Source organism: Brassica rapa, chromosome A06 (genome assembly GCF_000309985.2).
Source record: "Brassica rapa cultivar Chiifu-401-42 chromosome A06, CAAS_Brap_v3.01, whole genome shotgun sequence".
NCBI lineage: Eukaryota > Viridiplantae > Streptophyta > Magnoliopsida > Brassicales > Brassicaceae > Brassica > Brassica rapa.
The window spans coordinates 17,980,015-18,040,962 of record NC_024800.2 but is presented as its reverse complement, the minus strand read 5'-3'; the positions used below and the strand labels follow the sequence as shown (position 1 = coordinate 18,040,962).

At 35.2% G+C, this 60,948-nt stretch overlaps 3 protein-coding genes across 3 annotated transcripts; 2 read left to right on the top strand and 1 right to left on the bottom strand.

Annotated features, from left to right (window-relative positions):
• The first annotated feature begins 316 nt into the window (after positions 1-316).
• LOC103874657 (xyloglucan galactosyltransferase XLT2) lies at positions 317-2,396 on the top strand. Its single transcript, XM_009153090.3, has one exon. It carries the CDS (start codon positions 588-590, stop codon positions 2,160-2,162), a length of 1,575 nt encoding a protein of 524 aa, XP_009151338.2. The 5' UTR covers positions 317-587; the 3' UTR covers positions 2,163-2,396.
• A 15,586-nt stretch (positions 2,397-17,982) lies between these two features.
• LOC103874656 (gibberellin 20 oxidase 3) lies at positions 17,983-26,276 on the bottom strand. Its single transcript, XM_009153089.3, has 3 exons — positions 24,687-26,276; positions 24,042-24,363; positions 17,983-23,597 (listed from the first exon to the last, which is right to left on the bottom strand). Exons 1-3 carry the CDS (start codon positions 25,205-25,207, stop codon positions 23,307-23,309), a joined length of 1,134 nt encoding a protein of 377 aa, XP_009151337.1. The 5' UTR covers positions 25,208-26,276; the 3' UTR covers positions 17,983-23,306.
• Positions 26,277-53,729: 27,453 nt separating this feature from the next.
• LOC103874655 (putative uncharacterized protein DDB_G0277255) lies at positions 53,730-56,927 on the top strand. Its single transcript, XM_009153088.3, has 4 exons — positions 53,730-54,630; positions 54,708-54,802; positions 54,915-55,952; positions 56,036-56,927. The coding sequence occupies exons 1-4, from the start codon at positions 54,414-54,416 to the stop codon at positions 56,804-56,806; spliced, it is 2,121 nt and encodes a 706-aa protein (XP_009151336.1). The 5' UTR covers positions 53,730-54,413; the 3' UTR covers positions 56,807-56,927.
• The last annotated feature ends 4,021 nt before the right edge of the window (positions 56,928-60,948 follow it).

Sequence of the window (60,948 nt, the reverse complement as noted above, 5' to 3'; positions counted from 1 at the left end):
CTATTCTTACCAAAATCATGGAGCTTAACACAATGGTCTACTGCGCAAACAGCATAATTTATGTTCTGCAAATGTCAATGGTTATTTGTGACAATTAAATCATGTTTTGTAGTCGTTAATTTAATGATATATTTCAATCATTAGCAATAAAATTTCAAACATTAAATTGTTAGGTAGAGGATTCGAATTACCAGATCTGCGTAAAAATCATGATTTGATCGAGGATGAATAATGGAAATAAAATTCATTATTATTACACTTATCTTTCAACGATGTAGGGAGAGTTTACAAACTCGTGAAAGTTTTGAGATAAAATCGTGAACCGTGAGATAGTTTGGTAGCAGCCGAAGCGAATTAAATATAGTTTCCATTTTTTTTATTACAGAACATTTAAAAAAGGTAAAGGAAACAGAATCTCCTTGTTTCTCGAGCACTCTTAAAACTCTTCTCTCTACTTAGCTTTACGCCATCAACGAGAACCACATAAAGAACGTCTCTCCTTTCCCGGAGATTTTAGCTTCGTCTTCGCAACGTATCCAATATTTCCGGCGACGGAATCTCTCCCTTCTCCCTCCTAATTGATAACTATGCTCCCCGTCTCAAATCCAACCAGTCCTGAACGCCTCCTTAAGAAATCGAGAACACCAGACAAAACCACCACCGACACTGATCAGAAAATCTCCTTCAACTCTGTCGGAAACTCGTCCGCTAACCGCTCTGCCTCCCGGAGCCACTGTACATGGCTCATCCTCTCTCTCCTCTGTCTCCAGCTCCTCCTCTTCCTCACTCTCCGCTCCATCGCTTTCCCCAGCCGTCGCTCCCCTGAGAACTTCCCATCCCCCGCCGTCTCCGTCTCCGTCTCCTCCATCGAGTCTCTCTTCACCTCAGATGAGCCCCTCTTAACCTCGGACGAGTCTCTACCCACCCGAACCCGCTCCGAACCCGACGACTCAGGGCGATGCGAAACGGGTCGGGTGTTCGTCTACGACATGCCGAAGATCTTCAACGAAGTGATCCTGCAAGAGTGCGACAATCTCAACCCGTGGAGCTCTCGCTGCGACGCGCTTTCCAACGACGGCTTCGGCAAAGAAGCGACGTCGTTGAAAGGCGTGATCCCTGACGATTTGGTTCCTTCATGGTTCTGGACTGATCAGTTCGTCTCCGAGATCATCTTCCACAACCGGATCCTCAACCACCGTTGCCGGACTTATGATCCGGAGTCCGCGACGGCGTTCTACATCCCGTTCTACGCTGGACTCGCTGTCGGTCAATATTTATGGTCTAATTACGCGGCGGCTGATCGCGACCGTCATTGTAAGATGATGACTGAGTGGGTCAGGGAACAACCTTATTGGAATAGATCCAACGGATGGGATCATTTCATTACCATGGGTCGCATCACATGGGATTTTCGCAGAACCAAAGACGAAGATTGGGGATCTAACTGTATCTACATCCCGGGGATGCGTAACATCACGCGCCTTCTCATTGAGCGTAACTCTTGGGACCATTTCGACGTCGGTGTACCGTACCCCACCGGATTCCACCCTCGATCTGACTCCGACGTCGTGAAATGGCAGGATTTCGTCAGGAATCGCCATCGCAAGACGCTGTTCTGTTTCGCCGGAGCGCCACGCGCCGGGATTCAGAACGATTTTAGAGGAATGCTTCTCGATCACTGCAAGGAGTCGCAAGGAGCTTGCCGGACGGTGGATTGCACCGGAGGAAAATGCTCGAATGGCTCGTCGGCGATCTTGGAGACGTTTCTCGGCTCTGATTTTTGCCTTCAGCCACGTGGAGATAGCTTCACGCGCCGCTCGATTTTCGATTGCATGTTAGCCGGTTCTATTCCGGTTTTCTTTTGGCGTAGAACCGCTTACATGCAGTATCAGTGGTTTTTACCGAAGGAGCTGGGTAGCTACTCGGTTTACATAGACCGGAATGAGGTGAAAAACGGGACGACATCTATAAAGGAAGTGTTGGAACGGTTCAGCAAAGAAGATGTGCGGAGAATGCGGGAAAAAGTGATCGAGTTGATACCGAATTTGGTGTACGCAAAGTCTCTGAACGGATTAGAGACTTTCAAAGATGCTTTCGATGTGGCCTTAGATGGAGTATTTAGGAGATTCAAGGAGCAAGAGAATTGGTACAAATGGAGATGAGGAGGAGGAGGGAGATGGTTCGATAAATGATTATTTATTTATTAAATAAGGGTTTTTTGGAAAATTTAGCTCCAGTAAAGTTTTATGATTACACTGTAAATTTATGATTTTTATTTGAGAGATGAATAAGTTGGTTGGTTAGTTGAGTTTTGTTATTTACACTTGATGGAGTCGTCAAGGAAGTTGTGCTATGTGTGGAGTTTCTCATTTTATATTATTCTCTTTTGGAGATAACGAGTATGGTGGCCTTACGGGTTAGATGTTGATGGTTCTTGAATATTTAATACATCTGTAATCTTTTGGGCTAGTTAGGTAGGTGGGAAGTGAAATAAATGGACCAAAGGCCCGCAATTCCGCACGTAGATTAAAATAATTCGATTGTACCATGATGATAAAAAATGAGAGGGGAGGTAGGTAGAAGTCGAAATTTTGGGGTTGGGTTTGATAATAGTATAATACCCTCCTCGTTTCATAACCGCTAGAAGCAGCGTCAGCCGGCAATAAAAGGTAGACGCTGCCGGCAATAAAAGGTAACGCGACGGACACCAAAATAATAGAATCAAAAGTTGAAATAGACGCTAAAGAATTACGGAAACAAAAAAGTGGAACGCCGGTAACGTCATTAATTTCAGCGTCTCTTTCATTCACCATTAATTGCCGCTGAGACTCGAACGGTTAATTTATTGACGCCGACGCTGAGTCTAGCGGTTATGAAACGAACATGAGTAATAGCGAAAGACTCGTGACGCTTTGATGATCGTAGAAAGATTGGAAAAAATGTGAGATCTCCAAGAAATCAAATATGTATTATTAGATAAGATAACTATCTCTGAATAGTTAAGATATTATTCTCCTATATTTATGTAAGATACAAGAGTATATTCTGATATTTCTCAACAACTTTATACTATATATTGTGAAGAGTAATATACGTACATTCCAAGGGAAATGATTCACTTTCATGGTATCAGAGGGTTCTAGCGATCCAGAACCACTTTAATTCTCTGCGCCTCTCTTTTCTTCTTCTTCTCTTTCCGCAAAACCTCTTCTTTCACTTCTAATTTCTTCTATATATTCTCTATCATGGCTGCTGCTCCCGCACAACTCGAACGTGCCTACGGAGTTACCAACATCAAAAACCAAATTCCCTTTGTCTTGGACATTGAAGATGGCAACCATGATCTAACCCAATACCAGCACATGCTGTTCTTGTCGCAAGCAAGCTATGCTGCAGAGATAATCCAACGGGCTAGAATGTCTGAATGCAAGCCATGCTCGACCCCGGTGGACTTGAAATCAAAGCTTGCAGTAGATACATGCAAGCCAGTTGCGAATGCGACAGAGTATCGAAGTCTTGCTTGTGCATTGCAGTACTTAACTTTTACACGACCCGAATATCTCCTATGCCGTACAACAAATCTGCCTCTTCATGCATGCACCGTGTGAGCCTCATTTACATGCCCTTAAGCGTATAATAAGATACCTTCAAGGCACCAAAACAATGGGTCTCCAACTCCTCAAGAAACAGAGCATGGCTCTCACAACTTATACGGATGCGGACGGGACAGGTTGTCCTACAACAAGAAGGTCAACCTCTAGATTCTGTATATACATGGAAGATAACCTAATCTCATGGTCAGCAAAGCAGCAACCATCGGTATCGCGTTCGAGTGCGGAAGCTGAATATAAAGGAGTTGTGAATGTCGTTGCAGAAGCTTGTTGGTTAAGGAACCTTCTTCTCGAAATGGGAAAACCACTTTGTCAGGCCACTGTTGTCTATTGTGATAATGTGAGCACCGTCTAACTATCTTGAAACCCCGTTCAACACCAGCGGACAAAGCTGTTGAAATAGACATCCACTTTGTGAGAGAAATAATTCTTATGGGAGAGGTCCGAGTATTTCACATTCCTTCAACACTTCAGTATGCTGACATTTTAACCAAAGGTCTTCCATCTTCATTGTTCATAAGCTTCAGATCCAGTCTTGGCGTGCGTGCAACTGCGGAAGGGTATTACATAAGATAACTATATCTGAATAGTTAAGATATTATTCTCTTATATTTCTGTAAGATATGAGAGTATATTCTGATATCTCTCAACAACTTTGTACTATATATTGTGAAGGATAATATACGTACATTTCAAGGGAAACAATTCACTTTCATGTATATCAGGCAAAGAAAGTGGATCCATTTGTATGGCTTAATTGATCGTCTCTTGTTTTTTTTTTTTTACGAATGTGAAGACGACATTATAACAATCAGTTTTTACTTCAGTTTTTTTTTATGTGGAGATACCAAAAGTATAGAAATAGAAAAATCGAGAATATGTAGTACATAATCATTTTGACTTTAACAATAAATAAAAAATGCTACACAATCATTGTAAGAAAACTGATGGAAAAATATTGAATAGTGTTGTAATCTTATAGGAGTAATCTGTTTTTTTTGGTCTAAATGTTAAGATTTATACCAGCTTTTCAAAAGGTTTTACAATGTTGTGAAACACAACTTATTACAAGGAGAATGAGAGAGAGAAGTTGCATTAACTATAAGGGGAAAGGAACCAAAAATACAACTCCAGCAAGGAGGGAGATGAGGAAGATACGAGAGAAGGGGAAAGGAGCCGATCACGCATGGAACGATCCACCACTCTGAAGAAACCGTCTTGATTCATCCTCACGTCCCTGAAGATGCGAGCATTCCGTTCACGCCACAGGTTGTAGACGATGACTTGACAGAGGAGCTTCAAAACAACCACCACACGTCGAGCTTGAGGTCCCTGGAGGTTGCGACACTGCACCATAACTGCATCCAATGAAGCTGGAGGTGACGCCATGTACCTGCCACAATATCGAAGCCAAATAGCAGCCGCAAAAGCACATTGAAAAAACAAATGGTTATGGGATTCATTTGCTGAAGTGCAAAAGACACAACCTGGTGGAACAGAGAGTCCCCATGATATCAAGCGGTCTCGTGTCGGTAACCTGCCAAGGAACGCGGTCCAGGAGATTAAAGAACAGCGAGGAATCTCCTCCTTGAACCAAACAAATGAGTGCCACTGTACTGAAGGGTTAGGCGTGCGAAGCCTCTTCCATGTCACACGCGACGAGAAGGACGCAGCAAAGCCTCCGGACTGGTTTCTCCACAAGTAGGCATCTTTGCCATTCGCATCAGTCGGGACTCTAGTGGTTGATAGGATAACATGGAGTGTTTCTGCAATATCCGACCGAGCGGGCGGTAGATTCCAGTGGCCATTGCTAACTGCTTGAGAGACCGTAGCATTAAGCGGAATCCTTAGAGTTCTAGGGCCTGATGAACCGAACAGTAAGAGTAACGGACCCAACTCTGTCCAATAGTCATACCAAAACATTGCTGTTTTACCGTCACCAATGCTGCAGCGGAGAAATCCTTGAAGGTCCGGCTTCAGTTGAAGCATACTTCTAACAGTGGAAGAGAATCTCTGAGCATCATTAATTTGCCAGAAAGAGCGACCACCAAACCTATTATTCCTTAGCCAAGGAACCCAAAGAGACCCAGACTCAGAGAAGAAAAGCCACACCCTCTTCAGTCTAAATACCATCTCAAATTCCTCAAGCTGTATAATTTCTAGACCACCCTCTGATTTTGGTTTACAAATATTAACCCAAGAGACTCTGGCCCCAATCGCAGATGTTGTGTTGTTCTTCCATAGGAACCCAGAACATAGTGAGTCCACTTTTGCATAAAACCATTTCGGTAATACAAAAATAGAACTCCAAAAGTTGACCATCCCATAGATAACAGAGTATATCATCTTCACCTTACCTGCAAACGATAGAAACTTTACTGTCCAGGAGTGCAGCTTTGAGGTTATTCGATCAACGAACGGCTGCAACGTAGCTGCAGAAATTCTCTTCGGGCTTAGGGGCAGACCAAGATACCGCGTCGAAAACTCACCACGCTGAAAACCAGAGAGATCACTTAAAACTGACTTTTGGATGTCAGAATACCCTCCATAGAAGATCTCTGACATTGTCTCATTTATATCCAGTCCAGACCAGTTCTTGAAAAGATTCATAGTCTCTTTAATGCCAGCAGTTGACGTCCTAGAGCCATCAGAGAACACCAAGAGATCATCCGCAAATAATAAATGGGTTAGCTTCGGGTCAGAACAAAGTGGGTGCAAGCGAAAGGAGCCTTCAGCTTGGGCGCGATCTAATAGACGAGAAAGAACCTCCATCAACATAATGAACAGATATGGGGAAATTGAGTCTCCTTGCCTAAGACCCTTCTTGCCCTCAAAGAACCCCGCCAGTTCACCATTTATTGCAACCGAGAATCTAGGCGATGATATGCCTTCTTGGATCCAAGCAATGAACATAGGAGGAAACTCCTGAGCCGCAAGCACCTTGGTGACAAAATCCCAACAGACTGTGTCAAAAACCTTATGAATATCTATCTTTAGCATAGCGCTCTTGTGACAAGAGGATTTGTTATAATCTTTGATGAGCTCAGTTGCTAAAAGTACATTCTCCCGAGACTGCGACCCTTTAAGAAAGCGGCCTGGTTGGGGCTAACACACTCAGACAGAATAGGTTTAAGCCTGTTCGCAATGATTTTCGAGATTAGCTTGTAGACAATATTGCAGCAGCTGATGGGTCTGAAGTCACTCAATGAACAAGCTTCTGGCTTCTTAGGAATCAAAGATATAGCAGTTGTGTTCATATCTTTTAGCAATTTACCGTTCCTGAAGAATTCACGAACCGCCTTGATGACATCTTCACCCACAGTGTCCCAAGAAGCTCTGATAAACTCCACAGAGTAACCATCCGGACCCGGACTCTTATTCATGGGCATGGAAAACAACGTGGCTTTGATCTGTGCTGCAGTGACCTCGCGTTTTAAATAATTCTGTTGAAGCTCAGTACATCGAAACGGTAAGAGGGATGTCAAGTCTTCAGAGGAGGCCGCAGAGAACGGAAGCACCGTTGAACCTAGAATCCCCTGAAAATAATTTGCAGCATGAGCCTTTATATCATCCATCGAAAACAGCATGCGATCATCAGTATCTTTAAGATAATGAATATGATTCCTTGACGCGTGCTGAGAAACCGTTCTGTGATAGAAGGGTGTGTTACGATCCCCAACGTCTGCCCAACGAACTCTAGACCTTTGTCTGTAAAACTTCTCCTCAGCCTTTAATAGAGTATTCAACTTATCTCTCTCAACATGTTCCTCTGCCGCTGTAGCGTTTTCTGGAGAGGTAAGGAGGACCCGCTGTAGTGCATCTACCTTCTCTTTCTGACCCTTTACTCTCTGAGATATGCCACTGAAGTGCCGCTTGTTAATACTGCGCAACGGTCGCTTCAACTTCTTGAGCAAGCGGACCAACTTGAACTGATCAATGCCCACTATATCATCGCATTTCCAATTGTCAGCAACAGTCTCTGCGTACTCAGGGTGATCAATCACATGGTGGAAGAATTTAAAGGGGTTGACGACCAGTCGTCTGATTGAAGGCATCCGAAGAAGGCAAGGGGCGTGATCCGACTGAGAGGGATCCAAAAACTCTGCATAGGAGTCAGGAAAAGCAGACGACCAGGCGTGGTTGATGAATGCATGATCAATTTTTGTAGAGATGGGATTGTCATCCTGCATGTTCCTCCAAGTGTAGGGGGGACCTTTGGCTTGCGCCTCAAACAACTGAGCATCCTGCAACCCGAGATTAGCATCATCCATTCCCGCTTCATCAACACGAGATAATAGATGATTTGAGTGATGATTAGTCCTCAACATCTGATTAAAGTCACCGATAACAGACCAGGGATGCGAGGCAACCGGAGAATGTCCTGTAACTTGACTAAACTGTCCCACAAAGCTCTACGTTCCTCCACTTGATTGAAACCGTAAACAAATGTGACAGTTAGAGTAATGTTCTCAGAGAGAATAGTGGCTCCAAAAGTGACTGATTGAGCAGTTGCATGGTAGATACACATCGTGACGGTAGGATCCCAAACAATGATGATACGACCCGAAACATCCTCCTCAAAATTCCCAAAAAAATTCCAGCCCCGAGGAATTGCTCCTAAAATTCTCTCTTTATTATTCTCCATAATATGAGTTTCCAAAAAAGCTCCAAAAAGTGGCCTATGGATATTAATCCAATCTTTGGTCATCGTGTGGCGTCTATCGCTATTCAGTCCACGCACATTCCATGCAAAAAACATATTAAATTTTTTTATTGGCGCCTCATGGCCCTGCGGCCACTCTTCCTATTCTTAACCAGAATAAACAGGTTGTCACGATCCTGATCCTCTAGTGTCGGAGCCGTATCTTGACGTTCAGTACCCTCTTGCTTAGCCACATCTTGATCTGAGTCTTAATTTACAGAGCCACCAGGATCTACATTCGACACTAAGGCCTCTGTAATGAGCTCAACCACAGCAGCTGGCACCGCCTCTGATAATGATTCAGAACTAATTACCTCTACTGCCACTCTATCCGATATCACATCTTGCAGATCCCCTCGACGGTCCTTTACTGACTGTTGATCACTAACTACCACATCAGCGCTTCCTCTGCTGTCTTCGCCCGAATTACTGACTCCACCATGAGCAGTATCTTGCACTACTCTGTCACACTTATCAGCATCAGCTTCATGATCCTCAGTTTCCTGATAAATTTCACCCTCCTCTAGAGCACCAGATTCCTAAGCTTTGGGTGAAACAGTATCATTCTCCTGAGGCTCCGTTCCACAATTCGTATCACGGACAATGGGAACATAACGAGTTTCCAAATTCTTCGATTTTTTTATCATAGGAACGACCCGGGCGAGATTTGGATCTTCTCCCTGATGTTTGATGAGCTAACATCCTATCTCTGGCCTGGTTTAAGGAAGCTTCCTTCGCAACAGTCGGGCATCTCTCTTTTATGTGACCGAACTTGCTGCAGCTATCGCATTTAATAGGCAACCAGGGGTAAGAGACATCAATCATTACCTCCTTGCCATTAGAGAATCCGGAGACAACCTTATGAGGGAGTGGGGATGTAAGATCAACGCGAACATACAAATTAGCAACCTCAAAGTTCTCCTTGCGCTCAGTTTCAGGGGCAAGGGATTCCGGTTTGCCAATTTCCGTTGCGATACGACTCAGACTCTCCTTGTTGAACAGCAGGTAGGGAACATTGCGCATCTCAACAGGAACTATGGCACTTGTGAGGGGAGGCTCATCCGGAGAGTACTCAGGAGACCAGGGAGCAACAAACATAGGAAGACCCCCTATATTCCAACAGGTACGAGACAGAAGGACCTCACGGATTCTTGGATTAGTGACACGGAGGAGATAAGTACCCTGACCAAGGTTTTGGACAAAGATTCGAGGACCAGTTCGAGCCCAGACAACATTGACGACTCCGATAATTTTTCCCACTGAGGGATAATCACCATGGAAGCGTGCATAGATGAAATCTTTGAACTCCATCTTGGCGGCCTCAATGTTTTCATCCGGAATAAGGACGAAAGGCGCGCCTGAGATGTGATCAATTGGGGTACCCATCTCCTGCAACTGAGCAGAGCATTTGAGTAGCGCAGCGTAGTTTTTAACCTGAGCATTTGAGTAGCGCAGCGTAGTTATAGGAGTAATCTCCGTTACACTATCCAGTATCTTATTACTTTGCTCATAAATCAGAATGTTGGAACACTAAAACTTTTTCTCATGTTGATTGAATCACTGCTTTTGGTGGTACGGGCATGGCTTACGGTACCTCAGAAGTCGCGCATGATCCAATACTAATCTAGATATTGGTATCAGATGTGGTTGTTAACGAAAACCGAATTTGGCTGTGATGAACGGGAGAAAAGTGCACCCAAAGAACGTTGACCTTTAACAAATGATGATGGCGTGTTGGTGTAATATGTACATATGTAACCATTTTATAATTCCACGCACTTTTTGTAATGTTAAAATGAGATAATGTTTGCGTTCTTCATTAGAAACAGTGTAAACTAATTTAAATTTAATAGAAATGATACGTCACTTTGCTAGAGGAAAGATATTTTTCTTGCTCTAAGCTTGTTGTTAGTGGGTTATGTAGTGTGCAAAGTGTAAGTTATAAGCTACCACCAGTCAGACATATTCTCATATAGTGGTAGAATTATCGGCTGTAAAATTATCTACGTAATATTTCTCATTGTAACAACATAATTAATCAAAAGTTAAAAACGCTACCACCAGTCTTTATATAACGCAACTTCTCATGCGCTCTTTTCAGCTCTCATCTCTCTGAAGAAAGACCACATAATTATTCTCTTTATCATCCATCCCTCATGATGAAGAAGAAAACTGCCCTTGTACTGTGATTGTCACCACTAGCTGTTTCTCCCTTGATTTGTCAATGGATCAGATAACTATCGCTTTGGGTGACGCCAACGGTAACAAGGTTTTGATTACAGCAAAACTCAGCTTTGTTTTTTTGTGTGTGTGTGCATGGTTCTGAATCTTGTTGTGCGTCTGTATCATTTTCAAAACCTTATATATATTCTATCTTGTTTGATGCATGTAACTATGTAAAAATTGTTAAATCCTGATAATCCAAATCAAGACATTTATACCGGAATGAGACTTAGATTCGATTTATATTAACTAGTTTGATTTCATTGTATCGATATAAAAATATGAAATCAGTTCTGAACTATTGTAAGAATATAGACATGGTTTTTTTCTTTTAGAAAATCAGATCTTATATAATTTCAAACCGAAATTCCAATAGTATGATCTCTAGGCTATACATTATACTAGATAAGTTTCACACTGGTTTATAAAAAATAGAACTCCAAAAGTTGACCATCCCATAGATAACTGAGTATATCATCTTCACCTTACCTGCAAACGATAGAAACTTTACTGTCCAGGAGTGCAGCTTTGAGGTTATTCGATCAACGAACGGCTGCAACGTAGCTGCAGAAATTCTCTTCGGGCTTAGGGGCAGACCAAGATACCGCGTCGGAAACTCACCACGCTGAAAACCAGAGAGATCACTTAAAACTGACTTTTGGATGTCAGAATACCCTCCATAGAAGATCTCTGACTTTGTCTCATTTATATCCAGTCCAGACCAGTTCTTGAAAAGATTCATAGTCTCTTTAATGCCAGCAGTTGATGTCCTAGAGCCATCAGAGAACACCAAGAGATCATCCGCAAATAATAAATGGGTTAGCTTCGGGTCAGAACAAAGTGGGTGCAAGCGAAAGGAGCCTTCAGCTTGGGCGCGATCTAATAGACGAGAAAGAACCTCCATCAACATAATGAACAGATATGGGGAAATTGAGTCTCCTTTCCTAAGACCCTTCTTGCCCTCAAAGAACCCCGCCAGTTCACCATTTATTGCAACCGAGAATCTAGGCGATGATATGCCTTCTTGGATCCAAGCAATGAACATAGGACGAAACTCCTGAGCCGCAAGCACCTTGGTGACAAAATCCCAACAGACTGTGTCAAAAACCTTATGAATATCTATCTTTAGCATAGCGCTCTTGTGACAAGAGGATTTGTTATAATCTTTGATGAGCTCAGTTGCTAAAAGTACATTCTCCCCGAGACTGCGACCCTTTAAGAAAGCGGCCTGGTTGGGGCTAACACACTCAGACAGAATAGGTTTAAGCCTGTTCGCAATGATTTTCGAGATTAGCTTGTAGACAATATTGCAGCAGCTGATGGGTCTGAAGTCACTCAATGAACAAGATTCTGGCTTCTTAGGAATCAAAGATATAGCAGTTGTGTTCATATCTTTTAGCAATTTACCGTTCCTGAAGAATTCACGAACCGCCTTGATGACATCTTCACCCACAGTGTCCCAAGAAGCTCTGATAAACTCCACAGAGTAACCATCCGGACCCGGACTCTTATTCATGGGCATGGAAAACAACGTGGCTTTGATCTCTGCTGCAGTGACCTCGCGTTTTAAATAATTCTGTTGAAGCTCAGTACATCGAAACGGTAAGAGGGATGTCAAGTCTTCAGAGGAGGCCGCAGAGAACGGAAGCACCGTTGAACCTAGAATCCCCTGAAAATAATTTGCAGCATGAGCCTTTATATCATCCATCGAAAACAGCATGCGATCATCAGTATCTTTAAGATAATGAATATGATTCCTTGACGCGTGCTGAGAAACCGTTCTGTGATAGAAGGGTGTGTTACGATCCCCAACGTCTGCCCAACGAACTCTAGACCTTTGTCTGTAAAACTTCTCCTCAGCCTTTAATATAGTATTTAACTTATCTCTCTCAACATGTTCCTCTGCCGCTGTAGCGTTTTCTGGAGAGGTAAGGAGGACCCGCTGTAGTGCATCTACCTTCTCTTTCTGACCCTTTACTCTCTGAGATATGCCACTGAAGTGCCGCTTGTTAATACTGCGCAACGGTCGCTTCAACTTCTTGAGCAAGCGGACCAACTTGAACTGATCAGTCCCCACTATATCATCGCATTTCCAATTGTCAGCAACAGTCTCTGCGTACTCAGGGTGATCAATCACATGGTGGAAGAATTTAAAGGGTTTGACGACCAGTAGTCTGATTGAAGGCATCCGAAGAAGGCAAGGGGCGTGATCCGATTGAGAGGGATCCAAAAACTCTGCATAGGAGTCAGGAAAAGCAGACGACCAGGCGTGGTTGATGAATGCATGATCAATTTTTGTAGAGATGGGATTGTCATCCTGCATGTTCCTCCAAGTGTAGGGGGGACCTTTGGCTTGCGCCTCAAACAACTGAGCATCCTGCAACCCGAGATTAGCATCATCCATTCCCGCTTCATCAACACGAGATAATAGATGATTTGAGTGATGATTAGTCCTCAACATCTGATTAAAGTCACCAATAACAGACCAGGGATGCGAGGCAACCGGAGAAGTGTCCTGTAACTTGACTAAACTGTCCCACAAAGCTCTACGTTCCTCCACTTGATTGAAACCGTAAACAAATGTGACAGTTAGAGTAATGTTCTCAGAGAGAATAGTGGCTCCAAAAGTGACTGATTGAGCAGTTGCATGGTAGATACACATCGTGACGGTAGGATCCCAAACAATGATGATACGACCCGAAACATCCTCCTCAAAATTCCCAAAAAAATTCCAGCCCCGAGGAATTGCTCCTAAAATTCTCTCTTTATTATTCTCCATAATATGAGTTTCCAAAAAAGCTCCAAAAAGTGGCCTATGGATATTAATCCAATCTTTGGTCATCGTGTGGCGTCTATCGCTATTCAGTCCACGCACATTCCATGCAAAAAACATATTAAATTTTTTTATTGGCGCCTCATGGCCCTGCGGCCACTCTTCCTATTCTTAACCAGAATAAACAGGTTGTCACGATCCTGATCCTCTAGTGTCGGAGCCGTATCTTGACGTTCAGTACCCTCTTGCTTAGCCACATCTTGATCTGAGTCTTAATTTGCAGAGCCACCAGGATCTACATTCGACACTAAGGCCTCTGTAATGAGCTCAACCACAGCAGCTGGCACCGCCTCTGATAATGATTCAGAACTAATTACCTCTACTGCCACTCTATCCGATATCACATCTTGCAGATCCCCTCGACGGTCCTTTACTGACTGTTGATCACTAACTACCACATCAGCGCTTCCTCTGCTGTCTTCGCCCGAATTACTGACTCCACCATGAGCAGTATCTTGCACTACTCTGTCACACTTATCAGCATCAGCTTCATGATCCTCAGTTTCCTGATAAATTTCACCCTCCTCTAGAGCACCAGATTCCTAAGCTTTGGGTGAAACAGTATCATTCTCCTGAGGCTCCGTTCCACAATTCGTATCACGGACAATGGGAACATAACGAGTTTCCAAATTCTTCGATTTTTTATCATAGGAACGACCCGGGCGAGATTTGGATCTTCTCCCTGATGTTTGATGAGCTAACATCCTATCTCTTGCCTGGTTTAAGGAAGCTTCCTTCGCAACAGTCGGGCATCTCTCTTTTATGTGACCGAACTTGCTGCAGCTATCGCATTTAATAGGCAACCAGGGGTAAGAGACATCAATCATTACCTCCTTGCCATTAGAGAATCCGGAGACAACCTTATGAGGGAGTGGGGATGTAAGATCAACGCGAACATACAACTTAGCAACCTCAAAGTTCTCCTTGCGCTCAGTTTCAGGGGCAAGGGATTCCGGTTTGCCAATTGCCGTTGCGATACGACTCAGACTCTCCCTGTTGAACAGCAGGTAGGGAACATTGCGCATCTCAACAGGAACTATGGCACTTGTGAGGGGAGGCTCATCCGGAGAGTACTCAGGAGACCAGGGAGCAACAAACATAGGAAGACCCCCTATATTCCAACAGGTACGAGACAGAAGGACCTCACGGATTCTTGGATTAGTGACACGGAGGAGATAAGTACCCTGACCAAGGTTTTGGACAAAGATTCGAGGACCAGTTCGAGCCCAGACAACATTGACGACTCCGATAATTTTTCCCACTGAGGGATAATCACCATGGAAGCGTGCATAGATGAAATCTTTGAACTCCATCTTGGCGGCCTCAATGTTTTCATCCGGAATAAGGACGAAAGGCGCGCCTGAGATGTGATCAATTGGGGTACCCATCTCCTGCAACTGAGCAGAGCATTTGAGTAGCGCAGCGTAGTTTTTAACCTGAGCATTTGAGTAGCGCAGCGTAGTTATAGGAGTAATCTCCGTTACACTATCCAGTATCTTATTACTTTGCTCATAAATCAGAATGTTGGAACACTAAAACTTTTTCTCATGTTGATTGAATCACTGCTTTTGGTGGTACGGGCATGGCTTACGGTACCTCAGAAGTCGCGCATGATCCAATACTAATCTAGATATTGGTATCAGATGTGGTTGTTAACGAAAACCGAATTTGGCTGTGATGAACGGGAGAAAAGTGCACCCAAAGAACGTTGACCTTTAACAAATGATTATGGCGTGTTGGTGTAATATGTACATATGTAACCATTTTATAATTCCACGCACTTTTTGTAATGTTAAAATGAGATAATGTTTGCGTTCTTCATTAGAAACAGTGTAAACTAATTTAAATTTAATAGAAATGATACGTCACTTTGCTAGAGGAAAGATATTTTTCTTGCTCTAAGCTTGTTGTTAGTGGGTTATGTAGTGTGCAAAGTGTAAGTTATAAGCTACCACCAGTCAGACATATTCTCATATAGTGGTAGAATTATCGGCTGTAAAATTATCTACGTAATATTTCTCATTGTAACAACATAATTAATCAAAAGTTAAAAACGCTACCACCAGTCTTTATATAACGCAACTTCTCATGCGCTCTTTTCAGCTCTCATCTCTCTGAAGAAAGACCACATAATTATTCTCTTTATCATCCATCCCTCATGATGAAGAAGAAAACTGCCCTTGCACTGTGATTGTCACCACTAGCTGTTTCTCCCTTGATTTGTCAATGGATCAGATAACTATCGCTTTGGGTGACGCCAACGGTAACAAGGTTTTGATTACAGCAAAACTCAGCTTTGTTTTTTTTGTGTGTGTGCATGGTTCTGAATCTTGTTGTGCGTCTGTATCATTTTCAAAACCTTATATATATTCTATCTTGTTTGATGCATGTAACTATGTAAAAATTGTTAAATCCTGATAATCCAAATCAAGACATTTATACCGGAATGAGACTTAGATTCAATTTATATTAACTAGTTTGATTTCATTGTATCGATATAAAAATATGAAATCAGTTCTGAACTGTTGTAAGAATATAGACATGGTTTTTTTCTTTTAGAAAATCAGATCTTATATAATTTCAAACCAAAATTCCAATAGTATGATCTCTAGGCTATACATTATACTAGATAAGTTTCACACTGGTTTATAAAAAAAAAAATATACATAAAATAAACTCCAAAGGAAACGTAATCGCACACTTGGAAGCTCTATCTACATGTGTTCATTATTTGAAATACATGTGTATCTTTCTTTTTTTCTTTGTCAACTGTGTATCTTTCTATTAAGACTTGCAATGAAAGTTTCAATTCCATTAATCTTTGGGATTTTTATGTACAAACGTACACTTATGGATATATATATATGGTCGCACTGAGACTAGAGGAACCATAAGTGGAGGAGTAGGTTTCGAGAAATGTCCACTCTGTTTTATTCATTTCCAGTGAGGAATTGGTCTTAAGCAAAAATGCTAAGGACACTGAGTTATCATGTTTGATTCTTCCAAACGAGAGTAGTGCATAGGCATGCGGGTTCGGTTTCTTCGGGTAGTTCGGGTTGGTCAAAATCTCACCAAAGTGAACCGAAAATTTTGGTTTGGTTTTTGGTTAGTTCTGTTTCAATTTTTTTAACGAAATTTTTCGGTTTTACAGTTGGTTCGGTTAAACTGAATAAAAGTTGAAACTTTCTGGTTAATTTCAGTTATCTCGGTTCAAATTTTGGTTAGTTTGGTTAGTTCATTTTGGTTATTTCAGTTACTTTGGTTATTTCGATTCGGATTTTGGTTAGTTCGGTTCAGAATTTTGGTTAAGATTGACACTTTTTGATTTTTTTTTAGAAACCCGAATATAAAATGATTATATAAAATAAGATATTTAATTGAGATAACAACATAATTTTAAACATAATATTATATTTAATTATTCATATATATATATATATAGATTATAAAATGATTTTAAATTGATCAAGAATGAAAACCACACATTCAGTAACTATAGTTTGATTTTTTTGTAAAGTTTTATATTCATGCACAAGCACGAAAAAGTTACCTAATTTATAATATTCATGATAAGTGAAAACAAGAAACAATTATACTCTCACATACTTTTATCTTCTCCATTTACACATTCTCATGCTTTGAGCTTGCCACACACTTCCCTCTTGTAATTTACCCAAAAATATTTTCTAACTAAACAAATCAATCCAACATCTACTATTGTAAATGAAAACTAACGTAACTTTAGTCTTTTACTAGAAATCACAAAGACTTACCAAAAACTAAAATCTAAAAACCGAAAACCAAAATCTAAAAATCAAGGAAACAATCATCACCTCTAATCACAAAACCCTAATCCAGAAAAGATCCTCCACTTCCTCTGATTATTTTATCCTTCCTTTAGTTTTTCCATTGGTTTCATTAATCATATCGTAGAAGCTGCAAAAGCGATCTTTCATCTTCAGCTTTTCCATTGGTTACTGCTCATCAGTCTCTGAAGGAAAAACCAAAGTTGAGTTTACTGTAAAGTTGGGGAAGTTGGATTTACAGAGAAATCAAAGTTGGCTTCATCAATACTATATCAAATGTGGAAGTTATGGATACAATCAACGAATGAGAAGAATTCAGAAAACTATGGAGATGTTCATTCAGATGCTTTACTGTATTAGTCCCTGGAGATTCAATATGGATACTGGAAACCAATGGTGCTCTTGGAGGTCACACAAAGTTAAGTTCTTCGTTTAAACAGAGAAGATTTGTTAAAAGAAAATAGTGGTACAAACAGTTAACTAAACTTTCGAGTTGTATAGAAAGTAATGAAAACCCTCCCGGTAATCAGCATTTGAAGGTTGGTAAAGGATAGGCTTTGAATCGAATACTCGATCAAAGGAAAGTGGAACGAATGGTCACACAAAGATTGCGGAAAGCCTTTGATTTACCCGCTCCTAAGCCCGTGGATATGACACACCAAGACGACTTTGAAGGATGTGTTGCTTGGGTTCACACACCTAAAAACAGAAATACGATATCCATACAGACAAAAGATCCCTTGGATATGACGCACCAAAACGGATCAGTAAGTTTCCGAAGGAACAAAGCTGAGAATCACTCTCAAAGGTTTCCAAAAATATCAAATCACTCTTATTATTTCATTGAAGATTACAACTTATTTATAGAATAACAAAACTTGCAAACAAAGCTAGAGATTTTTTATTCTAATTAATGATAAAACATTGCATGGAGGAGAGAGATAGTTTTTGGAACAAGCATTCCTTGCATGGATTTCACTTGTTTGCACATGATCAAGGCATTGTGATTGCTACCACCATCATGAGTAACTATATTATTATCATCCTCGGCTTTGTAAAATGAACCTTTTGCCATTGAGTCTTCCATACTCCCCCGCGTGAAGATCTTTTGTGTCGAAATTTCATTGTCATGCTTAGTTGCGTACGTAAACGTCTCTGTTGCAATATCTCATATCTGCACAGAAAAACTCTATTATAATTAAATACACATGAACCCCTTAGTTTGTGAATTGTGAATTGTGAATCACTCTACTCATATTCCCTGCATTTTCATTTCAACACTGCGAGAACTCATACAAAATTATGAATTTCTATACCAAAATGAAGTAGTGTTAAGTATTTAGATGTCATGATTATGGTTTTGGTTACCTTTCTTCGAGTCCTTCAGAGCAGCTCACAACTTGTACTCTTTCTCGTTGAGCTTAGATCTTGCTGTATCAAGATCTTCCTTCACTGATTTTCTGTTTCCATGTCAGCCTCCTGTTTCCTTTGTTTCTCTCAAGGCTTTGACCTCTGCATCAAAGCTTTTGGCCCTTCATTCATTTCTCTGTTTCCAGAACATAGCAAACTGCTTTTGCCTCATGTGGTTGAATTAGGCCTGCGAAGATAAACCTTAAAGAATTTATTTTTTGTAACTCAGTCTATGCAATCTATGGATCAGATTTAGATTTTGTTTCGTAAACACCAGGCACTTTACCTGTATACAACTTCGAATGGACCTAACATTGCATTGCCTCGATAAAAAGGTTTCTGAGATGTTGCGTAACCACTATTTCCCTGATACCAATAATGATAATACAATAAATTTACGTTTCTCAAATCATTAAACAGACAAAGTAAACTTGAGAGATGATTTTACCAAGCCTATGATTGGATGAATCTTCAAACCGACTTTCGCAACTGAACTAGCAAGCAAAGACGGACGGTAGTGATTGGCAAGACCAACGGGGATGAACCTGTGGATCACGGAATCCTGTAGATTCAGAGAGAAGATACATATGAGGAAAGAGTTAGACAATCGATTATAGGACAGAAACAATAGATCAGTGGTGATAGAAGAAAGACAATTCTATTAGATAAGTGTGACAGATCAAAGATGTGCTTACCTTTTCACCAAGGAAGAGAAGCTTGAATCCCACAAATTCACCACCTTTCTTGTGTTGCGGAAATCCCTAAAGCGGAGGAGAAGAAAAACTATGGTCTGAGTAGTACGACCAAGGCCGGGTAGAGTCGAAGGTTGAGAGAAGGATGCCGGTTTGAGCAACTGGAGAAGCAGGGAGACGTTTTTGAGAAGATGTAAGCCTGGTAGAGGAATCAATGAGTTTTTTCGAGATGAAGAGTTCCTCTGTTAAAGATGAAGTATATATAAGGAGGCTTTAGGGAGGTGTTACGAATCAGGACTATTAACGATGAAGTGATTAAAGATGTGAAGATGTAGAGTTTGCCAGTGATAAACATCTTAGGAAAAGACTGGGTCACGCTGTGTTTGAGATCTGTCTGAAGCGATAAAGAAAACCCTAAATTTCCTTCGAAAACGACACTTGACCATATGAGCTTACTCTAACTATTACAATGCATAAAATCAAATGGGCATTTTCTTTATTTTCAGTGACCAAACCCATTTGATATATAGGAAACTCGTTATAACACATTTCAAAGGGGTCTTATCTTTTATTTCGGTTTCAAAACCCATTTGCCTTAAATCATTATTACGCAGTTTTTTTTTTGCTTGTGGAACCCATACTGTCGACGTGGCACGCTTAGGGGTGAGAAACTCCCTCATTATATAATAGATTATATAATAGATTGGGAATAGATAAGTAAAATTGGATTCTTTATTTAAAAAAAATGTAAAATTGGATACTCAGATAATATGTGGTTTTCCAATTCTGAGTTTAACGAAGCGTGATCTACCTATTATTTCAATGATTAGACAATACTGTAAATTCAGTTACAAAAAAAAGAAGAAGACAATACTGTAAATTTGTGATAGTGAGAGTGACGCATGATATGTAGGTCCATGATACTAATTCCTTATTTGGACTCATTCATAAGATGATATGTCGTTTGTTTTCTTGCAATCTTGTCAATTTGCTTTTTCTTGGTGGTTTTTTGTTTTGTTTTTTGTATTGATATTTATTCCCAACTAGAAAACAAAGATTAGGGCAACCAAACATTACATAGACTGATAGATTACATGGTGCGTTGTAAATAGGACTGGGTTGCGGGTCAAACCCGTCCCGCTTGATTCGCCAATTTACGGATTGTAATTTTTTTTATCAAAAAATCCGATCCGCACGATCTGCGAACAAATAAATTTATCCCTACATCCGTCTTGTTTAATTTTGCGGGTGATCCACGGATTATATTTTTATTTTAAAAAATAATTATTTAATTTACTTTTTGTAAAAAATAATATAAATTATATATTTATAATTAAAATTATATCTATTTTTTAAATTCGCATATTTTCTTTAAAAAATAATACCTTTTTAACAAAAAAAATTAAAAAATAAAAATTACAGGTTGGTGGATACACTCGATTCAAAATCCACCAACCTGCATCCACTCTTCATAAAATGTTCATAATCCACATCTGCGAATCGATTTTTTCAAATTGTTTAATCCACATCCGCTCTGCCGTAGGTCAAATGGGCCGGGCCCCATAGGTAAAGTCAATATTTCCAGGCCTAGTTATAAGTATTTGAAAGAGACAATGACAAAAAAAGAGAATAAAAAAACAAAAGAGATGCATGTGACGCGGACCTCTCTTTAGGAAGCCAAAGCTCATTGATGGGCCATTGGTAGGCCTTCATAAAAGGAGATTGATCTTCGCACACTTTACCTCCACGTGCCGTTCTTTTTAAACGCAGTTATGCAAAGCTAAATATTTAGATGGGTTTTTTTGTCAACGTTTATATGGTTTATTATTAGTTACATAAAATTTTCTTTGTTGAGGGTTGGAGTTTCAAAAATGATAAAACGCATCAGATTTTTATATTATAATTATTTGTTGTTAGAACACCTCTAACTAAGAATTTTAAAGTTTGTTTTTAGAATAAAAAATAATAAAAAATAATCAAAAATAATCAAATGAGAAGAGAGAGAATAGACAAAACTTCTAATATTAGAATTTTCTAAAGCTCCACTAAAGTCTGTATGACACTTGTAAACAATAGATTGATTGAAATTTTGTATTACAATTAACTTTTAATTTCTAATTATAATTCATTAAAATATTAATATTTTTTTTAAAAAAATTCTTTGGAGTTCTTATCTAATGTTGCTCTTATAATGGTCATAAAAATAATAGTAATTAAAGAACAATGATAATAGTACAAGTGAATATTTTAACTTTATGACGCAGAGTGAGTACCATCATCATCTATATATTTTTTTTGTCAATGAATTCATCATGGTTCGTGTTGTAGAAAGCAAAAACAATTACAACATTTCTCTAAAACGATTAATCTCTAGAGTTGTTTCACTTTATTTGGTACTTTTGGAGGTTTAATTTCATTTAAATACTTCAAGAAACTATAATTTAATAACACCGGCTATAAGGTAAAACAATACAAGAAGATAACAAAGAAAAAAACACATCGTCTCTTTACTTGGTACAACCCCAGGCCCCTACTCTCTGCCGAATCTAACATAGATTTAGAGACAAAAATAAGAAACATATTTTTCGGCTTATTGTTATTTTTTTCTTCCTTTCCGCGACATCACTGGAGAAAAGAGTTGAAATCATTGGACATCTTGAGGTGAGGTGATTTTAGAAATGAAAGATACTATTTCTGGATGATTAAACTAAATGTTTAGAAGCTTTTTCCATAACTTTTCAAGTCATAAAAACGTAATTTACTCTTAACATATGTGAGTTACAGAAGTATTGTGATAATCTTGTCAACACAAAGGAGGAAGCAAACGAAAAGAAATTAGTGTGTGATGTGTCGACTGTCGAGTTTTGATGTATAGCTGAATCATCAGCAAATACATTTCATGAGAAGCCACCAAGAAAATTATTTAGATGGGCCATTCTTTTGTTTTCTGTATTTTGTTCTCTTGTCTTGACCCTAAAATACAAATAGTCAATCATATATAAATTAAGATCGCATCTTTTTACAGGAAAAAATGCATTACAAACTGTATCATGTCTTGAGCGAATAAAGTTATAAGAATATTAATTAAAAATCAGAGTGTTGTATAATAGTTGTTAATGTGGGGTTTTCTTTTGGAGTTTTGGTTATAATTCTTGGGCAAATAAAAGTAACTATAAACAAATAACTCTATATTTTTTTTTCATAATACATGTGGAAAAGGTCTATGAAACAAAGTGACTACTAATGTATGTATATGCATGTTAAAACCTAAAATATTTACTCCGATGGCACATAAACAAGGGGTCCAAAGCTATTTTAACTCATGGCGCAACCTTTTTGTGCCACCTATATATGTAATGTATATACGTAATTGCTTCTCTACTCTCTTGTCACGGTTATAGACATGTGGGTTTTGTTGATATAACAATATATCTCCAAATTATTAATGGCAACTACTGTTAGAATTAGTCTTACCTTCAGAGGATAAGAGGCAATCCCCTAAAAATATATATGGTTTGATATATCAAAATCAAAAGCTAGTTGTGTGCATATATCCTCTCCAGTATGGTGTTTGGAACTTGACAGTTTTGTGAGCTTTTTGCTTAAGATGTTACTTTAACCTTTCTAAATTATTGGATTCAGTTCAGCTAAAATGCAAGTCCTTTAATGGAACACGTACGATTGAAGCCTTTTTCTTTTGTCAAGGGCAGTCTCTTCTTAGTTACATACTCTTTTATCACTTGAGATACAAGGGATCTAATTTTTTTATATTCTTATATATTCATGGATACGTTTTGGAGACAAAACAACATAAAATTATAGACTTACAGTTGATGCTTTGGTTATTTAAGGCGGTTGGTTGTTTGGTTAGCTCATACTAATCTTTGGGATTCTTGTTTTTAAGGCGGTTGGTTGCTTGGTTACTATTCTTTATAGATAAACTGTCTGAAGCTCAGAAAACATTAACTGAAATTTCCATTAAAACAAACCCTTCAATTTCTTTTTATTTAACTATCTCTCAGTCTCTTTCTAACTTTGTCCGGCAAGTTTGTTGTCGATAACTTCTTTGCTCCTAAGCCAGTCTGAGAACTTTTGAAGAGTGTTCTTGTCGGATCTATAATTCTTCTGCGTGAACTCAAGAAACATGGACCATGTAAAGTTAGGATACAGCCTTTGGCCGGACACTTCTAGTAGCTCCTTCGGTGGTTTCACCACTTTGTCCATTTGTGGACATAAGAAAAATGCTAATGTCATCCTTTCCCTATCTCGGTTCACCACTGCCCGGTGCAAGCAACTTCTGTATATTCCATTCGTCAACGCCTATAAAAGAAGATACAGACTTTCAATACTCTTACAAAGTTTCTTGCATGATAAGTTTCAGGAAAAATATTTCATATGTAAAATACCTGGATAAATTTATACTTGATGCTATGTCAACACAAAACCGATTTGTAATAACTCGATTAGTCCATATATATATAAATTACTAGGAGTATACCATGGATACATTTTCGATGTAATACATAATATATGTAGTGCATATGCAACGGTTCCACCATCCTAATAAAGCGACCCACATCTAAAACACGAGACAGTTTTTGTCTCGAGTCTCATGGGTAGTGGGTACAAAAACAATCATTCTCAGCATTATGAGATTTTGAATCACGCTTAAATATGAGTTTTGGATGCACATACAAAATGTCAAAATCTTTGTCTCTTACGTAAAGAAAATGTTAACTTTAAAAAAAATGCTAACTTAATTACCACGAAGGTATCGCCGATGTTAACCACGAATGATTGAGGCTTGGGAGCGATGGATCTCCACTGGTTCTCCACGTAAACCTGAAGACCACCGACGTGGTCTTGATAAAGTATGGTTAGAGAAGTCGGGTCGGTGTGGGGTCCTGTCCCTAATGTATGGTTTGGCTGCTTGCATGGTGGATAGTAATTCAACCTAAGTATCGAATCGTTATCTCGGTAAAACTCTCTCATATAGCGTCTTTCGATCCCAAGACTCATTCCAAGAAACTCTATGATATTTAGCGAAAGTGTGTTCATCGCCTCTGAGTATTCTTGAAACACAGTTCTGCATGAAACAATCACAAAATATACATTATTAACTAGATCTGCATGACATTCTTTGGATAAAATATTTTCATATAAGTTAGCTAAAACATATATGATTTTACTAGTTTATAAATAGTTCTAGATGGCTGATACTTTTCTGTATTTGAACGATTAAGGTTTAAGATTTATACATATTCTTATCTATCATTTACTAGCTTTGTTTAGTTTTATTTTTATTGGTATACAATTCATATTTTAAATTTATATTTTAGTTTTAAATCAAATTGAATTAATTAAAGTCTAAAACATATCTTTTCCAAATACGGAAGGTGTATATATTACCCAAACTCTTCGTTCCCGTCTCCCATTGTCTTAGAAACGTAATCTTTAACTGTTTCCGTGCCGCTCCTGAGCTTCTCCTCAGCAGAGAATCTAAACGTCAACGTTTCCTTCCACGGAAGCTCCGAGTAGAATCTTCCGGCAAAGCTATCAGCGTAACCGGAGATCTCACCCCATTTCCTCTTGGCCTTTTGTTTCTCCGACGCCGGCAAGTAAAAAAACGTGCCCATACACTTGTAGGCACGTGCCAATATCCCCTCCTGAACTCCATGGTTTGTGACGAGGAAGAAGCCGTGAAGCTTCGCAGCTTCGGACGCGAGCCTAGACGCTTGAGAAATCGCGACATGGTTGTCTTGTCCGGAGAGAAAACTGGAGATGTCGAGGATAGGGATTTGGAGCTCTTTGATGTCGGTTGAGGGTTTGTCTTCGTCGGACCATACGTATTCCGATGGTATGTTGCTTGGTTGGTTGTTTAAGACTTTTGCATCGAAGCCTGCATGGGGAAGATTTGTAATGGAGGACATACTGCGGTTTATTTATATGATAATGGTAGAAACTTTCGGAATTATATTTTATGCACTTTCAAAGCTTTTCTCTCGACACTTTGTTGAGATGGCATTTATAGGAGTCGCGATGAAAAGTAATATTAGGTCAAATCTGGAATTTTGTTTAATTTTAAGTTTTATTTGGAGTTCTTATAAGAAATCACTTCTAAAGTTTTGAGTCTTTTGACATAAAAACGACGTATATGTATTCTGTTAAAATATAATTTGTTTTCTACTGATAAAATATTGTCATTTAAAATACAACTATTTTATTAGCCATACTAAAATAGACATACATCATATCAATAATAATAACAAACCGGGTAATCTATGTACCAATAATAATAACATCACAGTAGAAACAAATCATCTACAATACTAAAAGCCGAATACGAGCAACATAGAGACCATCCACGTCGGCTATTAAAATCAGCCAATGGGATGAGTTTATTTGTCCACGTCACACCGGTGTTGGGCTGCTTTTTTTTTTCTTGATCCGTAAATTGAAGTAGTTGGCTCATAAACCCAATTCAAAAGAAACCCTAAAACAGTCGAGGCTGAGTCGATAAATTCATATGTCTTCATCGTTCCAAATTCCTCCAATCCTGTCCGTTTTACTCGCAACCCACTCTTAATTATTCATTTATGCTCCTTCCACCTTCCTCTCTTGCTTATATAAACCCGTCGTCAAAGCTTTCATGGAATCATATTCAACAACTTGGATCGATGGCCATGAAATCAGTTCAATCCTCTGGCAAGTCTCCTCTTGCATTGTATTTCAACAATCTCACACCATGTTAGAGTTTTTATTCTTTACCGAAGCTTGAAAGAGAATTTAAACGTCCTCAGCCAGCCATGTCGAATACATAAGTTCAAAGGATTATGAAGAGCCCATCGTATGTTTCCTTGGATTTATCTGTTTCATATTTTTGTTCAACTGCTTTCTCTCTATTTTCTGACAAATTCAATTTCTTTTCACAGCGGCTCCAGATTCCTTGCCTTTAGTCTATTCTGGCTCCTTTTGTGTATGTTTATAATGGTATAGTCGTTTCCATAATATCTGAAGATATTTTTGATGTATTTTTCACGTACCAGTTTCTAAGAGTCCTTTCTAAAGACAGAGGGATGTTTGTGTTGGTTGTTTAGTTAAGCTACTACGACGCCGTACAAGTGGAGTTCTGGTGATTTTTATTCCAGTTCATGTGAACTTAGGAAGCCATGTTCAAAAGGTAGTGAAGGAGCTGGTAAAAGCTCCGGCTACAAATCCACCCGCCAAAGGTATAGTGAATTTTGAAATCAATAGTTGCAGTCTAAATCTGAACCAAGCCTTTCCATTTTCTAGATCTAGAAGTATATACTGTCAATATCGGCCAGATCCCCTCAGCGCTAGCGTCATGGTTACCGGAGCAATCAACAGTGGATCCTTCTGCCGCATAGATCCTGACATGGAAACATGGTAACAATGGCTGGGTTTTATTTGAAAATACGATGTTTGCAATTTGATGTTTTATTAATATGTCTCTTATATTTCTTCTGTGTAGGCTGATCCGAAAACAGAAGCTACTAGACATAGCAGAAAGCAAGAGCTCATGGCTTGACATGGCACTATATTTTTTCGTAACCTTCACTTATGCCGGTTTTATCTTTTTCAATTGGGAAATTTTTCATTTTAAAATATTTTTGCCTCATCTTGAACTAACCTAATTAGAAGGGGATCCATGGCATTCATCAATGTAGAATCCAGATCAAGACAGAGAACCAGAAGATGCTAAAAAGTGTGCGTGTCTATTAGTTGAAAGGAAATTGATTTGATTCCCCATTTTGGAACTAATCTATTCTCTGACTGGAACATATGTATAGGGAAGCTGAGGACCATAATCAAATGATGCTTAGTCAAATGTTGTGTTCCCAAGCCTGAGAGAGAAGTAAGTCCCATCTAAATGCTTGGAGTTCATCTATTTTTTTCTTCCTTTGTTTCTTTTGGGTCTGAATTGTAGTTTTATCCGTGGAATATTGTAACTGGTACTAAGGCTAGCGTGGATGCATAGGTTCTTTGGAATGAAGAAGCTTATTTTTTGGACAAGAGAGCTTTGGTTGTTGTTGTTACCATTTCAAACCAGTTTATTTATTTGTAGATGTTGTAGGCCACATACAGTCTGTCCAAGGCTCTGCTCTCAACAATGTCACCGCAACTACTCGAGTTGTAGTCCATTTCCTCATTTCCCCGTAAGCCCTCATCAAACATTTTGTTGCTTTGATTTTCACTTATTCGGTCATATTTTAAAAATAAATTGAACACACTCCTTCAACAGAACTGGTGGTGTACTTTTAGGAGTTCAGTATTTTACCTAGCTCATGGTTCCGAACTTGCTGTGATTCTGGTCATAGATGCAACTATTGGTGCTTTTGAAGCTGGCTTAGATAATTTGAAAGGGCAGACAAGGAGCATACATGGGTTTTTATAGCTTTTGGTGTGGAGCAAGTCATAGTCACAGTCAACAAAATAGATATTGCTGTCGGCCATATTTGATTTGATTAAGCTAGCATTAGTTGGTAATCAAGCCTACAAGACGCAGTCAAAGCTTGGAGAAGCAGAGAGCAAAGCTGAGAATTTAAAGAATCAAGCTCAGGAATCACAAAACCATTGTGTTGGGGTCCAAAAAGTAAAGAGTTTCAAGAAGAGAGTAATAACGACCATAATGGTGGAAGAAGACACTATTATATGGAGTTGTTTTCTTTGTGCTTGCAGGAAAAGTTGAGGTTGCTCAGCAAGAAGTAAAATGTTTGATGAACCTGGATCCAGATGACACTTGTTGTTATGTGCTCATGTCTAATACTTATTCTTCTTTTGGGTTGTTAGAAGAGGCGGTTGGACAGAGGGTTTTGATGAAGGAAAGGCAAATGGAGGAGGAAATAGTGTGCAGTTCAATGGAAACGAAGTTCACGACTTTGTTTCTTGCGGTGAAAGTCACCCTGAATCCCCAGAGATTTACAGTTTACCCGATGTGTTAACTGGGAAGCCTCTGCTCTAAAATCAGAAGGTACTGCTCAGTTTAGTGACCATATTGGTCATTTAAAAGGCACCATATGATCTGATGCCATCGCATAAGAATCAAAACAACAAATTCAGTGTCAAAGTATAATCTGAATTTTGAGCTTGTGGACGAAGAGGATTGCTGTTACTTCCAAGCAACCAAAAAACACGTTGTACAAGCTCGAGGTGGAGACATCTTTGATGTTTACAGAAAGAAAAGAGTCAACTAGAAAATTTTGAAACTTTGTAGAGCGTTTTTCTTATGACTTTTTTTCTGTATGCAATTGTTGGAAACTTGGAGTTTAGAAGAAAAATAATGTTTGTTCAACGACAAGTACTGTTGTTTGGTTTGTCTGGATTCATCATTCATGTAATTATTATTTTTTTCTTCTTTTATGTGTTTCCTCCTCTAAATGCACTCGAATTTCTCTTATGCTAGAAATCTGCAACTAGAATGGGTTTTCACTTGGCTAACAAAGAAATGATAAGTCTTATAGTTTTGGGATGTATTCAAAAGTTGTCTTTAGGAAATGACAATTCAGTAATAGTAATTACATACAAGATTCCCTCTTCTAAACATAGCAAATAAACATATTCTGCAGAATTATATACGACCTTCTTTTAATAGTTTGTGGTTTATCTACCAAAGTTTCACATATTTTTCTTGACAGCTTGGCATAAGTACATGGCAGATAACCTTCAGCTTATTCAGCCTATATAAGGTTTTTTTAGCTACAGTGATAATGTATTTTTAACGTTATGTATTGTATTTTATTGTATATTTTTTAACTCTTCGTGCTGGCACTTTTTTTAGAATCATTTTAATTAGATAATAGGTTTCAAGATGTAAATAAAACTGTGTATGTTGTAAATTTAGACTTTTTAGTGTAGCTGAGCACTATCAATTTTATATTATGATTTTATTTTACTAAATCTTTCTTTCTGTGTATTTTTTTGTTTTATTTTGTATTTTTACAATTTTATTGCATTATTCTTTAAATGCAGAGAATTGATATTTCCAATTTTTGTTTCATATACCTTAAAAGTCTTCGGTTGATTTTTGTTTGTTTTCTTTCTCCAATTATAGTGTACAGTTCGACCGTTTTTTTTTTTGGATCAAACTACTAATATCATCATATAGAAAAGCTTAAACTCTAAGAATTGAGTGAGTATTTGTGCTAGAGAAAACTGATTTAACCAATAATATAGTGAGATATTATAATATTAAAAGATATGGAAACTCTTCTATGTTGTCCTACGCTAGACATAATTACGTTGTAGTCAATTGATTCTATATTTGTGATAACTGGAAATATATCTTTATGTCTTCCTTACATCATCCTTAATGTAACATAAAATTAGATGTTGATTATCTCCTCCCAATTAGGAATGCACAGAATGAGAGAAATTCAAGATGAGACCAGTTTACAATTTTGTCCTCATATCTATATAGAGTTAGTTTATAAATTACTCTATCTGTTTCAAAATGTAATCAATTTTAATTAAAATATGTAATATTTAAAAGTTATTACTTTAGGGGGTGTTATTGGTTTAAGTGTTTTAATGGATTTTAAAATCCAAACTAAATCAAGTGTTATTGGTTTTATCATTTTAAAATCTAATTTCAAATCTGTTGTTATTGGTTCTATAATTTAAAAATAGATTTTAAAATCATGTGTTATTCAATATTAATGATTTTTTTAAGAATTTGATTTTAACTTAGATTTGAGTGGATTTATAAATAATTTTAAGAGTAAAACACAAAAGAGCAAATATTGAGTTAAACCTTGTTATTTTGACTGGATTTGTATTATTAGGTTTTTCCAATTCCTTATTTTTTTTTCGTGTGTATACGTAGTTGATAAGAACCTTAATATTACGTCTTTTGTTCATTTTCAAAACATGCATTAGGTACATTTTTTTTTCAACAAAAGAAAACGAAATTGGTGTTATTACTTATCTTGTTGCTACAAAAGTGATGATGAATTGTTTCTCGAGTTGTTTTCTCTTGTGAAGAGAGAATTTATTGACACTTCTTAAACTTTCAAATTGATAGGTACAAACAAAACGTGTCTCGCATACGAACAACTGAATTAGTTATCATTACTGTGATTCAAATAACATAAGCAATGTGTTTGTGCGTGTTTTGATAGGTTCTTAAGCTTTTTTATCAAATGTATACATTATCAAACATGAATATATAATTTTTTTAGACATTAAGAAACTTTAGAAGAAGAAAATATATATATATATATATATATATATATATCAAATGATGAACTAGATGCATAATTACTCAATGAGAACTTTACAAATCCATTTCATTGATTTATAATAATCCACTTATTTTGATTTTGAAATCTATATAGTTAATTTTGAAATCTGTTTGTCTGATTTTAGAATCAATGGATTAGTCAATGATTTCTAAATCCAAAAAGAATTTCTAAATCCACTAAACTACTAGAACCAATAACCCCCACTTAGAAATCTGTCATTTAATATATAAATTTAATCAATTACACAGTAATTTACATAATTTAATTGGCTACACAATATCCAATAAATATAAATTTACATTGAAATCTAAAAACAATTTATATAGTGAAACAAAAAATACTTTTAAACCATTATATTATAAAACAAAGAGAATATTCAAATTATATTGAACATTAGAATAGTAAAAATCAGAAAAGCTGAAATCTCAACGTCGATCATTTACGTTGGCTATGTTATTAACTTTGAAGATAACATGAATGATCAAGAACAAAAAGATCAATTTTAGCTTCAGTCTTTTTTTTAATCATTTTACCAAAAAAAAAATAACAGGAAGATGACTAATAAAAAAAGATACAAACAGAGTACTGTAAAAAGGTGTTGATCACAATAGCAAACATTATAGTCTCAAAAATAGTCAACTTTATATTAAACTAGGGGTTTGCCGGCGCTACGCGCCGGGTTTTTGTACAATGATATATGTTTTAGTAGTTTAAAACCATTTTTGGTGTTTGATTAAAAAATATTTATCAAACGTATAAATATATTTCAATTTTATTTCAATTTTTGTTAATTTATGTTTAGTTCGTATTTAGAAAGAGAGTGAAAAGACTTTTAAAGGTAAGCGAACATTATCTTTGTATACTTGTAATCTGACATAATAATTGTTTATAAATTAAACCTTTCTTAATTTGATCTCTCTTGGTTGGAGCTTCGGGGCTTTTGATTTAGACCAGGATGGGATTTATTTGCAAGGTTGAAGATGTTAAAACAAAACAATGCGTATCCAGTTTTAACTTGTTTATTAAGTCAGTATATGTTATCATGATTTCTCAGATAAGGCACCTGCTTGATGGGTGAAAACCTAAGAAGTTTCATGTTCTCAGATTAGTCGTAGCAAGCCAATCTCATTTTTAGATCATCCACTTCAGTAGATTGCAAGAAATAAAGTTTTAGGTTAAACCACCTAGGATTGTTTTCCGTGACATATTTAACAAAACTTTTTTAAGAAAACAAACCTGAAATGCAACACAAATACTAATCTCATCAAGAACCTATGAGATCGACACAAAAGTAATGAGCTAGTTAGAAGAAGCTTGAAGAAAACCAATGAAAAGTGTGTGAGTATGAATCTTGTGATTGAAATGCAAATAACTACATAGTTTAGTGAGATCTTCAGTTTTATTTTCATCTTGTCTTTGTCAAGTGTTTCATCAGTTACCTCTACCATCATCTCTTTCTAGGAACACTAAAAATAAAACAAACATGACACAGTTAATCTTTGTGTTAACGTCATGTCCAGTTGTGCACAAAGCTTTTGGAATTCATTGATCACTTTTGCTTGTTTCATGAATGACATTTGTTGAAAATGTAAAAAACAGAGCAATGTGAAAAACAGAGCAAAACTACCTCAATGATTTAACGGTTGAATCTTCATCGAACTCTTTGAATTTACTGAAGTAACATTTTTCGGTGGAGGCAACCAATCCTCCTCCCCACCACTATACTCACTTTCACATCTTCAACTATTTTTAAAATCTATATATAAGCAACTCTTTAATGTTTCAGAAATATCTATATTAATAAAGGTGTGACTTTTACTCAGCAATAAGAAGATTCAAGTGCCAAGTTCAGACTCTGAAATATGAAGAGCATAATTGAATTGTTTCTTCAATCACATTAATGGCAGTGATTGAATCCAGTCGAGTTCCGTAACGTTGAGAATAGTTCCATAACAATGGACCAAAACCAAGAAGAAACATAAACAAAACTAAGAACAATCCAGAAATCAAATCAAAGAACAATGTCTACTCTTTCAAAGCACTCTATGTGAGCAAGCAAATCCTAGAGATCAATTCTTTCTGTTTGGGAGTTTTTTTCATTCTTCTTAACTGAAACCTCCGACGCATCGTCTGCATGATTTTCAAACCGATAAGAATTCAATCACTATATGCTTGCGCTCTGTCACGAAATTAGTAACTGAAAATTACCGTTAATGCAAACAAAATTTGATGGCTGAACATGATGTAATAAAAAAGTGGCTTGAACATGATGCAAACAAAATTTGATTACCAAAAAAAAATGGCTTGAACGCCCAGATTTAAATGAAAGAGGTTATTATGATTGGGTGGAATGAAAAGGATGAAGTTTACGGGATCAAGATTCATCTATTTATACCATCAGATTCACAAACCGAAAGCAAAGTGAGATTCATTGAATGAGAAATGGTGGGAGTAGTGGGAAAATAGAATAAGGAAGAACATTAATGGCAGTGATTGAATCCAGTCGAGTTCCGTAACGTTGAGAATAAATCCAGTTGATTCGACACGTTGGCAGCTTCCAGCGGAGTTTGGCCGGAAATAGTCAACCTCCGGTAAACCATCCGACTCCATTATCGACCCAGAAATATGGATTGTTAGCCAACTAAATAAACAATCTACTGAGCCCACCTATATCAATAACAGATAAATTTATTGGGCTTCCCTGGATAAAAAAAATATATTGGCCCAAATATAAAACACATAATAATTGAAACATCACACCCGTGAACAACATTAACATTCACAAATTTCGTTGCCGACGTGGAGAACTGAGAGAAAAGTAAGATGATGAAAGCATGGCCCATAAGGAAACACAAAGCCCATTCGAAACACAAAAAAGAAGAAGGAGAAGAACCGATAATTCAAAACAAAAGGAAAAAAACGAAGCTCCTCCCTCTTCTGACACGTGTCATTAAAAGGAATAGGGTCTGCTGACGTGGCAGCCTATGGAGTGTTTCTGTTCTACTTTATTAATATAGATATTAGTCAAAAATAATAAAATATATAATATTAATAAATTTCATTTTAAATATAATTTAACTTTTAAAAAATTTATCATTGCACATGGTGCAGAAAAACACCTAGTATTATTTGAATTTCAAAAACTATCTGATGCACTAACTTTTTGTGACAAATCAAATTTAAGGAACTGGGCAAGAGATTGAGAAGAGGGATGTGAAGAGGTACAAAGAGTCTTCACTTGATGAGTTATAATGGAGCATTGAAGTGCCATTGTTGTAGTCGTAGGAATTACACCGGTGAAGTTGGGTAGACGAACAGATTTGGAGTCGCTGGAAACGTCTGAGGCAAGTAGGCTAAAGAAAAGGAAGCTATAAGTTATACAATGGGCTGGCTATTTTGATGGGTTTGGATGGTTCGAGACCCATCATCTAAACATTTGCGATGACGTGATAGTTTAATTGGTAGAGAATATTTTATTTTATGTGGCGCTTCTAAGAAGCCTCAAAATTAATAGTTTTTCTATAGTAGGATAAAGTTATGTTTTTGGTTCAGTTATATCATTTTGTCCCCATTAATCTACTCCTATTCATGACAAAAGAATTTACTCTTATTCAACTAATCCCTACGACTAACATCACCACCATTATATGAGATAACATAATTAGCTTGATATTACATCACACCTAGTGACTTCACGTGTACAACATTTAACTCATATTAAATACATTTTATCTCATAACTCTCAGTGTAGTGTAGTTATATCCCTTGCCTTTGCATAAACATATTGCACCGATCTTTGATCGAATTGTGCTAAACCTCACTTACTCTCTTGTATGAATCACTAGTGTGTATGAACAAGTAAAAACACAAAGAAATTGTTATACTCACCGCACTGTTCGATGTGAAAAGCTGCTATATTCACCAGAGCTAGGATGGACCCATACTCCGTCGTTTTAATAATCATGTACACGCACGTGCTGTGCACATGTGTTCCCGGTTCAGTTAACAATCACCTAAACCAGCCTCTACTTCTTGGATTTATTGTACCATCGTATAATCTTGATTAAGAACATAATCCTTCAATTCTCAACTTTGTTCTTCATCAGCTTTTGACTTTAATTCCTTCAAACTTGAAACACCCGAGTAACGCTCACTCTGCTTCACAATCCCTTGAGAATACTCCCCAAGCTTCATATCTCATGAAAAACTCCTCAGCTTTATATCCTTCAAGGAAAACCCTCTCTGCTTCTTCTCTTAAAGCCTATACACGACTCAGTTTCTTTCTAAGCAAATTTAAGGTTTTCTTAAACTTGCCAATTGGTAAGACCGTAGTGAATATATCTGCTGAATTATAAGGAGTCCAATCTTCACTACATTCACCCAACCTTCAGTTATCAAATCTGTTAGGAAATGATAATTGACCTGAACATGTTTTGTTCTCCCGTGAAACACCACATTCTTTGCTAAAGCAATGGCGCCATGTAAGTCACAATACACACTAACTGCTCCTTGATCAAAACCCAACTCATTCATCAAGCCTCTTAACCATACTGCCTCCTTAGCTGCCTCTGACAAAGCAATATACTCTAACTATGTTGAAGATAATGGTACTACATCATGCAGGCTTGATCTCCAGCTAACAAAATTCCTTCCAAGCATGAAAACCATACATGTGGTAGACCGTCTCTTATCCACGTCCCATCATATTTTTAAGAGTAACTAAATGATGTTAATTACTGTTTTCTATATTTTATTTAGTTTTATTTGATGTATATTTGTTTGATTATGTATGTTTTTTATTCTATTATTGTTTTATCGTCTCGAAAAACCTTTTTTATTGTTAACTAAAATGTTTTGGTTTGAAATATATTTTTGTATTAGTATAGCTTGTATTATTACTTTTTTACTATATTTCCGTGAAGAGAAAAAGTCGACGAAACGTTTGTAGGTTAATAAATCTTAACATGAAATGCTATAAAAAAAATTAGATAACTGTTTGCAGAAATATATCATGTTATATATTTCGTAACTTAGTTGTTTATTTAAATTTGTAACTATTTATGTGTTAGGGAAATTTTATCACAAATACTTTTTTGCCGGCATAACTTAAGGTTTTTAGTCAACAAATTTATTTTATTTCGTAGTCTTTTGATTATTTTCTATATTGTATAATTTAAACTTCAGTGATATATACGTATGTGCTGTGTGGTCGTCATATGTATTACAAAGATGATTTAGGTACCTGTTGTTGAGTAACTTTTCTGGTTCTTTGTATTCATATTTCATGCTATGCAATGTATATCTAAAATAAATCAAACATTTTTTTTTGGATCAGACATGCTCAAACTTTAGCATCTATGTTTTTGGATTACACACGGCTCAATATGGTTCTTGTATTAAGCAATAATTCTTGCAATCAAGTTTGAAACTTCTTGTAACTCTTCAACACAACTTATTTTTAAAACTAATGTTAGAATCCTCCCCGCTACATACTAATTGTTGCAAAACAAAATAAAAAACAAACCAAAAAATTGCAGCTCTTTTTTGAACACAAATAGCAGCTCTTATAAACTCAGCATGTCCTATAGAATATAGAGCTCTCCCGTGACAGTTTGCACTTCAGAAATAGCCTCTGCCATCTCATGCTCGGATGCTCCTTCTCGCACCGTCGTATGCACCATGTTGCTCTCTTTGTTGCTTAGATGTTCGAGGTAACATGAAGACTACACCCAGTGGCGGATGTAGAACTACTATTAATCGGGGGCACAAAATTCTAATCAACTCATTTAAAAAAAAATGTTTCATTACTAAAAAAATTCCTTACACAATTATCTTAGGAAATTTCATATTTTGGATATCCATTTATTATTTTTCTATTTCCAGGATTACTAGATAAATTCTTTAAATCATTTCTAGAGTTTTTTTTTTTAGATGACAAATCATCTTTAGAGTTTTCAGACGTAAATGCAAAAAAAAAAATTTAGGCTTGAAATATTTTCTATTAAAATTTTCTATGAAAAATTTTTTAGTACATTACTATAGTTTCTACGTTCTCATAATTTCTTATTACTTAAATCACATAAATCAAAATTTCATTTAGTTTTACGGTTAAACTTTTACCTTTTAGTTTCTCTCTTGAACTCGTCAATGTTTTTATCTGCGGTGTTTAAATTTTTGGGCCTAGGGAGAAGACATAGAAAAACGTGGGTGTAGTTAGTTCTGGGTGTAGTGTAATTAGGTAGATTTCAACTTCATTATTATTTCCTTTAGCTTTTGATCGAACTTTTTAAAACTGAACTTATATTTATTTTGGGCTACAATAGATTTATGTCATATAATAATGTGTTATAGATTGTTTAAGCTGAAAATATAAAGCTTTGTTTCTTGACCAATTATTACATAACTATATTTAATTAATATACATATAATTTTTTTTAAGTAGTGGGGGGCACGTGCCCCCGTAGTCACCTATGTACATCCGCCCCTGACTACACCTGCAAACAGAGTTCAAGGTTTATGCTACATAAATCAATCCGGTACAGTTCTTCATGTCTTCTCTTGTGAGGTCAGTGCCAATGCTTCATAGAAAATGAATCAATTATCAGTAACTTCTTCTTCCATTCTTCTTCAGAGTCAATGTTTTTTTTATTTAATTATTATTCTGCTCACTGTCTGGGAGAGTTCCTCTATTTGACATCTCCCCTTGTGAGGCTTGCACTAATGTTCACAAGAGATCTTTATGTCTATAAACTGAGCTACCAAAAGTTTCTCAGCAAGATAAGCAACTAAATTAGCAAATCTGTTTTGCTGTGACGAATTCTAATCCAATATCAATATAGACAAATTATAAGAAATTAAATCAAGAGAACCAGTAATTGCAGATTAAAATCCATATGAGTTATAAGGAACCGTTACCTTTTGGTTTATGCATATCACCGAACCAATTGAGACACAAATTATGTCATGTTCTTTTCACCACCAAACCTCCGTCGCCCATCTCGACGCGGTCCATCTGCGGCGGTGGTTTGAGGCGAGAGGAAAAGCTACTATTGGAGCTCGTAAGCTCTTGATAAAGGTTCCTGATTGTGGGAGGAATGGTATACATCACATAAATGCGCTCGGATTAAGGTAGAATATAAATGAAAAAAGAAGACGTTACAGAAAGTTGATCGGCAGCGGCTTCTTCCGAAACAACCAGTTACTTGTTAATCTTTTACCAACCGCTTGTGTTACACAACGATCACAGTGTGTTACACACGAGTTCGAGAGAAAGAATAAGATAGACGTTTCAGGCTTATAAACTTTTCTGAAAATACTTTTGTATTATTGAGATTCGGTAATATGTTTACAACAGATGATTGATCTTTATATAGAGATCGAATCAATACAAGTATAAGAGACACAACTCTTTATACTAAAGGACACAACATGAAGAGTTACAACTCTTTGTGTAATAACATAAATAACTAACTTATGTAAATGTATCAAGGAGAGATTAGATTATAGTTTAACACTCCTCCTTAATCATATCTCGACTTGACTCCAAGCTGCTTCCTTAGATATTCAAATCTTGAACCGCCCAATGCCTTTGTGAGAATGTCTGCGAGTTGATCATCCCCTTTGCAATACTTCAGTTCAATGATTCCCTTTTGCTCAGCTTCCCTCACGAAATGGTACTTGATCTCTATGTGCTTCGTCCTTCTGTGTTGCACCGGATTCTTCCCAATTGCTATTGCTGATTTGTTGTCACATAAGATCGGAATGCCTCCTTCAAACTTCTGACCAAAGTCTTCAAATAGTCTTTGTAACCACACTGCTTGATTTGCTGCTGCACACACGGCTATGTACTCTGCCTCAGCCGTTGATTGCGCCACTGTTTGTTGCTTGCTTGACTGCCAACAAAACATGGCTGATCCAAGAGTAAACACATAACCTGAAGTGCTTTTCTTGTCTTCCTTAGAACCACCCCAATCGCTGTCCGTGTAGCCTAGAAGTCTTGGTTCTTTCACGCTTGTGAAGTACACTCCAAAGTTTGATGTTCCTTTGACATATCTTAACACCCTCTTGGCTTCTTGGTAGTGCTTCATGCGAGGTGATGACATGTATCTTGAGAGATAAGCACTTGCATACATCACATCAGGTCTTGATGCACACAAGTACAAAAGCCCTCCAATGATGCTTCTATACTTAGTCGGATCTCCATACTCCTTGTCATCCTCAACTCCTTTTCCTTGTGGTGTAAGTGGGTTGCTTACACTCTTGCTGTCTCGCATCCCAAACTTGTCTACAAGTTTGTTTGCATACTTTTCTTGTGAAAGAAATATGCCTCCATCGTCTTGAATTACTTCCATTCCAAGAAAGTAGTTCAACAATCCAAGATCCACCATCTCGAATTCTTTCTTCATGTTCTCTTTGAATGTGTTGATGCTCTGAATGTTGCTTCCTGTGATGATTATATCATCCACATATAGACTCACGATCAACACATCTCCTCCTTGCTTCATGATGTATAAGGCCGCATCATTCATACTCCTCTCAAAACCGTTTTGAAGAAAGTATGAATCTATCCTTCCATACCATGCCCTTAGAGCTTGCTTTAAACCATATAAAGCTTTGTGTAGCCTTAACACCTTGTGTTCCTTCCCGTGTGTCACATACCCAGGCGGTTGTGTGACATACACTTCTTCCTTGAGGTCGCCATTGAGAAAGGCTGACTTCACATCCATCTGATACAATCGCCACTTCATCTGAGCCGCATAGGCAAGTATGGCTCGTATTGTATCATGTCTTGAGACAGGAGAAAACGTCTCAAGGTAGTCAACACCATACTCTTGAGAGAACCCTCTTGCAACTAGCCGCACCTTGTGCTTGATGTGATTGCCGTTTGCATCGGTCTTGATCTTGTAGATCCACTTCACACTTATCACATTCTTCTTCTTTGGCTTGTCCACTAGTTCCCACGTCTTGTTCTTCTCAATCATGGCTATTTCCTCATTCATTGCTTCTCTCCATTCTTTGGTACCACACGCTTCATCATAAGTGTATGGTTCTTCATTTGCATGAAGACAAGCTTCTATAGCTTGAGCCGCTTCATCAAGCTCTACTCTCGGTGCCCTTTCCATGATATCAACCATGGACTTGAACTTCCTTGGTGCCTCAGAAGTTTCTTCATCTCCACTACTAGTATCATGATCATCATTTTGAAAAGAAATAGGACTTAAAGTACCTCCAAATTGTTCCTCAGGACTGGATGCACCTTCGGTTTGTTCCTCAGGACTGGATGCACTTTCGGTTTGTTCCTCAGGCGAGTGAGAGTCTTCCATAGACAACTCCAATGTCTTCCTCACTTCTTCTTGCCTTTTCCAATCCCACTTCTTTCCTTCTTCAAACTCGACATCTCTTGATACTTCAATCTTCTCATTCTACAAAATGAGAACTCTATAGCCTTTGGATTTGTTGCTATATCCAACAAAGACTCCACGCTTTGCCTTGACGTCTAGCTTCCTCCTCTTTTGATTTGGGATATGTATGTAGCATATGCTACCAAACATTCTCATGTGTGACACATCTGGCTTGTGTCCACACCACTTCTCTATAGGAGTGACATCTTCTTCTATTGCCTTTGATGGCAGACGGTTTTGAAGATATGAGGCAGTGTATACCGCTTCTGCCCATAACTTGAGCGGTAAGTCTTGCTCTGCCAACATCGATCTAGCCATCTCCACCAAGGTCCTATTCATGCGCTCTGCTGCACCATTTTGTTGTGGTGAATAAGGCAAGGTGACTTGCTTATTGATTCCTTCTTCTTCACAGAACCGGTTGAATTCTCGTGAAGTGAACTCACCACCTCCATCTGATCTCAGTGTCTTGATGGTACAATTCGATTGCTTCTCCACCATTGCTTTGAACTTCTTGAACAGTGAGAATGTCTCTGACTTTTGCTTCATGAAGTATACCCAACACATGTGAGTATGATCATCCAGGAATAGCAAAAAGTATCGGCTTCCATCAACAGACTGGTGCTGCATCGGCCCACATACATCCGTATGTACAATCTCAAGCTTCTCTCTTGTCTTAGTTTGAGATTCCTTTGGGAAGCTTTTGCGTGATTGCTTTCCAAGTCTACACGCCTCACATGCTTCCTTCTTGACTTTAAACTTTGGTAATCCTTTTACCAAGTCTTTGTCTTGCATTTGTTGCAACCTTTTGTCGCCTACATGACCAAGTCTCTTGTGCCATGTCTCCATCTTTCCTTGCTCACTAGCGCTCATGGCTTCTTCTACCTGAGCCGAACTCATCCTGATTCGATAGCTTTTGTGAGTCATTGGGATATCCATTATCCTCCTTCCTTTTGCATCATCTATGATGCATCTCTTCTCTTGGAAACTCACCCGGTATCCGCTTGAAACAATTTGTGGAACACTCAACAAATTTTTCGCCAAACCCGGAACCAAGAACACATTTCTGATGGTCTTCTTGCCACCTTTAGTCATGACGGTAATGTCTCCTTTACCGGCTGTCATGACTGTGCTTCCATTTCCAATATTTATTGGAACCTTGATACTCCTATCAAGCTTTGAGAAGTAACTCTCCTCCTTTGTCATATGATTAGTTGCTCCACTGTCTACTAACCAGACATCTTCCATCACTGTTGTTGCTGCTTCGCTCGCACTGAACAACATATGATCTTCATTTGAATCTTCTTCGAGACTTACATGTGCCTTCTCTTTCTTCTTTGAGTAGCACTGATTTGCAAAGTGGCCTAACTTGCCACAATTGTAACACTCCTTGTTACTTCTGTGATCCTTCTTTGGATCATCCTTCTTCTGTTTTCTCCAATACTCGCTCTCATTGTGGTTGTTTCTCTTGCAGAAACCGCACCACTTCTTGCCTCCTTGGCGCTTTGAGTTGTCTTGTGTAACACCAGAATTTTTGTGTTTAACACGAGCATCGAATGCTCCTTCACTGGTGTTTTCTTCTCTTGCAGCCAGCCTTGCTTCATGAGCCTTCAAGATCCCGATCAACTCTGTCATCTTTGTTGAAGTCAAATCGCTTGTTTGCTCCAACACACTGACTATGCTATCGAACTTGGCTGGGAGAGAGATGAGTATCTTTTGTATGAGTTGAACATCCGACTTCTGTTCACCATGATAAGTTAATTGATTTGCCAATTCAACTATCTTATCTGTGAAGATCTTAATGTCTTCATTCTCATACATCTTCAGATTCTCATACTCTCTTCGCAGCGTTTGAAGTTTAATCAAACGAACTTGAGGAGAGCCTTCATACTCTTCCTTCAATGCATCCCACGCCTCTTTGGATGTTGATGCTGCTGCAATTCGTGAGAAGATTTGATCCGATACAACAGTTTGCAAGATTTGCAAAGCCAATGTATCGTTCATCATCGCTTCTTCTCTAAGCGATCTTGCCCTTGCTGTTTCAGGGGTTTCATCCACTTGTGCTGGTAGGGCTGCTACGCCTTCTTCAACCACAGACCATAACTTCCTGGTCTTGAGAATGGTTGTCATCTTAATGCTCCAGAAGTCGTACTTCTCTCCATCAAATATGGGGATTACTTGATTCTTCATCGTTTCGAGTGATTCCGAAATCGTATGACAAAATCCTCTAGCCTCCTTTTCTCCACGCCAAGTGTTTCTCTTACTAGTGCTTTTTTCTTTGTCCTCTCAAACGTAAAGCTCTGATACCATGTTAATCTTTTACCAACCGCTTGTGTTACACAACGATCACAGTGTGTTACACACGAGTTCGAGAGAAAGAATAAGATAGATGTTTCAGGCTTATAAACTTTTCTGAAAATACTTTTGTATTATTGAGATTCGGTAATATGTTTACAACAGATGATTGATCTTTATATAGAGATCGAATCAATACAAGTATAAGAGACACAACTCTTTATACTAAAGGACACAACATGAAGAGTTACAACTCTTTGTGTAATAACATAAATAACTAACTTATGTAAATGTATCAAGGATAGATTAGATTATAGTTTAACATTACTGAGGTCTGCATCTCGAAGTTCCTAAAAGGTTGAAAGTTGAAACAATACACATAACTGGAAAACAGGCTCATGGATTCCAGCAGGTTTGTTCAACGAAGAAAGAAAGTGAGTTGTATTAATCTAAAGGAGGACATGTGTTTTTTTTTTTACCATCTTTACCAATTGAGAACAATCAGTCGCAAAAACTACATCTAAAAATTGCAGGGTCTACATGCACTTCATTACCCAAATTAGTGCTTCACATTCAGCACGGTGAGATGTCTTTTTTACTTTATTATATAAGATTGTATAATCCTTAAGATTACATATCTTTATTTTATGCTTATGTCACAGCTAATAAATAGTCATAAAATAATTTTAAGATGATATTCATATTATTTTAAGAAATTTAGATATATTTGAAATATATGTATTGTTGAAATCTAACTTTTGAGAATATACATGTTCTTATTAGTTAATTAATATTTATGAAAAAAATTTACAATCAAATCTATATAATTACAAAAATCAACAATTTTCAGAATACAAAGGTATGTTTAACTTATTTAGTTAATATTTATCTAAAACCTATTTATATTTATAGATCTACTAAAATATTGAACCAAAATATTGGAGACCTATACGTTTTTGGGAATGTGCAATTTTCAATATATATTTATATTATTCATAGTATTAAGATTTCAAATTGAAATATCTTTAACAACAATTATAAAAATTTTAATCAATAAAAATGATAAGATACAATATATTTTCATCCTTTCAACTACATGATAAATGATACTATTAATTTAATATCATTTACAAATTGTTAATAAGATACTAATGTCAATCGGTAACAATATTTTGTTGTAGTTTTACCTGTATTTAACCCATAATTTTTCGTACAGTTGGTTAAGAATATCTCCGAGACACAAAAACTTATCACACTAACAAAAAACTCGAAATCAATCATAAGAAAGAGATTATATACACAAGTTAAAAACACATAAAATTATGGTTTACAACATGTTTGATACTTGTTGTATTGCAACTGATATACTATTTACATGGATCTACCTTTGAAAAGTCTCATTCATAGCAAGTATGGACTGGCATTATTGCATAAACATCGATTCGAGGTTTGTTCAACGAAGAAAAAAAGTGAGTTGTATTAATTTAAAGGAGACATGTGTCTTTTTTACTTTATTTTATTTTTTGACAACAACATTTAGAAACTACAAAGCTGATCCAACCGATTCAGCAAGCCAAACCAGTGGGATAGAATCAACATAAAGCATAGCTGAAGGAGAACTCCTCGCACCACATGCAAGTTTGTCCGCCAAGGTGTTTTGTGCTCTTGGGATATGTCTGATCTATAAGTTAGGGAAGAAAGTCTTACTGCGGCTGAATTATTCCATGTGTGTAGAGAAAGCTGGCCATTCTTCAGGTGACGACACCATCTTTACCAATTGAGAATAATCCGTCGCAAAAAACTACATCTGAAAATTGCAGGTTCTTCATGCACTTTCCATTGCCCAAATTAATGCGTCACATTCAGCATGCAGGGGTGTCTTTTTTTACTTTATTATATAAGATTGTATAATCCTTAAAATTACATATCTTTATTTTATGCTTATGTCACAGCTAATAAATAGTCATAAAATAATTTTAAGATGATACTCATATTATTTTAAGAAATCTAGATATATTTGAAATATATGTATTGTTGAAATCTAACTTTTGAGAATATACATGTTCTTATTAGTTAATTAATATTTATGAAAAAGAATTACAATCAAATCTATATAATTTCAAAAATTAACAATTTTCAGAATACAAAGGTATGTTTAACTTATTTAGTTAATATTTATCTAAAACCTATTTATATTTATAGATCTACTAAAATATTGAACCAAAATATTGGAGACCTATACGTTTTCGGGAATGTGCACTTTTTAATATATATTTATATTATTCATAGTATTAAGATTTCAAATTGAAATATCTTTAACAACAATTATAAAATTTTCAATCAATAAAAATGATAAGATACAATATATTTTCATCCTTTCAACTATATGATAAATGATACTATTAATTTAATATCATTTACAAATTGTTAATAAGATACTAATGTCAATCTGTAACAATATTTTGTTGTAGTTTTACCTGTATTTAACCCATAATTTTTCGTACAGTTGGTTAAGAATATCTCTGAGACACAAAAATTTATCACACTAACAAAAAAATCGAAATCAAATCATAAGAAAGAGATTATATACACAATTTAAAAACACATAAAATTATGGTTTACAACATGTTTGATACTTGTTGTATTGCAACTGATATACTATTTACATGGATCTACCTTTGAAAAGTCTCATTCATAACAAGCTCAGACTTGCATTTTTGCATAAACATAAATCATCGATTTGGGCTTTGTAAACACTAAATGGGCCGACTTAGTATTTAGTTTTGAAACAACCAAAATTAGAAAGTCAAAATTTTGGAAAAGTTAGGCCTAATACGGTATTACAACATATGATAGTTGTGCTCTCTTTAAAAACCAAATTAAGTTTTTGTTTGTACTGTCATGTCTCTAGGACTATAAAGTAAGTTATGTATCTTACAAAGAGCTAATACTTACTAAATAAATTGGTAAGTTTTGAGTTGTACTAATGTCGAATTGATGTTTTTAAATAATGCAAACAGAAAACAAAAACATATTTATTTAATTTTACATTTTAGCTTTTTATTCAATGAATACTATCATTAAATTTTAAAAATATCTAATGAGACTAACATTTGACATTGTCCTCTAATCTTTTTTTTTGGTAAAAATGTTAAGTATATTTACCTTTTTCTAATTTATGCTAGAGTACAGAGGATAATAACAAGAAACATAATTGCAGAAATGAAATCAAACCACAACACCAAAATACAGAATGTAAAAACACAACTAACAATAACAACTGAGACAACATCACCTACGCAGCATTGCCTTGACTGAATGGAGAGGCAACAAGAGGATCCTTTCACACGAGACCGGATGCCGCCGTTGAGAGGGTGATAGCATCGGTAAAGAACGTGAGCCCGAACCCAGTAAGGCCACCAACGCAAGGACACGCTCACGAAACCGGCGAACTCAGAACCAAGCACGAGGTGACAGAGACCACTATAAGACGTGGATACATCCTTGTGGCTCAACAACGCGCTGCCACATGAGCCAATAAGCCTCGGGCGACTACATCAAGAGAGAGAGTAGCCCCTCACATGCACCCGCCGATAATCAGCAACATGATCGACCAAGGCCCATAAGTCTAGAAACATACGCCATCACGCTCAAGCCCAAAAACCCTAGATCCACAAAATTTGAAACTTTATCCGGTGATCTGAATAGACGAGAAGGAGGGTCGACACGGATCCCAAGCGCACTCCACCTCACTGCCCTGGTACCGCCAAACCCACCAAAGGAGCCTCAAGAACGGATCTAAAGTTCCGACCTCCCACGAAGACTCCAACAGCAAAAGCTCGCCTTAATCTTCTCCTTCACACCAGATCTAAGACCATCGAAGCCTCAACCCCCAGATCTATCGCGAGTAGAAACGAAAGTTCAAGCAGCAATCCAGAACCATGATGAAAAGAAAGCCCGAAGAGAGAGAGAGAGAGAGAGAGAGAGAGAGAGAGAGAGAGAGAGAGAGAGAGAGAGAGAGAGAGAGAGAGAGAGAGAGAGAGAGAGAGAGAGAGAGAGAGAGAGAGAGAGAGAGAGAGAGAGAGAGAGAGAGAGATTCAAAAAGTTATTATTTATTATCTATGTTTTTATTTTTAATTTTGAAATATCATCATTTTGAGTTTTAATATTTATTTCAAAATTGTATATTTTGTCAAGAAAAGTTTGAAAATTTTTAAAACTATTTTTGAGTTTGGAAGATTACATGACTTTTTAATTTGTTTTTGTTACTACATTATTACATTATTTTATAAAAAATATTTGTATTTTGGTTAGAATTTTTAAATTTCTCAAAACAGTTTTTGTTATAATTAAAAAAAAATTATAATTAAAATTTGATTTGTCATTAATACTTTAAATGAACTATAAAAATTTCATAGTTTTCTAATAACATAATTTTAAATAGTATATGAACTAAAAGTTAGTCATATACTATTTTTTGTATATAAAACTTGTAAGCAATATATTTTTGAGAGTTTCAAAATAAAAGACGATAATATATAGTTGTAAATATAAAATTTTAACCTATGTTAATAAATTTAATTTTGTATAAAAAATTTGTATAATATACATTTTTAACCAATTTTAGTGATGAGGGATAATTTATTTAAATGAAACTATTTAAAAAATAATAGGTCAATTTACCTATTTAATATATTTTTCCATATTTAATTCATATAGCACTTATATTTTTGAGTTTGGAAGATTACATGAATTTTTAATTTGTATTTGTTACTACATTATTACATTATTTTATAAAAAATATTTTTATTTTGGTAAGAATTTTTAAATTTCTCTAAACAGTTTTTGTTATAATTAAAAAAATTAAATTTATAATTAAAATTTGATTTGTCATTAATATTTTAAATGAACTATTAAAATTTCATAGTTTTCTAATAACATATTTTTAAATAGTATATGAACTAAAAATTAGTCATATACTATTTTTTGTATATAAAACTTTTAAGCAATATATTTTTGAGAGTTTCAAAATAAAAGACGATAATATATTGTTGTAGATCTAAAATTTTAACATATGTTAATAAATTTAATTTTGTATAAAAATATTTTAAAATATAAATTTTTAACCAATTTTAGTGATGAGTGATAATTTATTTAAATGAAACTATTTAAAAAATAATAGGTCAATTTACCTATTTAATACATTTTGCCATATTTAATTCATATAGCACTTCTATTTTTATATAATACAGAATATAATTATAAAATTTATAATAAAATAGTTTATATAATCTTATTTTCTTGTTTTATAATAAACCTTAATTAAAATTTATTTATAATAATAGTATACTAATAATTACGAAATTAATTAATGTGTTATTTTTATAAATATTTAAAGTTTTAGTAGGATTTTTTAGATTTTTGTCAAAATGTTTTAATAATTGAAAATTCAAATTCAAATTTATATTTGGATTATTGTTAATGGCAGTTAGTGACATGATGTATAGCACTGAAGAAGAACTTACATGCAAGAGGAATACAAGGGGATATTTGTTGTGGAAGATGTGGAGCCCAGGAGGAATCCATAAACCATGTGTTCTTTGAGTGTCCTCCAGCAATTCAAGTTTGGGCTCTTTCGAAGATACCATCAAATCCAGCTATCTTTCCGACAAGTGCACTCTTCACAAACATAGATCATCTGTTCTGGAGAGTGCTTCCGCAGATGGAAGATCATCAGTTTGCATGGATACTATGGTATATCTGGAAAGGTAGGAATAATAAAGTTTTCAGTAATATGGATATTGATCCTTTGGATACGCTTAAATTAGCTGAAACAGAATCAATATTGTGGGCTAAGGCACAAATATTAAATGAGCAGAGGGCTATACCACCAATAGTAGCTACGATTATGCCATCAATTCCAGGAAGATGGTGTTTTGCGGATGGCTCATGGAAAGAAGGTGATACCTTTTCAGGACAAGGTTGGTATAGTACTTTAGAAGGATTTGATGGATTGTTGGGGGCGAGGAATGTTAGGGCTAGTCTCTCTCCCCTTCATGCGGAGATGGAAGCGCTACTCTGGGCAATAATATGCATGAGGAATTTACGTCAATCTCAGGTTACGTTTGCAACGGATTGTTCTCAATTGGTGAAGATGGTTTCGGAACTAGAAAAATGGCCAGCTTTTGCAAATTATTTGGAAGATGTAAAGACCCTGAAAGAGAGTTTTACCCGATCAGAGATTATCTATGTACCAGGAACGCAAAATAAAAAGGCGGATAGACTAGCACGCAGTGTTAGGAAGCAGCCGTCTTTCGTCGTTCACATGGATACAGATCACCCAGTTTGGTTTACAGGATCAGTATGAGTCTGTAAAAGTCGATGACAAAAAAAAAAAAGTTAATGTAAATAATCAAATATGTTAATTTTTAATTGGTCTTACTATAATTTGTTAATAGTAGATAAGATTAAGATTTTAAATTAATGGATTAGATAAAACTTTAAGTGATAGAAAAAACTTGTCATATCTTCTTGGCGACAATATTACAAAATAGTTTTTGTTCTTTTCATTTTCTTAAAGAATGTTTTTTTTTAATGATACCATGTCAATTTAACTAAGTCTTCATATTAAATTATGTACTGATTTGGAAGAAACAACTTGTGGGCACAATAGCTCACTCACAGGTGCACAGTGCACATTTACATGAAAATTATTTAATTTGCCAAGATTGATGTTTCATTATAAATTAGAATATGGACCTATTCTCTTATAGCAGCCACTGGTTAATTTAGCACATTAATGTTGCCACTCTGCCATACGGAAGAAATGATACAACAACATTAATTGACATTAATTCTACTAACTTTTCTTTTCACTATGACATATTTTAGTACTATTCCATTGGACTTTCGAATCCATAAGATAAAGGTCAGTAGATGTACATTTATAGGAACATTTAGAATTATTATGTTTTCAATCTTATCAAAGTTTTGACTCGCTCACTCGCCACTTAATCATAAATCCGGTTTCACAAATAATCATTGCATGTATTTCTAAATCAAAGTTCCCTAAATTAAATTCTCGTCTTATTTGAAAATACAATAACACCACATAGATTTACAGCGATAAACATTCAACAAAAAATGATTTATGCTAACAATCGATGTTAACATGATCAATTTAATTAATAAATCTAGGATTAAGCTAAATAAATAACAAATTTGAATTGTGATTACTACTACTGAGAATCTTGACAAACAAACGTATTAAAAATGGTCATATATATATATATATAATTTAGAAGGTGTGGTCCCTTATAGGTGATAGCAAAGTTGATGGAGGTTGCATTGATGTTTACAGAAGAAAAATCCAGAACTGTAAACTAGATCTTCCTTAATTAGTATGAGACTGGAGAGACAATGTCACCGCATTGGTTCCGTTCTCTCTTCTCCGTTTTGTTTGATTTAAGCACATCTTATAAAGAAAATCGTCCTTTCTCTTCTTTGTTTTTAGTTTTGTTTAAATTATGAGGACAATTTTAATGTGGATTGTACTATGACCAGACACTAACATTTCATGTGATTTGTATTGGCCACATTCACTTTAATATAATCATGTCATGGTCCAGTCTTCCCTTACATTTATGAATCTACATTGTACACAATCGTATCACTTTAATTACATGTGACATGTGCTCTATATATTGGGTTAAGTTTTTTTGAACTTTCACTGCTAGCTTAATTTTTTGACTTTATGTACATACAATCTAAGGAAGGATAATTACACGTATCCGTATGAGTGTAACCAATATGATATTGGCAACAAATTCGAAAATGATATACGTCACACTTATTAACACTATTAGTTTTATTAGTCATAATCATACGAGTGATAACCATACGTACAACGGTCACTGTGATCCCATTTTACAAACTATTTATACAAAATTACAAATAGTTTGTAAAATGGTGGAAAGAACATGGCGTACTTTTTTAATGGTTAGTGGATGGTATTAATGTGGGAGAAAGGAAGTCAAATGAAAGTTAGGATAAAATTTGAAAGGAGGGTCAAGACGTCATGGTTTGAAACATGAGAGTCACGGTTGAAGATCCCCGTTGTTCGGTAACCCCGCCATGGAGTTTGTGTACGAATCTTATTGTAGTTTGAGCTTTTCAGTAGTTTTAAAATTACTTGTTTTTGAGGAACAATTTTATATCCAAGTAGTGTTATTGTTGTGTCTTACACAGATTGTAACTATACAATATCTTATTATTATTCGAATACTCTCCATGCCATATCGTTATCATCGTAGGTCTTATTCTCTATATTGTAAAACAAGACTACACAATAGTTTTCAAAAATGGTACACTAGAAAATATGAATTAAGCTCCACAATATGCAAGTTCTTGTAGACTACGGTCTTTGTTTTTTTTTTAGATTACGATCTTGTTTGAATTTGATCACGATTGTTACAGGTGATATTGATAGTGATAGTGATAACGATGAGAAATATATAGCATCACCATTTGTCTAGTTGTAAGAAAGTTCACTCCAGTGGCTTTATTTTATTGACAAAGTTCTCAAACTTTTATATGTGATTTTAATAAGCTTCAGTCATCATAAACGTCTTCAATAGCAAAAGAACATTTCTCAATTCTTGATTAACAAAATCCCTAGTTATTCCATGTCTAATCACCAAATTGATTTTGAAAAAAATAATAATGATGACATGAAATATTAATAATGATAACATGGTTTGATGTTCATTGCGAGTCTGTGACAAACACATTTACATTTTATGTTGATTTATATTTTTGGTAAATTTTTTAAAATATGGTAATATCTCATAAATCATCATTAATATAAAAATAAATAAAATAATACTAGAACCAGAAATATAATAATAAATTATAATTTTCAAAATATTATTTAACTATATTTTTATAATTATATATTTTTCATTACTAAAACATTTCTTCAAAATTTTATGCAATTTTTTAAACTGTAATATTCTAATCCTAATACTATTAGTTTCTTTCTAATATCTTCAAAATTTTAAAATATTATTTAGTATTAGGTTTAAATAATTAGACCTAACAAAAGTTTCTTTTAATTCTGAAGAATTTGATTTAATATATTTTAACCAAAAGAATAGATAAAAACTCTTTTCAAGATTATAATTTAAAATATATACATACTTATTATTAACTATAAATTTAATTAAATTTTTTTTTATTTTATATTTATTTTTACATATAATTAAATTTAAATTTAAAATTAAATTGTATGAAAATAATAAAATCTAAAAGTTAACTAAATTTTATGCTTATATATTATTTAAATACTAAATTTTTGTTTTCTGCACATGATGCAGGAAAACGCCTTGTAAAAAAATCTATCTTCTTTTAACAGTAACTATGAAAAAAAAATCCTTTATTTTTTTGATTCATTATCACTTTTGACACTGGTATAACATCAAACTTCAACAATAGGTTTTAGCAGGTAAATATAGATCATAACATCTTCTTTTTATAGATCATATCGTATCTGATCATTAATAAACATTTTAAAAATTTGCTATCTCCTAACAACTATTTACGAAGGCATCTCAGTAAAAGAAAAATGACATAATTTTTGAAAAATGTGACATGTCATTAATGTAACTGTGACATGTCATTAATAAAAATTTATATTCGCAAAGTTTCTTAAATATAGTAATGAATATTAACTCCTATATCACCATTAATGTAAATTTTATATATAAATATTTATTTTTGTATTGAAATATATTAAAAAATAATAATTCATATGTCATCATTAAAATAATATATATATATATATATATCACATGAATAAAAAAACATAATTACAAATATAATTTATACACCAATTTGTATATTATATTTTGTACAAATATATACATCTTATTAAAATTAATTGTAAGTGTACATCAACAAATAAACTAGCAAGAAATAAAAAAGCTGCTTATCAACCTTACATCCACAAATTGAAGCCCTCATTTGGGACATGAAAAATATGAAATATCTCAGATAATTTCATGTGATTTTTGCAATATATTATTTTCAGTTTGTCAAGATAGTTTTGAAATATGAAAAATGGTATGCTTTTGCATAATGAGAAAATAAAAAGACAGACAAAGATTTTCACATTTCTTGAACTAAAGCACATCCCCATGATTCAATACACAAAAGCAGATAATCTAGCACGACATGTGAGGAGTCAACAACCTTACTTTGTCCATATAAATACAGAGTCCCTAGTTTGGTCATCAAAATCTTAATAGAATTTGTTTATGTTGATGAGAAAGAAAAAATAATAATCAAATAATTTTTTTGATAGTTATATAATTAAAATTTTATTTAAATTTATCAGTTCATTAAGTTAATAAATGATTCTTACAAATTAACATATTTTACTAAAATAAAAATCCAAAATTTATTAGAATTTATATATTTAAATATAGACTATTTAAAATATGTGATAAGATATATATTTAAAATAAATAATCATAAAATAAAATATTATATAAATAATTTTTTTATATATAAAATGTACTTTTAACTCTTTTGAAATTTAATAAAATCAGACTAAAATAGCTAAAGCAAATAGAAAGAAATAAGACTACAAAAATAAGTTTATGGTTCTATCTTTTTTTCAAACTGAAGAGGTTAAATTTTTAAAAGAATAATATCCAAATAGAAACTAAAAGTTTGTTTTAAAACAAATGTATGTTGTATTAAACAATTATTTATGCGAATGGTGCATAAAAACTTCTAATTTTCCATAAATAAAATGGTTTAATTTTTTCGTGGTAGTTCCACATATTTTAAAGTTCATTATATAATTTACGGTATCGAGTTCAGTATGTTGTGTACATCATAAAGTATTAAAACTGATATCGATAATACGTTTTTTTTTTAAGAAACAATTCGACCGAGTTTACAAAAAAAAGAAACAATTCGACCTTACTTCTTACATGCTTTGTAGTTATAGTGACGTTATGTGGGTTTTTTTTTTTTTTAGGACATCTCCAACCCTACTCCAACCCTACTCCATTTTCAACTCCAAACATTATTATGGAGTAAAATCTTCTCCAATCCCACTCCATTTTCAACTCCAAAATGGAGTAATGGTTAGGGTTACTCCATTTATGGAGTAATCTTACTCATTACTCCATTTTGGAGTTGAACTTTTTTTATTTATAAAATGGTCCTTTAAATCTTTAATGTTTTTATTTTTTACTTAAATAATATTTAAAATGATACATTAACATGAAAATAGTATAAGATTTTAATAATAAAATATTTTTTAATGATTTTTTGTACTTTTCAATAATAAATATTTAATTCAAATAATTTATATTTTAATTATTTATCGTAAACATAAAATAGTTGGGGTTAATTGTTAAATTTTTATAAGTATAAGATTTTATTTGCAATTATTAATAAAATAAAAATGAAATCATTTAAGAAATATTATTTTTGGAGTAAAAAATGAAGTAATACATTGGAGTAAAATCTTACTCCATTTTGGTGTTGCACCATTTTAGAGTAAAAAATGGAGTAATACATTGGAGATGCTCTTAGTACCAAAAAAAGAAAATAGCTTGATATGTCTTTTTCGAACAGATATACATAGACACAAAAATCTTAGAATCTAAATCAAACTGAAAAAATATAAACAAATACACAGAGTATGTTACATTGTGTGATATCGACAGAATACCAAGCGTATATATTTCATAGAAGCCAGAGCTAAAGCCAAAGCCAGCAGGCCCCCACTATTTTGCCCTTTTCTAACCAAAAACATTATTCTTATTGTAATCACATAGAGCCATTTGTTCATCATTTTGATTTTCAAAATATTAATTGATTTTACATTTGACGAACTTGTTCCAAGTTTAAAAAGCCTACGAAACCAAAAACAAATAGCTGGAGAAAGAGAGAGACACCCACCCTATGGAAATGTATACAAACAGAGATAGTTTTATTTGTTTATACGGTCTCGTGGATCCACTTTCTCTCTCAATGATAACATTATTTTAACATAGAGCTTATATAAAAACCATTTCCCCCACTCCTCCTCCTTCCTCCTCAAGTCACAAAATAATCCAACATACAGCTAACAGAGCCAAGTCCTTAAACCGGAAAAGAAAACAAAAATGGGAAGAGATTGGTCTTGGCTCGGCGGAGGAGGGAAGAAGAAACCTTCAAGCAAGTCAAAGAAAGACATCAACACGCCACCGCCGCCACCTCCGTCTTCATCTCCAGCCGGCAATACTGCAACGGCGGCGGGATGCATGAGTGCTGTGTTTAACATATTCGATTTACAACATTTACAGTTCCCCATTAACCACCACCATCTTCATCTTCCCAAAGGTGCCATCTCTTTTTCACTCTTCACTTCTTAGTCTCTAAGTTCATTGCTTGATTTTCTGTTAAAAAATCAACTACAGGCGTCGATGCGCCGAGAAACAGCTTGGAATCAATGGAGGAGGAGGAGGAAACTCCATGTTCACCGACCAGGAAAGATGGAAATTTAAATATCTCTGTAAGTGACTAATTTTTTTAAAAAAATAACACTCTGTTTTGTTATCTTCTTGGGTTCCCCAAAAGCCTCCTCCTTTATTTCTAATACTCATGACCTTAATCATAACTTGCAGATGGGTATTAAAATCAAGACCAAACCACAAATAAGATCATCAACATCGTCACTTGCCGCCACTGAATCATACTCTCCCAGTGTGAAGACACCAACTTTGGTCGCTAGGCTCATGGGTCTTGATCTTGTTCCGGAAAATTACAGATCATCTCCTACTCCATCTTCTTCTTCCTTAAATGATCTCAAGACAGCAGCAAGATCTTCACACACCAACAGACACAGACATTACTCTCTCCAAAGAAACTCTGTCGACGGAGGCACACGATCTCTTCCCGAGACACCGAGGATTTCGCTCGGAAGGAGATCAGTCGACGTCAACTGTTACGAACACCAACGTTCTTCACTTCATCTCAAAGACAACAACAATAACAACTTGTCGTCTGAAAGAGAGCTTGGTGTTAACAATGTCAGGTGCACGAGGGTCAAAGAGATGAAGATACATGAAGATAAAGAGAACCGGAGCCCACGTGATTACGCAAGGCAGATAGTGATGCAGTTGAAGGAGAACGTTAGCCGGAGAAGAAGAATGGGAACTGATATCACCAACAAAGAGCAACAACCAAGAGAGACCCATGAGCCCAAGAAAGCTTCTAAGATCACAATCACCACACATAGTAGTACATCATCCCCGAGATTAGGACAAACGGAAACCCCCAAAACCAAACCAGCCTCATCACTTCAGACAAATAGCGTTTCTCCCAAGACTATGGAGTCAACAGTGAAGGCTCAAGAGAAGACCAGGCTACCAACAGTGCAAGAAGAGGCACATGGATGCAAAAGACAGAGCAAGTCTGTAAAGAAATGCAAGAAACAGGAGAACTTCAAGTCGAGACTAGTGAAGCCTCCACAGACAATGCAGGAGGAGCCGTTTGTTAGATCACCATCAACAAGTAACAACAACAACAACAACAAAAGCAATAATCTTCTTCTTAGTCAAGGAGACAAGTCGTCTCTCTCCATTAATGATCTCGTCAGCTTCACTAGCGTCCCCTCTCTTCACACCATCATCAAGAAGAAAGATTCATCACCTCACAAATCGGTAATCAAAGCCTCTCCACATCCTTTCTAGACATTTACTGTTTTCTAAAGTTTCAAATTTTTTTTATTAATATATATTTGTAGTCAAAGTTACAAGTGGATGCGTCATCATCACAATCATCGAGAAACAGAGCATCAACAGAGCATCCTCGTTTTCAGAGCCAATCATCATCATCATCATCCCTAACACCAATCGCCGGCGGCGAGTTAGAGTACATCACAAGAACCCTAAGACGAACCGGAATCGACAGAGACACACCAATCTCATACGCCAAATGGTTCTCTCCTTCGCACCCATTCGATCCATCGATCTTCTACTTCCTCGAGCATTTCGCGATCACGTCGAGTAGACCTAGAAACTCGCCGGAAGGTCTCTCTCTCCGATGCAATCGAAAGCTACTGTTCCATCTAATCGACGAGATCCTCGCCGATATCTTAAAGCCGCACATTAACCTGAAACCGTGGGTTTGCCGTTACCCGATTCGATCACGGAGGAGTCTTAAAGGATCGGTGCTGATCGACGAATTGAGTCGGCGAATCGAGAAGTTTCCGTTAGCCGAGTGTTTGGTTCTCGAGGATATCGATTCTCTAGTCGCCGGAGATTTCCCGGAGACGGCGGTTCAGTCGGAGTTAGCGTTCGAGGAGGAAGGCGAAGGGATCGTCGCGGAGATCGAGAGAGGAATCCTCGAAGCCCTCGTGACTGAAACGACGACGGATTGCTACGACACGTGGATCAAAACGGCGCCAGTCAAGAGGAACGATGATGTCAGTGGCACGTGGGGAGTTCACGTGACGAGATACCCTTCAAACGCTGGGTCCCACCACGACTCGTGGTTGAGGCATCCACGTGGATAGAAAGTGTTCGACATACATGGCTGCCATTTTTATTGGCTTTTTTTTTGTATAGAGTATAGACCCCCTTTTATTTTGATTATGTTAAGTTTTTTTGTAGCCGTTATAAATAACTAAATATCTATACTATACTAAAAGGAGGATATAAGCCATGGAGAGGGTGTCCACATAGGATAGAAAAATCAACCAATCAGAAAACCCGAAATTGCCATGTCATTTCATTTATTTTTCGCAAAAAATAGAAAAACAATGCGAATGTGAGAATCGAACCCGGGTTAGTATGATATATATATAGGACAGTTACCACTAAGCCATTGAAACTTTCTTGGACACATATACAAGAACCACTAAGTATATAATCACAAACTCTTATGTACATTTACAATAATATGAATTCAACTTTCAAGACTCCGATACTTTGTTTTGTAAAAAAAAAATAAGTAAGTGACTAAGCTAATATATTCTTAGAAAGTGTGAGAACGTTGACAAATATGGAAAAGCATAGATTTTTGTTTTCGTGACAAAGTTAAGAATTTTGTAAAAGTAAGTTTAACATATAAATTTTCGTGACAAATATGAAAAAGCATAGATTTTTGTAAAATTTTGACAAAACAACTCATAACATACTTCTCTAATGTCTTAATAAAATATTATTTAAGGGTGCAATAATTAAATATATATTAATTCAATAAATTTTGTAATTTATAGACAAAACAATAACACAACAAATTTTGAAACATTTGTTAAACCTATCGATTTTTTTCATGAGAATCCAACTAAACAAGATAAAAATAATAATTAGATTTACAAATATTTAATTACCATTTTATTCAATTTTGATTAATTTCAAATTGTCATAATATATCTTTTTGAAGTTACAAATATGAAAAAGCATAGATTTTTGTACAATTTGACAAAACAACTCAAAACATATTTTTCTAATGTCTTAATAAAATATTATTTAAGGATGCAATAATTAAATATATTAATTCAATAAATTTTATAATTTATAGACAAAACAATACCACAACAAATTTTGAAACATTTGTTTAACCAATCGATTTTTTTTTCATGAGAATCCAACTAAACCATTAGATTTACAAATATTTAGTTACCATTTTATTCAATTTTGATTCATTTTAAATTGTAATAATGTATCTTTTTGAAGTTACAAAAAAATAATGTTCTTTCTTTATTACACTAGCATTATATATATATTCTATATACACAAAATAAATATAATATAACAACATAAGCTTGCTTTCCCCGATTCATATGAAAACTTTTTAAGTTATCCACCAAAGCAAATTAATTAAATCAATAAAATTGTTAAAATACAACAAATTAATATATAATTTTATTTTAAATTAAATTATTTAAAAAGTGTATTTTCGTTAAAACAAAATAATAAATAAGTAAAACTGATTTGATGGTAATTTTTATGATATATATATATATCAATTCTGTGAAAGAAATAAAGCTTAATATGGAAAAAATCTTAAATACAAAAACCTCTAAAAATTAACAAAAAAACTAATAAATTAAACTATGATATCACTTAAAAGCTTCTTAGACCATATTAATAAAATATTTAAGCGATAATTAGACAAATTTGATTTTTTTTCCAACAAAAAAATTATTATTAATTAGCATCAGTTATTTCAAGATGTTTAAGAAATGGTGGACAAAAAAAATAGGATGAACATTAATGATATATGAACTATGAATAGTACTTTGTGAAGCAGATTTAGATAACATATCTGCACATCCATTTTCAGTCTTTTTTGATGCCTAAATTCAATTTCTTCAGAGTAGTTATTCCACAAATAGATCGTCTGAGATATTGTTTTGATATGTAGATTTGTTTTTTCAATGTTAGGAAGATTGATAACTGTAAAAATGTCTCCTTCGTATATGATATGTCTATAACCGAGTCTCCAACATGAGACAAGTTTGTTTAAAAAGTAAATAATTTTATTTTTCTTATATTATATAATCAATATATATTATTTTCTGATAATAAAAATATAGTTATTCATCTATCACAAATATCTATGCAAATATGTGAATCAAGTACAACAATCAAACAACATAATGATTTCCACAAAGAAAATTTAAAAAATATATTTATGTTATGTAGTCATATTTTATAATTTTTAAATAATGTAATATAATATTATACATTATTTTTTTAGAATTGAGAAATACATATATCAGTTAGACAAATTAAGCGATAATTAGACAAATTTGATTTTTATTTTGTGAGCAAAAAGTTTATTATTAATTAGCATTACTTATTTCAAGATGTTTAAGAAATGATGGACAAAAAAATAGGATGGACATAAATGATATATGAACTATAAATAGTTTTTTGTAAAACTGACTTAGATAACACATATGCACATCCATTTCCAGTCCTTTTTGATGCATAAATTCAATTTCTTCAGAGCAGTTATTTCACAAAGAGATCATATGAGATATTGTTTTGATATTCAGATTTGTTTCTTGATTGTTAAGAAGATTGATAGATGTAAAAATGTTTCATTTGAATATGATATGTCTATAACCGAGTCCCCAACATGAGACAAGTTTGTTAAAAAGTAAATAATTCCATTTTTCTTATATTATATAATAAATATATATTATTCACTGATAATAAAAATATAGTTATTCATCTATCACAAATATCTATGCAAATATGTGAATTAAGTACAACAATCAAACAACATAATGATTTCCACAAAGAAAATAAAAAAAAATATATTTATGTTATGTAGTCTTATTTTTTATTCTTTAAATAATATAATACAATATTATACATTATTTTTTAGAATTGAGAAATACATATAATATCTTATCCGCGCGTAGCGCGGTTAAAAAATCTAGTATAAAATAATGTTTTTTCAAATGTGGAGTAGTATGGTGCTCTGTTGGATAGATCTGTCAGATGTTTATGTCCCCCGTGTATTCCAACATCCCATGGGGTTTGCATATGCTGTGGTAGACTAATGAATAGTATTATTCATGTGTGTTTTGAATATTTTTTATTTTATCTTGTTGCCTATTTAGTTTTATTTTTTATTTTGTAAGGAAAACATTTTTTGGGTCAAAGTAGGGAAAACTTTCAAATATCAATGTTTTAATATAACTTTCCATTCGCTCAGTTTGATGATAACTAATCAAGGGGTCTAGCTAGGATCAATCATATCGTAGCTAGATTCGTATATATAGGTTTGAAAATAGTGTACAGTCTAAGAACACGAAGGCATTTCCAACTCTACTCTATTTTTCACTCTAAAATAACTTTAAGTAAAAATGTTTCAATAGTACTCTATGTTTCATTCTATAATAGAGTAAACAATGTGTTCACTATATAAATATATATATAGTAAGTTGTTTTTTATTCATCACTTTATTTTCCACTCTAAAATAGAGTATTATTAAAATATATCACAATTCTATTATAAAATTACTCTATTTTAGAGTGAAAATATGGTGAACCATTAGACTCTAAGTTAAGAAATATTTTTTACATCTCTTAAATAAGAGACATATCTTATTTCTCTTTCATATTTTTAATTACTTTTTTATATTTTAATAGTAAGAAACTAACTAAAAAAATTACATTAATCATGCTCTAAAGAACCTTATACTATTTTAAGGGTCTTTTTGGCTCTTGCAATAATAAAAACTTTTCGTAGTTTGAAATTTTGTTTTGTTCAAATTAGACTTATGTCTTATTTCAAAATTATTGTTTACAGTTTTTTCATGAAATTACATTTTTACACTGTTTAGTGTTTAGAAACCATTTTTGTTTATTTTGTTGGATAATTCCAAGCTTGTGGAAACTTAACATATTATTAGATGTTTAATATGTTAAGATAAACACAATAAGGAAACCTAGAAATAGGAAAAGGAAGTTTCTATTTAGGTTAGGTTTGTGTTTTCCATATCCCACATGTTAAAGGGAATTGTCTTTCATATAAATATAGGTCTAATGGAGAGGTGTTCCATATGATCTAAGTGAAACATATTGAGAGCTTTAGTTTTGAGTAGTTTCTAAAGCTAATAAGAAAAGTTGTTCTTATAACTCTTTGTGTTTCTAAGAGATCTGAATTGGTATCAGAGCCTCAGGTTGGAGACTC

Excerpts from the sequence above, each read along its gene's own strand:
- LOC103874657 (XM_009153090.3), top strand. The coding sequence starts at position 588 with ATGCTCCCCGTCTCAAATCCAACCAGTCCTGAACGCCTCCTTAAGAAA.
- LOC103874656 (XM_009153089.3), bottom strand. The coding sequence starts at position 25,207 with ATGTCCTCCATTACAAATCTTCCCCATGCAGGCTTCGATGCAAAAGTC. Across the intron at positions 24,364-24,686 it reads GACGGGAACGAAGAGTTTGG|AACTGTGTTTCAAGAATACT; the intron begins GTAATATATACA and ends TGTTTCATGCAG. Across the intron at positions 23,598-24,041 it reads ACATCGGCGATACCTTCGTG|GCGTTGACGAATGGAATATA; the intron begins GTAATTAAGTTA and ends CTTCTTTTATAG.
- LOC103874655 (XM_009153088.3), top strand. The coding sequence starts at position 54,414 with ATGGGAAGAGATTGGTCTTGGCTCGGCGGAGGAGGGAAGAAGAAACCT. Across the intron at positions 54,803-54,914 it reads ATGGAAATTTAAATATCTCT|ATGGGTATTAAAATCAAGAC; the intron begins GTAAGTGACTAA and ends CATAACTTGCAG. Across the intron at positions 55,953-56,035 it reads ATTCATCACCTCACAAATCG|TCAAAGTTACAAGTGGATGC; the intron begins GTAATCAAAGCC and ends ATATATTTGTAG.